Source organism: Triticum urartu, chromosome 4A (assembly GCF_056163025.1).
Source record: "Triticum urartu cultivar PI428250 chromosome 4A, HENAU_Tu73, whole genome shotgun sequence".
In the NCBI taxonomy this organism is placed as follows: Eukaryota; Viridiplantae; Streptophyta; class Magnoliopsida; order Poales; family Poaceae; genus Triticum; species Triticum urartu.
In genome coordinates, this window is record NC_141876.1 from 467532281 (window position 1) to 467604369 (window position 72089).

Here is a 72089-nt window from a genome sequence, read left to right on the forward strand (position 1 = left end):
TTCCCGCAAGGAAGAAGAACGAGTCCATGAAGAAGACAAATGGGCGTAGTCAAACGGGTCCTCACAAACGCGACGTTATCGGAACCAACCCGAAGAAGCAACACCGGAAAGGAGTAAACAACATAGTAAACAACCATCACATAATCATGGCATGATGCACAACCAAGTATGATGCATGTCCGGTTTAAAGAAGCATGGCATGGCAAAGTGCACAAGCAATTCTACAAATTAAGTGGAGCTCATTATGCAACGGAGTTGCATATTGAAGAAAACACCACATGACTTATTTAGTTCTCTCTCGTTTATGTACACAACAAGATTAAATGTTGATTAACATGGCAAGAGGTGAAGCACAACAAAACTACCTATCTAGGCAAGTTTAAATGAGGCCGGAAGGAACGAACAACAATTCTGGAAAATCCTCATATGCATAATTTAAGGTTTGGTACTGTTCTGCCCTAAACATTATTTTAGAGTTGTTAAAAATGCAAGATGAGGCTACCATGTAAATCTAGGCATTTTTCTACCCCATTTACATATAAAGATTATTTAATTCGGAGCTACGGTTATTTAGTTATGAAATAAAGCATTTTAGCTAGTTATTTAAACAAATTTAAACAAACATCATTTTAAACATTTTAAACATGGATGAAAGTGGCATATTATGAAACTATATGAAATTCTAAACATTTTACATATGAAGTTTGTTTTAATCTGATGCACGGTTAATTAGTTAGGATATGCATGAAGTGCAAGGGTGTTTCTGTAAAACTGGCAGTCTCTGGAAAAATCGCTAAATTCGTCCCGATGGAAAAAAATACTATATGGGCCGAATCCGAGACGGACTGGGCTAAACAGGCATGGTTGCAGAAAAGTAAAAATTGCGCACGGGTGAGGGATAGAGCTGGGCCGGGGCTCACCTAGCTAGGCTCGGCCCAGGGCGGTGGTGGATCGGGTCGGCGGGATCTGCGCCGTGGGGAAGCCCACATGGCCGGTGGCGCTGAAGATGGGGCCCACATGGGGAGGCGCTGCAAGCGGCCGAGCTCGTCCCTGGCTCTGCGAAGAAGACGGAGGCGGTGGATGGAAGAACTCCGGCGGGATCTGGGACTCCAGCAACATGGGAAGACGGCGGGAATGGGAAGATCCGGTCCCTGGGCACCAGATCCGGCCGGAGGTGGACGAGGACGACGAGGGGCAGCACGGATCCGAGCGCAGGAATGACGGGGGTCGCGAGATCTGGCGAACTCCATGCGGCGGCGCGACGAGGCTCCGGGGTCCTGCGGAACATGGGGAGAGAGAGCTCTGAGAGAGGAAGAGGAAGAAGCAGAGGCAGGGGAAGGAGAGAGGAGCAAGTGTCGGGATTCAGCCTGGTGGTCATCGGCGGCGAGGCGCTGGTCGCCTGCGGGGATCGGGCGCGGGCAGAGCAAAGGTGGAGCTCAGGGCGCGGGGGAGTTGCAGGCGTGCAGCGGCGGCTCGGGCCCGCTTCGGCCCAGGGGCGGGCCGCGGATGGGCCAGGCGGGCCGCGGCGAAGTGGGGGCACTAGGGAGGCGACGTGGCGCACTAGGTTTGGCTGCAGGGCGCCGGGAGGCGTCGTGTCGCGCCCGGATTGGTCCGGGACGCGGCGGCGGCGGCGACAAGTGGCGGAGGTGGAGTGGGGCGGCACTGAATCCGAGGAGGAGGGGGGTTGGCTGCGGCAGGAGGTAGGGGAAGGGGTCTAGGTTGCCCAAAATGGACTAGGGGTGTCCATATATAGCAAATTTGCTAGGGTTTGGGGGTTAGGAGGGGTTTTTGAGCCGTACGATCGCGATCATGCGGCTTCGGATAGAGGGGGGACTAGGTGGGCTGTGAAGAGAGGCCTCGGGCTGAGAGGAGAGAAGAGAAGTGAGGCTCGGCGACTGTTCCGGAGACCGAAACGTCCGGCGAAAGTACCGGCAACGGTGCCGCTATAAATTTAACGGTTGGGCTATCAAACGAACTCTGCATGCGATGAAACTTGACAGGAGGTCTATCTACACTATAATAAGACCACATGCCAACTTTCAACCCAATCCGAGAACATTTGTTGGCCACTTATAAAATACTAATTCGGAGGTGCCGCGGGCGCGTGCAAGTGTTTCTGGGCTCAGAACGGACAACGGACGGAACGAGGAGACCGGGACGGATGCAAATTTTGAACATGATGAAGCAATGCACATGATGACAAGATGAAATGCAACACGCAAGCGAATGACATGGCAACAACAGCAAATAAGCGGAGGACACCTGGCACATCGGTCTCGAGGCGTTACAACACTCCACCACTACGAGAGGATCTCATCCCGAGATCTAGAATGGCACCGGAGGGACAACGGAAAAGAAAGAGAAGAGGTAAAACTAAGTTGCTCCTTTGAAAAACGAGTGAAACCAAAGAACCTTGAGAGGTTGAACAAATTGAAAGGAATAATGCAACGAAGAAGAACAAAGTTGAAAACACTCCGGTAGGGAAGAGGAACAAGGAAGACCAAATTCGAACAGCACTCCGGTTAAGAAAGGATGCAAGACTTGATAAGATGAAAAGAACTTGAGCAGAGGGCACAACACTCCGGTTAAATGGATAAACCGAGAAAAGAACACGGTCCTGACCAAACAAGAAGATGGGTGAAAAGAACAACACCACAATGCCTCCGGAACAAAAGAATAGAATATAGATAATTGAAATAAAAGAATGGAGAAGAAAATGCCAACTTCTGCCACAAAAGAACTTGAAAAGGCATCCTCAGGAGAAAAGTCGAACGGAGTTGTTGGAACACCAACAACGAAAAGGATAAGCTTGATATGGTCTTATGGAGTACATCTCAAATTATGAGGTGACAACCTTCCACTCACGGGAAAAGAAATGGATTGATAAGAACAAGGATAGGAGAAGCTTATTTCACCGAGAGGATAATGAAGAACTTGGATCATTGATAAACACCATAAGAGCGACAATCCTTAAAGGAAAACTTTAGGTCAAATATAACCCAAGATAATTCCAATGAAGAAAATGATGGATTTAAAATATCTCATCCTTGACAACATGTGAATCATGAAACATGAACTCAAATTATCAAGAATGGCATAATACCACCTCCAATAATATGATAGAAAGAATGCACTCCGGATTACAATATGAAGAAAGCTTGAGTTTCTTAGAAAAGAATCTTGATGAACAGTTCAAGAAGAAATTAAATCCTTTATGAACCAACATATAGAACCTTCCCGAAGAACTCCGTTAAACAAAAGAATGCTCAAACGGAAGGCAAGAGAAGATGGAAACACAAGCTGAAGACTTGCAATGATTTAAATGAATCTCTATGGTGATGTAATTGCGAGAGCTAGGAACTCCGGGAAAAGAAAAGATAAAGCATGTCGAACCCTGAATGTGATATGATGCACCTCCGGAATAAGGAATTAATCACTTGGATGAAACCATAATAAGAATTACATTATGCTTATCCTTCACCAAATCAATTTGATGACAAGCAATGGATTTTGGCATACTACTTATTCCCGTAGAAAGGATTAAGATAGATATAGCGTAAGCTTGAGAAGGTCTTCAACGAACCACCGGTAGGATTTAGAAACAACGAATGAATTAATATGATGACCATGGAAGAAAATCTTGAACGAACCACCGTACAATTGGAAATGAACAAATAAAAGATAACGAAACAACCGGGAAGAAATTGAAAATGAATGAAGATGCTTGAGAGAATTTAGATATAAGAGAACGAAGGGATCACGAACTGATTAGAGATTACTTGAACGAAGCACCGGTAAGATAGGAGAATGATAACTGACAGCTGAGAATGAATAAACCTAAATTGATGGACTCCGGATAACAAACTGAGAAGACTCTTGAATTGCTCCGGATAGGTGAAAAGAATTCTCACAATCAAACAATTATGAGAGGATGGCAGAGAATGGGGCAAGATTTGAAAGAAACTCTTCTTCGGTCTCCGAATCTGAGAATGACGACGAGAAACACCACCAATAATTATTTAGATACTCCGGAAGAGTCAAAACGAAGAGGTTGAGCCAACGACGAAAAAAAATTTGAAAGATCTTGGGGAAAAGCATTTGACTGATGATAAATCATTCTTACGTCAAACTTCAAAAAGAAATTTGAGGATAGCTCCGGGAAAATAAGAAGAGTCAGGTAAGATCCTGGGAAAAGACCTGTGGGTTAGGGCCCACTCAAAAGAAAAACCGTTGAAATGATTTAAAAGGGAGGTTGCACCGGTTGAATTGAATGACTTGAATGGGATAACAACCTCGAAATAGGTTGAACTGATCTTGAATGAAGAGACGAGCCTTCTGAGATATCTTTAGCACTCCGGAACAAATGAATAGCGAGAAATGAATTATTATGAGGTGCACCGGTATGAAAAGGTATTTGAAACGAGGGAAAAGGGATATGAGATCAACACCGAAAGCTTGATTTGAATCCACCGGAGAAGAAAAGAATGACGAACTTGAGGCTCCGTTAGTATCTTCATGAGAATCACCGGGTAAGAACATTGAAGGAAAAAGGATGGAGAGACTTCACATCAATAAGATGGATACTTGATCAAGAAATCTGAATCCTTCAAGAAAACAAGGGTGGGTGGGTGGGAAAACACTGTTGAGAATGAAACGAACACCGTTGAGAAGAAATGATAATTGATCTTGCTGATGTTGAAATGATCGGATCCACTTGAAGAGAAAACATGCCGGTGAACAGGATTGACAAGACAATCTTGATGATCAAGAAGGATTAGTATTCACATAGGAATATGAGAACACCATTTGGGGAAGGTATGGAATCAACATTTGACTTCGAAGCAACTCGAATACCACATCTCAAAACAAAACAAGGATTGGCTTGCAAAATAAGCCGGAACAAACATATGATAGATATTTCGTCCAAAGTTTTCGTGGTGGGGCCTACACGGGCTCGGTCGTACAGCACCATCATGTACAAGGCAGTGCACATGACATACGAAGCGTCCCCGAGTCGGCATAGCCAAGGACTCTTTAAGACACAACGAGACCACTGTAAAACCGACCGTGAATAGGCGGACCACTAGACGTCGAACCCCAATTTCATATCATACATCTGTCGGAAAGACATCCTAAGAGCTATTTGAATTCCCACCTATGAAACTTTCGAACCTTTCCAGTTATGCAATCAGGTGTTGGGGATACAGGGGAAGCATAATATCTCACCCAAACTAGCAAATCCTACATCCAGCTGTATCCATCCTTCAACACATAACCAAGAAACCTTCGGAAATCATCTACCTCAACCTTCGAAAAGCATCCGTTATACGAGTTATGGCAATACTCCCGAACTCCCGCCCCAGTACTGGGTGGCGTCGAGGTTATCTCACCAACGAACTGCATAAAAGAGATTTTCCATGTCGGCGTACTAAACTCAGGTATTCCAGAACTGCAACGATAAAATTATGACGACAACACCTCAGAGCTCGACTCCCCGGGACACTTCCACAAAACCCCTGACAGGAGGCACCAAGACAATGTTCTCGTCACAAAACCATCGGAATGATTCCAAGATACCCGCGTGATCCTAAATTTGTTTAATGAAATTTGAGAAGAGAATAGTCAAAAATCTACGTCAGGAAGCCTCACGAGAGCGATGAAGGGACTGGGGAGTAAAAAGAATTCCTAAACTCTCCGATATATAATTCCTAATTGACTCAAAACATTTTTATAGACTCAACAACGGCGGCTAAAAATGATCAAGCAGTGGGGGCTCCTAAGGTCGGGGAAGGCTCTGATTACCAACTTGTACGCCCTCGATGCGGCTATATCTCCTACGTGTCTAAGCACGACTTAGAGGCATAACCGCATTGAAAGCAATGTCGCAAGTGAGGTAATCTTCGCAAACAACCCATGTAATACAATAGGGGAAAAGATACATAGTTGGCTTACAATCGCCACTTCACACAATTACATGAATAAAGCATTACATCATCCAGATACAAACAAGGTCCGACTATGGAACCAAAATAAAAGAAGAACCCCAAATGCGACAAAGGTCCCCGATCAACCCCAACCGGGCTCCACTACTGATCAACTGGAAACGGAAACAACATAACGAACACGATCTTCATCGAGCTCCTCCTTGAGCTTGGTTGCGTCATGTGCACGGTTCAACGGCACCTGCAAGATGGTTTTGGAAGTATCTGTGAGTCACGGGGACTCAGCAATCTCGCACCCTCGCGATCAAGACTATTTAAGCTTATGGGTAAGGTAAAAGGTATGAGATGGAGCTGCAGCAAGCGACTAGCATATATGGTGGCTAACATACACAAATGAGAGCGAGAAGAGAAGGCAAAGCACGGTCGATAAAAGTATGATCAAGAAGTGATACTATAGCAACCTACATCAAGCATAACTCCAACACCGTGTTCACTTCCCGGACTCCGCCGGAAAGAGACCATCACGATTACACTCGCGGTTGATATATTTTAAAATAAGTAAAGGTTCAGGTTATCTACAACCGGACATTAACAAATTCCCATCTTCCCATAACCGCGGGCACGGCTTTCGAAAGTTCAAATCCCTGCAGGGGTGTCCCAACTTAGCCCATGACAAGCTCTCACGGTCAACGAAGGAAAAGACCTCCTCCCGAGACATTTCGATCAGACTCGGTATCCCGGTTCTTCAAGACATCCTCGACAATGGTAAAACAAGTCCAGCAAAGCCGCCCGATGCGCCGACATCCCGATGGGAGCTGCACATATCTCGTTCTCAGGGCAACACCGGATAGGTCAAGCTACGAGTAAAATCAGCCCTCAAGTTTCCCCGAGGTGGCCCCGCAGGCTGCCCATTTCGGACCAACACTTAGACAAGCACTGGCCCGGGGGGGTTAAAATAAGATGACCCTCGGGATACGCGCCTCCCAAGGGGAAAAGGCTAGGTGGCGAATTGTAAAACCAAGGTTGGGCCTTGCTGGAGGAGTTTTATTCAAAGCGAACTGTCAAGGGGTTCCCATTATAACCCAACCGCGTAAGGAATGCAAAATCCGGGAACATAACACCGATATGACGGAAACTAGGGCGGCAAGAGTGGAACAAAACACCAGGCATAAGGCCGAGCCTTCCACCCTTTACCAAGTATATAGATGCATTAATTAAATAAGATATATTGTGATATCCCAACAAGTAAACATGTTCCAACAAGGAACAACATCTCCATGTTCCAACGAGGAACAAAACTTCAATCTTCACCTGCAACTAACAACGCTATAAGAGGGGCTGAGCAAAGCGGTAACATAGCCAATCAACGGTTTGCTAGGACAAGGTGGGTTAGAGGCTTGGTTCAACAATATGGGAGGCATGATAAGCAAGTGGTAGGTATCGCAGCACAGGCATAGCAAAAGAGCGAGCAACTAGCAAGAAAAGATAGAAGTGATTTCGAGGGTATGATCATCTTGCCTGAAATCCCGCAAGGAAGAAGAACGAGTCCATGAAGAAGACAAATGGGCATAGTCAAACGGGTCCTCACAAACGCGACGTTATCGGAACCAACCCGAAGAAGCAACACCGGAAAGGAGCAAACAACATAGTAAACAACCATCACATAATCATGGCATGATGCACAACCAAGTATGATGCATGTCCGGTTTAAAGAAGCATGGCATGGCAAAGTGCACAAGCAATTCTACAAATTAAGTGGAGCTCATTATGCAATGGAGTTGCATATTGAAGAAAACACCACATGACTTATTTAGTTCTCTCTCGTTTATGTACCCAACAAGATTAAATGTTGATTAACATGGCAAGAGGTGAAGCACAACAAAACTACCTATCTAGGCAAGTTTAAATGAGGCCGGAAGGAACGAACAACTATTCCGGAAAATCCTCATATGCATAATTTAAGGTTTGGTACTGTTCTGCCCTAAACATTATTTTAGAGTTGTTAAAAATGCAAGATGAGGCTACCATGTAAATCTAGGCATTTTTCTACCCTATTTACATATAAAGATTATTTAATTCGGAGCTACGGTTATTTAGTTATGAAATAAAGCATTTTAGCCAGTTATTTAAACAAATTTAAACAAACAACATTTTAAACATTTTAAACATGGATGAAAGTGACATATTATGAAACTATATGAAATTCTAAACATTTTACATATAAAGTTTGTTTTAATCTGATGCACGGTTAATTAGTTAGGGTATGCATGAAGTGCAAGGGTGTTTCTGCAAAACTGGCAGTCTCTGGAAAAATCGCTAAATTCGTTCCGATGGAAAAAAAATACTATATGGGCCGAATCCAAGACGGATTGGGCTAAACAGGCATGGTTGCAGAAAAGTAAAAATTGCGCACGGGTGAGGGATAGAGCTGGGCCGGGGCTTACCTAGCTGGGCTCGGCCCAGGTCGGTGGTGGATCGGGTCGGCGGGATCTGCGCCATGGAGAAGCCCACGTGGCCGGTGGCGCTGGTGATGGGGCCCACATGGGGAGGCGCTGCGAGCGGGCGAGCTCGTCCCTGGCTCTGCAAAGAAGACGGCGGCGGTGGATGGAAGAACTCCGGCGGGATCTGGGACTCCAGCGACATGGGAAGACGGCGGGAATGGGAAGATCCGGTCCCTGGGCACCGGATCCGGCCGGAGGTGGACGAGTACGGCGAGGGGCAGCACGGATCCGAGCGCAGGAACGACGGGGGTCGCGAGATCCGGCGAACTCCATACGGCGGCACGACGAGGCTCCGGGGTCCTGCCGAACATGGGGAGAGAGAGCTCTGAGAGAGGAACAGGAAAAAGCAGAGGCAGGGGAAGGAGAGAGGAGCAGGTGTCGGGATTCAGCCTGGTGGTCGTCGGCGGTAAGGCGCTGGTCGCCTGCGGGGATCGGGCGCGGGCAGAGCGAAGGTGGAGCTCAGGGCGCGGGGGAGTTGCGGGCGTGCAGCGGCGGCTCGGGCCCGCTTCGGCCCAGGGGCGGGCCGCAGATGGGCCAGGCGGGCCGCGGCGAAGTGGGGGCACTCGGGAGGCGATGTGGCGCGCTGGGGTTGGCTGCAGGGCGCCGGGAGGCGACGTGTCGCGCCCGGATTGGTCCAGGACGCGGCGGCGGCGGCGACAAGTGGCGGAGGTGGAGTGGGGCCGCACTGAATCCGAGGAGGAGTTGTGTTGGCTTTGGCAGGAGGTAGGGGAAGGGGTCTAGGTTGCCCAAAATGGACTAGGGGTGTCCATATATAGCAAATTTGCTAGGGTTTGGTGGTTAGGAGGGGTTTTTGAGCCGTACGATCGCGATCATGCGGCTTCGGACAGAGGGGGACTAGGTGAGCTGTGAAGAGAGGCCTCGGGCTGAGAGCAGAGAAGAGAAGTGAGGCCCGGCGACTGTTCCGGAGACCGAAACGTCCGGCGAAAATACTGGCAACGGTGCCGCTATAAATTTAACGGTTGGGCTATTAAACGAACTCCGAATGCGATGAAACTTGACAGGCGGTGTATCTACACTATAATAAGACCACATGCCAACTTTCAACCCAATCCGAGAACATTTGTCGGCCACTTATAAAATACTAATTCGGAGGTGCCGCGGGCGCGTGCAAGTGTTTCTGGACTCAGAACGGACAACGGATGGAATGAGGAGACCAGGACGGATGCAAGTTTTAAAAACATGATGATGCAATGCACATGATGACAAGATGAAATGCAACACGCAAGCGAATGACATGGCAACAACAGCAAATAAGCGGGGCGTTACAGTGTGTTAGGAACACATATGGAGTGGAGGTAATTAATCTACCAAACCATAGAATACTTCGCACGAATGCATGACTAACTTGGGATGATTCCAAAGGAAGCAAAAACAAGCTCCCTCAAATTCACAGCGGCAACTTGCATCGATTGCACATGAACTTAGAGGAAGTCACTACTTTCATCCAAACATATACTCCATGAACGGGGCATGAAGAAAATGCTTACACAAGTTTCCAACACTAGCTGGATGTTCAGCATGAATCATGGAGGAGACAAAATGCTGCTGATGGGCTTAACAACAACTCATCGGAATTTCCATATCACTGGACTTCCACCAATGTGAACAATGTGATGGTATTGGTCAGACCAAAGGATGTAATGGTGTATGCCCGAGGAATCAACCTCGAGTAAGACAACATTACAAACATCATTGGTTTTGATTTGATTTGAGGATATCCCACATTCAAATCAAAGTTTGGACAAGACAATAGATCCAACAACTGATCACGAGGACCAATCGATGAAGATATCATCTTTCTTCAACACACACACACACAAAAGATATCCCTTGACACGAACTAAGTCAGACAAGCTTTTATCTTCCAACTCTCCAAGTTGTTGTTTAGCTTAACCAACTAGCTCAGGGGTATCCAACACAGATTCTTGGATAACGGATGGTTTAGAGAAAACCAACATGATCATGAACTCAACATAGCGATCGGGGAACAACCTGGTAATACTTCTGAGAAGGTATTCGGAAAATCATGAACCACCGATATGTTACTAAGCTCGAGAATAATCTTGCTTTTCAGGGCAAGTCGATATGATCAAGAGAGCGAGGGACTGACACAATCCTAACTCACTGATCGAAGAGTGCACCAGAAATAAGGACTAGGTAGCACAATCTATCTTAGAATGATGATTCAATAACCAACACGCTAAGAATGAGAATATTGTCCATTTACTACCAAGCAACGAGTTGCTCGGAGTATTGATTTCACACATCACAAATCACTTGTCGGCATTCCGGTTACAACAACATGGAACCGAGGAATGGATAATGATGGCGAGAAGTATCACTTCGTCAAGAATTCATAAGAGGTGGTGCAATTCTCATGGCAATCCTGACATAAAGGGGGTAATACTCTGAGGTAGAGCAGAACAAAGGCTGGATTGGCATTTTGATCTGCGGAATACAACTACTTTGACCCAACCCTAGAAATGGATGAGGTACTGGAGTTTGTTTCTCCTAGTCATTCTGGATTAGAACGGCTCGACGGACCACGAGAATAATAAGCATCGATAACACGAATGCACAACTACTCCCGACTATCAATTGATAGACGAGAGTCACAAAACAACTAAAGAGGGACAACTCAAAGGAACATATAATTTTCTGAGTTGTGGATGCATAGATTAGTATGTCGAACCAAGTTCAACAGGTTTCTTCCGGATAACCCATGCAGAGAGGTCGGACTGGCAGATTCACAATGTAAAATGGAGAACTCATCAAGAGCACTCTAGTTGTGATATTTTGGTTCAAAAGAACTTCTACCATAAGCAGTTCATAGTATTTGGGAGAAGGAAATACCACGGACCTCGAGGACTATCGCAAAGGTTACTAATATCCTAAAGGTACGAGCAACACTATCAACACGAGGTAAGTAGAGTGAATCTTGGGTCAAGAACCCAGGAGTAGAATACCTACTACTAAGTAGCATCACGGGATGCTCTCGAGAATGGTGGCCAGAATCATCACACTGGAACACAAAACATGGCTAGATTACTAGGTGACTCCCTAAAACACCTAGGGTCATAGTAATAGCTCCAACATATATGTTGAGGCAACAGAGTACCTCAACTCACCGATTAGTGTGATTAACCTGACCCAAATGGACATCAGGAACATGGAGGAGTGATTGCAAGTGCATCAGACTATCTAGAAACCTGGGATGACTCGGACAGCATAACGGCTGTAATTGCTCAAAAGATTTGAGGCAACCTGCAAAAATGGTGGCATAACCACTCAACATCGCAATATCAAGGTTCTGAGGCCAGCTATGAAAATATGGAAGTAGTAGGAACTGAATTGAGGCTTAAACTCAACAATCCTAGGCAACTACGGTTTAGTAACATGCCATCCTGAGAGATAGAAGAGAAGCCTAGTTCTTAACCCCATAGAAAAGATAAGATGACTCAGATAAGAAGGTCATGGGGATAAGGAGTAAAAAGAGCCTTACGTTCCCATCCACAATCAATTCCCTTATATAACTAAAGCATTTCTAGACACGACTTCGACCAGCTTGGCTTGGTAATCCTACAGGCAGTCAGGCTCTGATACCAAAGCTGTCAGGACCCCGATTCCATGTCACATCGATCTAGACGGTAACACCTCATATCACTTTGCGGCCTCACGCACGGTATTCCCATGGTGTCGCCTTACCATGGCCCAGGACCGTTTGCGCCTTTTGGCTCATGTATATGATAGTGTCGCTAGCCTCCATATGACAGAGAACCCGGGCCGACATGACTAGTCGTGAACCCAAAGTGGCACTAACTTACAGGGACAGGCATACATGAATCAACATCGAGCATGCCGATCAGCAGCGTGCGAATCCGGGCTGTAGCACTGGGCTAACAGGACTACGGTGAACCGGGCTGTAGCAGGCTAGGCAGGACTCCGGATGTCACCGCGTGACATTTCCCCAAAGGGACAGACACAGGAACGAAGTGAATCACATGCCGGCTAGTCAAGTGTTCCGGAGCAGTAGTGCTGGGCTAGCAGGACTCCGGTGAACCGGGCTATAGCAGACTACTATGGCTCATGGAAGCACATGACTACATTTCCCCATAAGAGAGGCTACCAAGGATAAACAACTAGGTTGTCGGATCCCACACATACCAATCATTTCAATCATACACACAATATGCTCAATATGTGCAATACAACATGGCATCACAACAAAACTCTACGACTCAGAGTATTTATTCATTCAGCTCCGAGGAGCCAAGCATTACAAACATGGGTCTCATGACCCCAACATACAGAGCATACATGCAACAAGCACATGCGGAAGCTTAACTTGTCTGAGTACAGACAACTACAAATGAAAAAGGCTCGGAAGCCTGACTATCTACAAGACCCTCCCAAGGGTACAAGATCGTAGCTGAGGTAACAAGCTAAACGTTGAAGTCCACGCGGAACTACTAGCGAGACTGAAGTCTCTCTGCAAAACATAAATTAAGCAAACGTGAGTACAAATGTACTCAGCAAGACTTACATCAGAACTAACTACATATGCATCATTATCAACAAAGGGTGGTGTAGTTTAACTGCAGCAAGCCAGCTTTGACTCAGTGGCTAACCTGAACTACGACTGCAAGTATCTCTTTTGAGGTGGCGCACACGAGTCCACAAATTCACCATACCAATACACCACTATTGATCCGCTCCCGTCTCCCTGCGAGAACGCCATCCATAGCACTCATGCTTATCTTGCGAGTTTTAGAGTATCCACTTTCACTTGTCTATGAACTATGCAAGGGGTCCAAGTTTCCATATCCGAGGAATCCGGCTATTCGAATAGATAATGATAACCCTGCAGGGGTGTACTTCTTCACACACGCTCTCGCCACTTATCTCCCTGTACACGTCATGTACCTCGGCAACCTTCAAGCATAAGCCAGGCGAGGGAGTCGGCCACGACCTGACTAAACAACAAGTCTCTAGTCCAGGTTTATCGCCTATTCGGGTTCCATCCGCAAGGAGATCCGTCTGGGGTGCCTATTCTGTCCCAAGCCCACCTGTACCGGGTGCCACTTGGTAGACTACTAACACTACCTACAAACACCAGAAACTAGTTGCAACTCCTGGACAGAGATCGAGTTGATTAATAAGCCAAGAGGGGCCGAGTTACCGGAACCCAATGTGTGGTAGTAACTCTTCATGGATCACAAACACAGAACTCAGTTCCTGAGAACGGCTGCAATGAGACAACCCACCATGTACTCCTACATGGCCTCTCACCGCTACCTTTACCAAATCGTGTTCACACACTTAGCTCTCAACGGTAGGACATGTTCACCACGTTCCAATTCATTCCCGATGAATCAGACCTGACTCAACTCTAAGCAGTAGTAGGCATGACAACAAGCATGAATGAGTAGGCACATCAGGGCTCAAACAATTCCTACTCATGCTAGTGGGTTTCATCTATTTACTGTGGCAATGACAGGTCATGCAGAGGAAAGGGGTTCAGCTACCGCAACATGTAACAGTTGAAACGGTGTTGTCCTAATGCAGTAAAAGAGAGCAGGAGCGAGAGAGTGGGATTGTATCCGAATGAACAAGGGGTTTTTGCTTGCCTGGCACTTCTGAAGATAGTATAGCTCTTCATCGGTGTCATCGAATTCATCGCTGGATCAACGTCTACTAAGGGGGGACAAACACCAGCAACTGAGAAAGAACACAATCAACACATGACGATATGCAACAATATGATGCATGCTATGACATGGAAATATGAATGTGTTTTGAGCTAATGCATCTAGCTATGATTTAAATGAAGTTGGTTTGAATACATGATTCAAATTCCAACTCCATATATGATTATTTAAATGCCCTTTATTTGTTTTGTCCAAAACAGAGGAAAAACATTGTTCAAACATGCATGAAAATGGTACAGATGGATTCCTTGAATTTTTCTGATAATTTTTCATATATAAATTATTTCATTCTGAGCTACGGTTGAATTTCTATGATTTTCAGAAGTTTGGGGTATTTTTTGAAAATAATAAATCATTTAAGATTTATTTAAATTCCAGAAAGGAATTATTGCATCAGCATGACCTCACAGTGACATCAGCAGGTCAACGGCTCGGTCCAGGTCAAGCCTGACGTGTGGGGTCCACACGTCAGTGACATAGTTAACTACCAGGGTAAATTAAAATTAAACTAACCTAATCTAGGTTAGTTAAGGCCTGGGCCCACATGTCAGTATTAGCAGGGCTAATTAAGTTTAGTTAACACTTAACCTAAATTAGCAGGGCCTGGGCCCACCTGTCAGCGACCCTGGGGAAGTCAAACAGGGTCAAACCCCGGGTCAATGGGGTCAAACCCGCCGGACCTGGTCCACGGCTCGTCGCCGGTGACGACAAAGACGGCGGAGGGTTCGGGATCACTCCTCCGGTGACCAAAACTGCGGCGAAGGGCATCTACGCGTTGATGGTGAGCTCGCGCATCGAGAGGAGCAAGAAGTGTGTGCGGGGGTGGCCGGAGATGACGCCGGCGTCGAGGTTTGCGGCGGCCGTGGTTCGGGCGTGCTCGAGAACAGCGATGTGGTGCACCATACGGCAAGCTGGCGGCGGCGTTGGCTTGCTGCGAGGCCGCTGAGCACCTAGTCGTGCTCACGCGCGAGCTTTGCGAGCTCTAGCTACGGCGGCGACAGTAACAGCGGCGACCGGCTCTCGGCTCCAGTGGAAAACGTAGTTAGAGGACGAGTTAGACGCGGGGAGGAGGGGAAAGCGACGGCGGAGCTCACAGAGGTCTCGCGGAGAAGCCCAGCTTGGTCGGGAAAGCATCAGAGGCGGCGAGTCGACGGGCGGTGATCGTCGGGGCAGAGGACGATGACGAGCTCGATGGCGACGTTCCTGGCCGTCTGGCGCCGTGTTTCTTGGTGAAGAGGAAGAGGTCGTCGCGGCGGAGTTCTCGGGCACGTCAAAGGCTTGAGGGGGAGGCGGTGGTCGCGGCAACGACGAGTGGCGGCGACGGCTGCGCTCGGCATGAGAGGGAGAGAGAGAGCAGTGGAGGGGGAAGAGCTCGAGAGAGAGTGAGAGGCGGTTGGGGAGGCTGCATGGTGTGCACGGAGGCATCCAGGGCGTCGGCGGCAAGCAGGAGCTGGCGAGGCGCGTGCCGGCGCACGGCGACCATGCGCTCTGCGTCCTCGTGGCAAGAGGAGAACGATGACTGGCCACTGGGCCAGTCGGGCCGGTTGGGCTGTCACAGTGCCGGGCCGGTTGGGAGCTAGGTGGGCTGCGGTAAGTGCCAGGTAGGTTTATGATTCCCTGTTTCCTTTTTGTTTTGTTTTATTTATTTATTTATTTATTTGCCACTGATTCCAAATTCAAAACAATTTCAAACCAGTGCCAAACTTTCTGTAAATATTTATGTGGCTTAGATAGGTTTTTACAAAGGCACACAAATATTTGAGAGGCATTTGAGGATACATTCCATATACTAGGAATATAAATTCAAATTGAAATACAATAGTGGTTTAAATTCAGTGCCCAAAATATTCCTCAAAAATGTTCAATATTTTTGGTTTGGATCCAAAGCCTTGCCAAAATTAGCAAACATTGATGAGGGGTACTTTGGTTCATAGAAAGCATTTTTTACTAGACCTAATTCAATTTCAAAGTGCTTAGGTTTGATCAATCCCCATTTCAAATTCAAAAGAATTTAAACATGATGCAAGACATGACTAGCTAGCTCAGAGCATACCAGAACTAGGGATGTGACAAGGCCCTTAATTAACCATAGTTTAGTTTCTGATTAGTTTTAACTAATAACTATGGATCCCACTGGTCAGGTTTGACCTGGGCTGGCGCCGTTGACCTGCTGACGTCGGCATGATGTCATGCTGACGCAGTTAATGATTTTCTAGTTTTAAAATAATTCAGAAAATTCCATAAATTAGTATAAACTTCTAAAATTCATAGAAAATCAACCGTAACTCCAAATGAAATAATTTATATATGAAAAATTATCAGAAAAATCCAATCTATCCATTTATGTTGGTTTCATGCATGACAAAGAAACTTAACCTTGCTGTATAGATCAAAACATGATAAGGCACATTATAAATTCATAACTTGAGTTTGAATTTGAACCCTTGGGTCAAATTAGCTCAAACCCTTCTGGTTTTAGTTGCATTAGTTCAAATCACAGCATATTGACATGTCATGATCATGCATCATATTGTGCATTGCATTGATTATATTCTTTCTGTGTTGCCGGTGATTGTTCCCCCCCCCCCCCCGATAGACGTGTTTCCGACGATGTGATCGATGAAACCGATGAAGAACTATATTATCTTTAGAAGTGCCAGCCAAGAAAAACCCCCTTGTTCATTCCGATACAATCCCACTCTCTCGCTCCTGCTCTCTTTTACTGCATTAGGACAACAACGTTTTAACTGTTACATGCTGCGGTAGCTGAACCCCTTTCCTCTGCATGACCTGTCATTGCCACAGTAAATAGATGAAACCCACTAGCATGAGTAGGAGTTGTTTGAGCCCTAATGTGCCTACTCATTCATGTTTGTTTGTCATGCCTGCTACTGCTTAGAGTTGAGTCAGGTATGATTCATCAGGGATGAATTGGAATGTGGTGAACATGTCCTACTGTTGAGAGCTAAGTGTGTGAACACGATTTGGTAAAGGTAGCGGTGAGAGGCCATGTAGGAGTACATGGTGGGTTGTCTCATTGCAGCCGTCCTTAGGAACTGAGTTTTGTGTTTGTGATCCATGAACAGCTACTACCACGCATTGGAATGCTTAAGTGCCCCTCTCGACTTATTAATCAACCAGAAACTAGTTGCAATGTGTGGTAGTAACTGTTCATGGATCACAAACACAGAACTCAGTTCCTGGGAACGGCTGCAATGAGACAACCCACCATGTACTCCTACATGGCCTCTCACCGCTACCTTTACCAAATCGTGTTCACACACTTAGCTCACACACAGTAGGACATGTTCATCACCCTTCCAATTCATTCCCGATCAATCAGACCTGACTCAACTCTAAGCAGTAGCAGGCATGACAAACAAGCATTAATGAGTAGGCACATCAAGGCTCAAACAACTCCTACTCATGCTAGTGGGTTTCATCTATTTACTGTGGCAATGACAGGTCATGCAGAGGAAAGGGGTTTACCTACCACAGCATGTAACAGTTGAAACGTTGTTGTCCTAATGCAGTAAAAGAGAGCAGGAGCAAGAGAGTGGGATTGTATCGGAATGAACAAGGGGGTTCTGCTTGCCTGGCACTTCTGAAGATAGTATAGTTCTTCATCGGTGTCATCGATCTCATCGCTGGAACACGTCTATCGAGAGGGAACAATTACCGGCAAACAAGGATTACTGCGTCAGCATGATGTCACTGTGATGTCAGCGGTCAATAGGGCCGGTCCAGGTCAACCCGACGGTTGGGACCCACACGTCAGTGTCTTGGGGCTGGTTTGTGTGGTTGACATGTGGGACCGGTCAGCCCTGACTTGGTCAAAGTCAACGCTGACTCGTGGGGTCCGCAAGATTAGCACCAATCTAAACAGGGAATTAAACTAACCTAAACAGGCACAGGGGCCCACATGGCAGTGGTTCTGGGGGTGTTTAGCAGTGTCATTAGTGCTAACTAAACTGTGATTAGGCCGGCAGCTCGTCGCCGGCGAGGTCAATGGCGGCGGAGCGCGTCGGGTTTCGCCCTCCTCGACCAAATGGACGGCGGAGGGGCCCGGCATGGAGCTGATGCTCGTCCGCGTCCAAACGAGCAGGCAGCAGCGGCTGGGTAGTCCACAGCATCGGCTGCAACGACGACGGGCGGCGGCCGGAGTACGGGTTAGCACGGCGAGGCACTACGCTTGGCTAGTGAGTGAGCTAGGCATCTGGGCGGACTCCTGGGAGCACAGAGAGCATGAGGACACACTCAAAAGCGAGCGGCGACAGCTGTGGCCATGACGGCGAGACGGTCGGCGGCGGTGAGCTTTCGGCTCCGGTGAAATGGTGGCTGCACGACGCAAACAAGCTCGAGGAGATGGGGGAGCTCACGGTGGTTGCAGAGGCGTCGACGTGGGCTCGGGGAAGGCTCGGAGCAGAAGGCACGGCGGTGGCGATCTCGGCATCCCGAGGTTGAAGACGACAACGGTGAGGGCGTTGCAGTGCGTCCGGCGATGCTTGGCTCATCTAGGATGATGCTAGAGATGATACAGAGCACGGAGAGGCGGAGATGGAGTGAGGGAGTGTCTGGCCACGGTGGTACTTGGCGGTGGCCATGGCGGCTTCGGCCATGAGGGGGAGAGCGAGGGAGCGAGGGGGAGAGAGAGGTGCACGGGGTCGAGGGGGGAGTGCATGGCGTCGCGGGAGGCGTCCAGCGCAAGCAGGCAGGCTGGAGGTGGCCTCGCGCGTGCGTGCACGCGTCGGACACATGCCCTCCTGCCTACTGGCAGGAGGTTGAAGACGGCATGGTGGCTGGCTGGGCCTAGCACCGTAGTAGGCCGCCAGGTAGGCTAGGTAAGTCTCTTTCTCTCTTTTATTTCCTGTTTTCTATTTTTCCTGCAACTTTGTGGCTTTCCTAAAAATGCTTAGGCACTTTCAAAAATCACCAAACTGCTCATGCCCACTGTTTAGCATATAACCAACATGGAACATTTTAGTTTAGAATTATTTGGACATCTAAAATATCCTATAGCACTTAAATGCCCAAATGCAAATGAAGTATGATTTAATTCAGTGACCCTGTGATGTCCTAGAAATATGTACACCATTTTTGTCAGAGGTTTAAGACCAAGGCAAAGATGATGAACATTTTAGAAGGGCATTTCAGGTTCATTGAAAAGATTTTAGTAAATCCTAGTTGGATTAATGGGGTGCTGGCGGTTCTGTCATCCCCATTTCAATTTTCTGAGTAAAGTATACATGATGCAACACCATATGTTAGCACTAGGCATTACCAGAACTAGGGATGTGACAACTCAAACCCTGGCATCAAAAGGAATTCAACTAGGAGTACATGGTGGGTTGTCTCATTGAAACCGTCCTCAGGAACTGAGTTCTGTGTTTGTGATCCATGAACAGCTACTACCACTCATTGGGATCCTTAATTGACCCTCTAGGCTTCTTAATCACCCTAGTACTCTGTCCAGGAGTTGCAACTAGTTTCTGGTGTTTGTAGGTTATGTGTTGGAGGCCGTGCGTAGCCCTGACCCTAGGGGTGGGCTACGATGTGGTAGATACACCGTGGCACGGTGTACCGGGCGCCCGTTTGGCGTCTCGGGAACCTCATCGAATTCATCATCGGAACATACGTCTACCGAGGGGGAAGAATCACGGCAAACACAGAAAGAATACATCAATGCAATGCAACAAACATGATATATGATCATGGCATGTTAAGGTACTGAATTCACCTAATGCAAAAGTTAGTCATATTAATTGAAGTGGAATTCAAACATATAGCAAATTCCAACTCCAAAACTACATACTATATATTCCATAAACATGAATTGTCCTAGTTGGCGATGTTAACTTGCTCAAACATGCATGAACATGGCATAAACAGATTCTTTATATTTTTCTGATAATTTTCCATATATAATTTATCTTATTTGGAGTTATAGATAATTTTCTATGATTTTTAGAAGTATTGGGCATTTTCGGGAATTTACATCTTCGAGAAGGGAAATTGGATCATGAAGATCGTGTTAGCTTTGTGACCCCTCTGCCTTCTTACCTCACGACTTGAATCTCAGGACGAGATTCTTGTTTAGTAGGGGTGAGCTGTCACATCCCTAGTTCTAGTATGCGCTAGGCTAGCCCTTCATGTGAGCATCATGTTTAAATTCAAATGAAATTTGAATTGAGGAATTTTCAAAAGCCTCAGAAGACCTCTAAAAATAACCAACATTTAAATCTCATCAAATGAGTCCAAGAAAATGTTCCTGTTATCCTCTGGAAATATTGTCAAGAAGTAAAACCCAAACCAATATTTTTGGTGTCTCAGAAACATTTATTTTGGGCATTTCAATTAAGTCAATAGCTATTTGAATTGGATTTATATCTACTATTAAATCAATATAGGTCCAATAATTCTGAAATATTTTGTGGAGCATTGGTTTAATTCTGTTAGCTCCTAAATATTTTCATAAGCAAAAAAATTGAATTGGTTTCAAAACCAAATTCAAAACAAACCTACAAAATAGAAAACAGAACATAATTAGAAAAGCACAGGAAGACAAAAACCTTACCTGGCAGCCCAGTAGGCCGGCCCAGCCCACCAGGGGCGGAGGCGTCTTCCACCTCGCGCCAGTCGGACGCAGAGCGTGTGCCCGACGCGCACGCGCCCGTAGCTCGCCACCTCCTGCTTGCCGCCGACCGCCTGGAGTTGGCTAAGGGCGCCACGCAACCCCTCCGGCTCTCTCTCACTCTCCCCGTGCTCCTCCGCCCTTCTGTCTCTCTCTCACACGCACGGCCGAACGCCACCATCGCCGCCGCTCGCCGTAGCCATAGCCACCGTCCACCCCTCGTCCTGTCGATGCGTCCGGAAGAACCGTCGTCCACTCCTGCATCGTCTACGCCAACCCGTTCAACCGCGGGAGCTCTGCAATGTCGTCTTCGAGCTCATCTTCACCGCGCCCGTCGGAGATCGTTCTCGCCGCCACGCTCGCTCCGACGCCTCCCCCGAGCTACTGACCTGCTCATCGACTCTGCCGTGAGCTCCTCTCTTTTTCCCCTCTTCTTTAGCGTTCACCCTCGTCCCCTAGCTCCGTTCCCCGTCGCGGCTGAAATGCGCCGCCGCCTGCACTCGACGTCGGTGACGTTCCGGTGACCATTTGGTCCCGGGCATGCGCCCAACATGCTCACCGCTGCGCGTAGTGTCTCCCCAGTGCCACGCTGCACTTGTTTGCACACCGCAGCGCCGTTTTCGCAAACACCCGAGCTCCGGCCGCCGTGCAAGTCGCCGCCGCCGTCGTTTTAGGCCACCAGAGCTGCTACTGTGAGCACCACTGGACGCGGATGAGTCTCCTCGTCACGTAGAGCATCTCGGCCGCTAATTTGGTCGCCGGAGGAGTTTTTCCGACGCCCTCCGCCGTCTCTGGTGTCGCCAGCGACGACACGCTGGATAACTCCGGCGAGTTTGACCCAGCTGACCAGGGGTTTGACCTCCCCTGGCTCACTGACATGCCGTCCCCAGGCCACTAACTAAACTAGGATTAGTATTAGTTTAACGCTAACTAAATTTAGTTAGTTAACTAACCACTGACCAGTGGGTCCCACTGGTCAGGGTTGACCTAGACCGCGCCCGTTGACCGCTGACATCACAGTGACGTCATGTTGTTGCAATAACTCTTTTCTGGATTTATTCTTTTAGAGGAAATTCCAGAAAATTGCCTAAACTTCTAAAAATCATAGAAAATCAATCGTAACTCCAAATGAAATAAATTATATATGAAAAAATATCAGAAAAATATGAAGAATCTGTTTATGCCATGTTCATGCATGTTTGAGCAAGTTAACATCACCAACTAGGACAATTCATGTTTATGGAATATATGGTATGTAGTTTTGGAGTTGGAATTTGCTATATGTTTGAATTCCACTTCAATTAATATGACTAACTGTTGCATCAGGTGAATTCAGTACCTTAACATGCCATGATCATACATCATGTTTGTTGCATTGCATTGATGTGTTCTTTCTGTGTTTGTCGGTGATTGTTCCCCCTTGGTAGAAGTATGTTCCGGCGATGAATTTGATGACACCGATGAAGAGCTATATCATCTTCAGAAGTGCCAGGAAAGAAAAAACCCCTTCTTCATTCCGATACAATCCCACTCTCTCGCTCCTGCTCTCTTTTACTGCATTAGGACAACAACGATTCATCTGTTACTTGCTGCGGTAGTTGAACCCCTTATCCTCTGCATGACCTGTCATTGGCACAGTAAATAGATGAAACCCACTAGCATGAGTAGGAGTTGTTTGAGCCCCGATGTGCGTACTCATTCATGCTTGCTTGTCATGCCTGCTACTGCTTAGAGTTGAGTCAGGTCTGATTCATCGGGAATGAATTGGTATGGCGATGAACATGTCCTACTGTGTGTGAGCTAAGCGTGTGAAAATGATTTGGTAAAGGTAGCGGTGAGAGGCCATGTAGGAGTACATGGTGGGTTGTCTCATTGAAACTATCCTCAGGAACTGAGTTCTGTGTTTGTGATCCATGAACAGATATTACCACTCATTGGGATCCTTAATTGACGCTCTCGACTTATTAACTTCCCTAGTCCTCTGTCCAGGAGTTGCAATTAGTTTCTGGTGTTTATAGGATATGTGTTGGCGGCTGTGCGTAGCGCTGACCATAGGAGTGGGCTATGATGCGGTAGATACACCGTGGCACGGTGTACCGGGCGCCCGTTTGGTGTCTCGGGAACCCTGCACACATCGTTTGGGCCTGTGAGCGAAACTCCGGCCGGATCTCCTCGCGGATGGAACCCGAATAGGTGATAAACCTGGACTAGAGACTTGTGTGGTTAGTCAGGTCGTGGCCGACACCCTCGCTAGGCTTCCGCTTGAAGGTTGCCGAGATACATGCCGTGTATATGGTGATAAGTGGTGGGAGCGTGTGTGAAGAAGTACACCCCCGCAGGGTTATCATTATCTATTCGAATAGCCGGATTCCTTGGATATGGAAACTTGGAACCCTTGCATAGTTCATAGACAAGTGAAAGTGGATACTCTAAAATGCGCAAGATAAGCGTGAGTGCTATGGATGGCGTTCTCGTAGGGAGACGGGAGCGGATCCATAGTGGTGTATTGGTATGGTGAATATGTGGACTCGTGTGCGCCACCTCAAAAGAGTTACTTACAGTCGTAGTTTAAGATAGCCACCGAGTCAAAGCTAGCTTGCTGCAGTTAAACTCCACCACCACCCCCCCTTGTTGATACCGATGCATATGTAGCTAGTTCTGATGTAAGTCTTGCTGAGTACTTTTTTACTCACGTTTGCTTAATTTATGTTTTGCAGAGAGACTTCAGTCTCGCTAGTAGTTTCGCGTGGACTTTGACGTTTAGCTTGATACCTCAGCTACGATCTTGTGCCCTCGGCAGGATCTGGTAGATAGTCAGGCTTCTTAGCCTTTTTCATTTATAGATGTCTATACTCAGACATGTTAAGCTTCCGCATGTGCTTTGATTTGTATGCTATGATTGTTGGGTCATGAGACCCATGTTTGTAATATCTCGCTCCTCGGAGCCTAATGAATAAATATTTGAGTCGTAGAGTTATGTTGTGATGCCATGTTCTATTCACACATATCGAGCATACTGTGTGTATGATTGAAATGCTTGGTATGTGTGGGATCCGACAATCTAGTTGTTTATCCTTGGCAGCCTCTCTTATGGGGAAATGTAGTCTAGTGCTTCCATGAGCCATAGTAGTCCGCTACAGCCCGGTTCACCAGAGTCCTGCTAGCCCAGCACTACTGCTCATGACACTTGACTGGCCGGCATGTGTTTCACTTCGTTCCTATGTCTGTCCCTTCGGGGAAATGTCACATGGTGACATCCGGAGTCCTGCCTAGCCTGCTACAGCCCGGGTTCCCCGGAGTCCTGTTAGCCCAGTGCTACAGCCCGGATTCACACGCTGCTGACCGACATGCTCGATGTGATTCATGTATACCTGTCCCCATAGGTTGGTGCCGCTTTGGGTTCACGACTAGCCATGTCCGCCCAGGTTCTCTGTCATATGGATGCTAGCGACACTATCATATATGTGAGCCAAAAGGCGCAAACGGTCCCGGGCCATGGTAAGGCGACACCAGTGGGAATACCATGCGTGAGGCCGCAAAGTGATATGAGGTGTTACCGGCTAGATTGATGTGACTTGGAATCAGGGTCCTGACAGCTTTGGTAGATTTATTTAAAATACAGAAAAGCATTTACTGCGTCAGCCTTGCATCATGCTGACGTCAGCAGGTCAACGGGGGCGGTCCAGGTCAAACCTGACCTGTGGGTCCCGCGTGTCAGTGTCATCACTAACTTAACAGAGTTAGTTAGTGTTAGATTAAGCACTAATCTAAGTTAATTAGCACTAAACTAAACCTAACTCAAAATTAATAGGGCGGGCCCATGCGTCAGTGACCCTGGGGGGGTCAAACACGGGTCAAACACGGGTCAACTCGCCGGAGTTGACCCGCGGCTCGTCGCCGGCGGAGCCAGAGACGGCGGAGGGCGTCGGGTTTGCTCCTCCTGCGACCAAACGAGTGGCGGAGGGGCTCTGCGTGGAGCTGGTGCTCATCCGCATCCAACGGAGCAAGCAGCAGTGGCTGGGGTGGTCTACAGCGCTGACGGCGTCGAGCTTTGCGGTGGCCGGAGCTCGGGCACCGATGAAAATGACGACATCGTGCACGGTAGGTTCAACGGGTAGCACCTAAGGTTTCTATAGGCTCTCACAAAGCTAACGGGCATAAGAACGGGACCGATTGGCCACTAGAGCCTCGTCGGCGATGAGCTCGTGTGGCGGCGTGCTTCGGTCATCAAGGGGGCGACGGCTACGGCGATCAAACGGAGCGGGGGAGAGGGGGAAACGGTGGCGGAGCTCACAGCGATCACGAAGAGGGGCTCGTCTTGCTCGGGGACGGCTTGGCGACGGCGAATCCGTCGATGGAGTATGGCGGCCGTGCTCGGGGAAGGCGACTCGTGCTGGCGATGTGGGGCTCCCGCGGTGGCGTGGCTCGGGGTGGAAGAAAGAGGGGGTCGAGGTGGAGCCTCTTGGCGCGTCGGCAAGGCGAGGTATGGTCAGTGGGTGTGTTGGCGGCGACAGCGACGATGAGCAGGCTCGGGTGCGTGGAAGGGAGAGAGCAAAGGAGGGGGGAGGAGCACGACGGGGAGGCCGAGAGGGTTTCACGGGTTGCATGGCGTGCGTAGGGCGTCGGGGAGCTAGCAGAGAGGCAGGAGGTGGCCGAGCGCGTGCTCGCACGCTGCGGGCACACGCCTCTCGTCCTTCTGGCGAGAGGAGGGAGATGACTGGCAAGAGGGCCTGGTGGGCTAGGCTGCTTCGGCTGGGCCAAGTGGCTACACAGGTATGGCCAGGTAATTCTCTCTCTCTCTCTTTTTCTTCTGTTTTGCATTTTTTGTAATTTGTTTTGATTTAGTTTTAGACACTAAATCATTTTTGTTGCTTCTGATAATTCTTGTAGGGACTAGTTGGATTATTCCAAAGCCCTTCACCAAAGATCAGAATTATTGGACATATATTAATTAATTAATTAATATATATCCAATGCAAACAGTTATTGATTTAATTCAGAGGCCCAAAATGAATATCTCTGAGATTCCAAAAATATTGTTTAAGTTTTACCTCTTGCCAATATTTTCAGAGACTAAGAGGAACATTTTCTTGGACTTCTTTGAAAAGATTTTAATGTTGATTATTTTTGAAGTGATTTATGAGGGTTTCAACTAACCTCAATTCAACATTCAGAATTTAGACATGATGCATGATGCTCACTCAAGTAATTAGCTACAAGCAAAATCTAAGGTTGTGACAATCCCACAACGGCCAGTTTGAAGGGGGACAACTAGTACAAGTTATCCTGACAAAAGGTGGTCTTCGCCTGCCAAAGGCTCTGGTGGTGACACCGTCGTGGGGTCTGCGGTGACCTCCGTCCTGTCGTCCTGCTGGTCTTGGTCTCGTTGCACCAATATGGAAACCTTTGCCTGATGCCTCGGGACTCCTCGCCTGCGCTTGCCCCTTTAGCACCAAAGAGGCAATGAGTACTCTGCGCCCGCTGGCGCCCACCTGGGCTTGGTCGTCATGGCTTACGTCACGCGCTCCTCGCGAGGTGCCCCTTGCATAGACATCTCTGCCCCTCGGGAGCTAGCCTAGGGAGGCTGCCCCTGAGGAGGTCTTGGTATCATCCACCTCGCAAGGCTTGGCCCCTCGTGAGGGTCTTGAGTGGTTGTTGATGAGGGTGGGCCGTACTAGGCCGCTGGATGAGCCACGCCCTGGGACGCAGGCAGGCAAGTCTGGGTACCCCCGTTCCCAGGATGCCGACAATGGGTACATGAAGCTCAAAATGCCAGGGCCCAACGGAGTTATCACTATCACCAGTTATCCGGATATAGCACTCCGCGCCGAAAACAAAACCGCATCGCTAGCCCTCGAGGCACTATCTGAGGCCCTGGCGGCCGAGGAACTGACTACTCTGCGCTCTACAGTGGACAAGGACGATGTAATCCTCGACAAGAGGCCCAAATCCACTTACTTTAAACCAGCAGATGAAATAGTCAAATTTCAAGTGCACCCAACGGATCCTAATAAAACTACAGTCATTGGAGCATAGCTGGATCAAATGATTGATGTTGCCTTACGAGCGTTTTTTGCGCAAAAATTGAGACATCTTTGCCTGGCATCCTTCAGATATGCCAGGAATCCCATGCAGACTATCCGAACACAGCCTCAGTACAATTAAGGGCTTTAAACCAGTCAAGCAAATGCCGTGGTGCTTTTCCGAACCCAAGCGACAAGTCATGGGGGAAGAGCTAGCTAAACTACTTCAAGCCGGATTCATTAGAGAGAGCAAACACCGGGACTGGCTAGCAAACCTGGTCACGGTGCCAAAGAAGGATAAGTCTTGGCGCCTCTATGTCGATTTCAAAGACCTAAACAAGGCTTGCCCTAAGGACCCCTTCCCACTGCCCCGCACTGACCAAATCATTGATGCAACCATAGGGTACGGCTCACTGTGCTTCCTCGACGCATACTCCGGATACCATCAAATTAAGATCAAGGAATCCGATCAGGCCGCGATGGAGTTCATCACTCCATATGGGCCTTTTTGCTTTAACACTATGCCTTTCGGGCTCAAAAACACCTGTCCCACCTACCAACGCATGATCCAAACATGCCTGGAAAAACAAATTGGTAAGACGTGGAGGCATATGTAGATGATGTAGTCATCAAAACCAGACATGTCGAATCATTGGTGGACGACTTGCGCCTCACATTCGACAACCTCCGAACATATGACACGGCTCAATCCGGAAAAATGTGTTTTTGGCTTCCCAGCTAGAAAACTGCTCGGGTTTATTGTTTCCAATAGAGGAATCGAAGCAAATGCGGCAAAAATCTGAGCCTTGTCGCAATTGGAGACACCAACAGACTTAAAGCAGGTCCAAAAACTAGCTGGGTGCGTGGCAGCCCTGAGCCGCTTTATCTCCAGACCTGGAGAAAAGGCACTACCACTTTATCGCCTGCTTCGACGTACCGATCACTTCGAGTGGGCGGCCGCGGTGACGACCGGGTTGGAAGAAATAAAAACTTTGTTAGCAAACAACCCAATCCTGGCTGCACCAAACGTCGGCGAACCCATGTTTCTGTACATATCATCAACTCACCAAGTAGTGAGCGCTGTGCTCGTTATTGAACAAGAGGAAGAGGGACACAAAATCCCACTCCAAAAACCAGTATATTACGTATCGGAGGTCCTTACACCATGCAAATCCCGATACCCGCACTATCAAAAGATAGCGTATGCGGTGTTCATGGCATCTCAAAAGTTGCGGCATTACTTTCAAGAGTGCTCAATCACGGTGGCCTCTGAAGTGTTGGAAATATGCCCTAGAGGCAATAATAAAAGGATTATTATTATATTTCCTTGTTCACGATAATTGTCTTTTATTCATGCTATAATTGTGTTATCCGGAAATCATAATACATGTGTGAATACACAGACACCAACATGTCCCTAGTAAGCCTCTAGTTGATAGCTCGTTGATTAACAGATAGTCATGGTTTCCTGACTATGGACATTGGATGTCATTGATAACGAGATCACATCATTAGGAGAATGATGTGATGGACAAGACCCAATCCTAAACATAGCACAAGATCGTATAGTTCGTTTGCTAGAGTTTTCCAATGTCAAGTATCTTTTCCTTAGACCATGAGATCGTGTAACTCCCGGATACCGTAGGAGTGCTTTGGGTGTACCAAATGTCACAACGTAACTGGGTGACTATAAAGGTATACTATGGGTATCTCCGAAAGTGTCTGTTGGGTTGACACGGATCAAGACTGGGATTTGTCACTCCGTATGACGGAGAGGTATCACTGGGCCCACTCGGTAATGCATCATCATAATGAGCTCAAAGTGACCAAGTGTCTGGTCACGGGATCATGCATTACGGTACGAGTAAAGTGACTTGCCGGTAACGAGATTGAATGAGGTATTGGGATACCGACGATCGAATCTTGGGCAAGTAACATACCGATTGACGAAGGGAATTGTATACGGGGTTGCTTGAATCCTCGACATCGTGGTTCATCCGATGAGATCATCGAGGAGCATGTGGGAGCCAACATGGGTATCTAGATCCCGCTGTTGGTTATTGACCAGAGAGGGATCTCGGTCATGTCTACATGTCTCCCGAACCCGTAGGGTCTACACACTTAAGGTTCGGTGACGCTAGGGTTGTAGGGATATGTATATGCAGTAACCCGAATGTTGTTCGGAGTCCCAGATGAGATCCCGGACGTCACGAGGAGTTACGGAATGGTCCGGAGGTAAAGAATTATATATGGGAAGTCTTGTTTTGGTCGCCGGAAAGGTTTCGCGCATTATCGGTATTGTACCAGGAGTGCCGAAAGGGGTCCGGGGGTCCACCAAGGGGGTCCACCTGCCCCGGGGGGGCACATGGGCTGTAGGGGTGTGCGCCTTGGCCTATATGGGCCAAGGGCACCAGCCCCAAGAGGCCCATGCGCCAAGAGATAAGGGAAAGGAAGAGTCCTAAAAGGGGAAGGCACCTCCTAGGTGCCTTGGGGAGGATGGACTCCTCCCTGGCCGCACCCTTCCTTGGAGGAAGGGCCAAGGCTGCCCCCCCCTCTCCCTTGGCCCTATATATAGTGGGGGGAAGGGAGGGCAGCCACACCTAAGCCCTGGCGCCTCCCTCTCCCTCTCCAACACATCCTCCTCCTCCATAGAGCTTGGTGAAGCCCTGTCGGAGTACTGCAGCTCCACCACCACCACGCCGTCGTGCTGCTGCTGGTGCCATCTTCCTCAACCTCTCCTTCCCCTTGCTGGATCAAGAAGGAGGAGACGTTACGCTGACCGTACGTGTGTTGAACGCGGAGGTGCCGTCCGTTCGGCGCTAGGATCTCCGGTGATTTGGATCACGTCGAGTACGACTTCCTCATCCTCGTTCTTTGAACGCTTCCGTGCGTGATCTACAAAGGTATGTAGATGCAATCCAATCACTCGTTGCTAGATGAACTCCTAGATGGATCTTGGTGAAACCGTAGGAAATTTTTTGTTTTCTGCAACGTTCCCCAACAGTGGCATCATGAGCTAGGTCTATGCGTAGTTCTCTTGCACGAGTAGAACACAATTTGTTGTGAGCGTTGATGTTGTCAACTTTCTTGCCGCTACTAGTCTTATCTTGCTTCAACGGTATTGTGGGATGAAGCGGCCCGGACCAACCTTACACATATGCTTACGTGAGACCGGTTCCACCGACTAACATGCACAAGTTGCATAAGGTGGCTGGCGGGTGTCTGTCTCTCCCACTTTAGTTGGAGCGGATTCGATGAAAAGGGTCCTTATGAAGGGTAAATAGAAGTTGAAAAATCACGTTGTGGCTTTCACGTAGGTAAGAAAACGTTCTTGCTAGAACCCTTTTGCAGCCACGTAAAACATGCAACAACAATTAGAGGACGTCTAACTTGTTTTTGCAGCAAGTGTTCTGTGATGTGATATGGCCAAAGTTGTGATGAATGATGAATGATATATATGTGATGTATGAGATGTTCATGCTATTGTAATAGGAATCATGACTTGCATGTCGATGAGTATGACAACCGGCAGGAGCCATAGGAGTTGTCTTTATTTTTTGTATGACCTGCGTGTCATTGAGAAACACCATGTAAATTACTTTACTTTATTGCTAAACACGTTAGCCGTAGTAGTAGAAGTAATAGTTGGCGAGCAACTTCATGGAGACACGATGATGGAGATCATGATGATGGAGATCATGGTGTCATGCCGGTGACAAGATGATCATGGAGCCCCAAGATGGAGATCAAAGGAGCTATGTGATATTGGCCATATCATGTCACTATTATTGTTTGATTGCATGTGATGTTTATCATGCTTTTGCATCTTGTTTACTTAGAACGACGGTAGTAAATAAGATGATCCCTCATAATAATTTCAAGAAAGTGTTCCCCCTAACTGTGCACCGTTGCGACAGTTCGTTGTTTCGAAGCACCACGTGATGATCGGGTGTTAGATTCTAACGTTCACATACAACGGGTGTAAGACAGATTTACACATGCAAACACTTAGGTTGACTTGACGAGCCTAGCATGTACAGACATGGCCTCGGAACACAGAAGACCGAAAGGTCGAGCATGAGTCGTATAGAAGATACGATCAACATGAAGATGTTCACCGATGTTGACTAGTCCGTCTCACGTGATGATCGGACACGGCCTAGTTAACTCGGATCATGTTATACTTAGATTACTGGAGGGATGTCTATCTAAGTGGGAGTTCATTGAATAATTTGATTAGATGAACTTAATTATCATGAACTTAGTCTAAAATTTTTACAATATGTCTTGTAGATCAAATGGCCAATGTAGTCCTCAACTTCAACGCGTTCCTAGAGAAAACCAAGCTGAAAGATGATGGCAGCAACTACACGGACTAGGTCCGGAACCTGAGGATCATCCTCATAGCTGCCAAGAAAGATTATGTCCTACAAGCACCGCTAGGTGACGCACCTATTCTCCCTATAGAACAAGACGTTATGAACGCTTGGCAGGCACGTACCGATGACTACTCCCTCGTTTAGTGCGGCATGCTTTACAGCTTAGAGCCGGGGCTCCAAAAAGCGTTTTGAGAGACACGGAGCATATGAGATGTTCAAAGAGCTGAAAATGGTTTTCCAAGCTCATGCCCGGGTCGAGAGATATCAAGTCTCTAACAAGTTCTTCAGCTGTAAGATGGAGGAAAACAGTTCTGTCAGTGAGCACATACTCACTATGTCTGGGTTGCATAACCGCTTGACTCAGCTGGGAGTTAATCTCCCGGATGACGTGGTCATTGACAGAATCCTTCAGTCGCTTCCACCGAGCTACAAGAGCTTTGTGATGAACTTCAATATGCAGGGGATGGAAAAGACCATTCCTGAAGTATTTGCAATGCTGAAATCAGCAGAGGTAGAAGTCAAAAAGGAACATCAAGTGTTGATGGTGAATAAAACCACTAAGTTCAAGAAGGGCAAGGGAAAGAAAGCTTTCAAGAAGGACGGCAAGGGAGTTGCTGCGCCCGGCAAGCAAGCTACCGGGAAGAAGCCAAAGAATGGACCCAAGCCCGAGACTGAGTGCTTTTATTGCAAGGAAAGTGGTCACTGGAAGCGGAACTGCCCCAAATACTTAGCGGACAAGAAGGCCGGCAAAACGAAAGGTATATGTGATATACATGTAATTGATGTGTACCTTACTAGTACTCGTAGTAGCTCTTGGGTATTTGATACCGGTGCGGTTGCTCACATTTGTAACTCAAAACAGGAGCTGCAGAATAAGCGGAGACTGGCGAAGGACGAGGTGACGATGCGCGTTGGGAATGGTTCCAAGGTCAATGTGATCGCCGTCGGCATGCTACCTCTACATTTACCTTTGGGATTAGTTTTAAACCTTAATAATTGTTATTTAGTGCCAGCTTTGAGCATGAACATTGTATCAGGATCTCGTTTAATTCGAGATGGCTACTCATTTAAATCCGAGAATAATGGTTGTTCTATTTATATGAGAGATATGTTTTATGGTCATGCTCCAATGGTGAATGGTTTATTCTTAATGAATCTCGAGCGTAATGCTACACATGTTCATAGTGTGAGTACCAAAAGATGTAAGATTGATAATGATAGTCCCATATACTTGTGGCACTGCCGCCTTGGTCACATAGGTGTCAAACGCATGAAGAAGCTCCATGCTGATGGACTTTTAGAGTCTCTTGATTACGAATCATTTGACACGTGCGAACCATGCCTCATGGGTAAAATGACCAAGACTCCGTTCTCAGGAACAATGGAGCGAGCAACCAACTTATTGGAAATTATACATACTGAAGTGTGCGGTCCAATGAGTGTTGAGGCTCGCGGTGGCTATCGTTATGTTCGCACCCTCACTGATGACTTGAGTAGATATGGGTATGTCTACTTAATGAAACACAAGTCTGAGACCTTTGAAAAGTTCAAGGAATTTCAGAGTGAGGTTGAGAATCAACGTGACAGGAAAATCAAGTTCCTGCGATCAGATCATGGAGGAGAATACTTGAGTCACGATTTTGGCACACACTTAAGAAAATATGAAATAGTTTCACAACTCACGCCGCCTGAAACACCTCAGCGTAATGGTGTGTCCGAACGTCGTAATCGCACTCTATTAGATATGGTGCGATCTATGATGTCTCTTACCGATTTACCGCTATCTTTTTGGGGCTATGCTTTAGAGACTACCGCATTCACTTTAAATAGGGCTCCGTCGAAATCCGTTGAGACAACACCGTTTGAATTATGGTTTGGGAAGAAACCTAAGCTGTCGTTTCTAAAAGTTTGGGGATGCGATGCTTATGTCAAGAAACTTCAACCTGAAAAGCTCGAACCCAAGTCGGAAAAATGCGTCTTCATAGGATACCCTAAAGAAACTATTGGGTATACCTTCTACCTTAGATCCGAAGGCAAGATCTTTGTTGCCAAGAATGGATCCTTTCTAGAGAAGGAGTTTCTCTCAAAAGAAGTAAGTGGGAGGAAAGTAGAACTTGATGAAGTATTGCCTCTTGAACCGGAAAATGGCGCAACTCAAGAAAATGTTCCTGAGGTGCCTGCACTGACTAGAGAGGAAGTTAATGATGATGATCAGGATACTTCTGATCAAGCTCCTACTGAAATTCGAAGGTCCACAAGGACACGTTCCGCACCAGATTGGTACGGCAACCCTGTCTTGGAAATCATGTTGTTAGACAACGGTGAACCTTCGAACTATGAAGAAGCAATGGCGGGCCCGGATTCCGACAAATGGCTGGAAGCCATGAAATCCGAGATAGGATCCATGTATGAAAATGAAGTATGGACTTTGACTAACTTGCCCGTAGAGTGGCGAGCCATAGAAAATAAATGGATCTTTAAGAAGAAGACAGACACGGATGGTAATGTGACCATCTATAAAGCTTGGCTTGTCGCTAAGGGTTATCGACAAGTTCAAGGGATTGACTACGATGAGACTTTCTCACCGGTCGCGAAGCTAAAGTCCGTCTGAATCATGTTAGCAATTGCCGCATTCTATGATTATGAGATATGGCAAATGGACGTCAAAACGGCATTCCTTAATGGTTTCCTTAAGGAAGAATTGTATATGATGCAGCCGGAAGGTTTTGTCGATCCTAAGAATGCTGACAAGGTGTGCAAGCTCCAAAGCTCGATTTATGGGCTGGTGCAAGCATCTCGGAGTTTGAACATTCGCTTCGATGAGATGATCAAAGCGTTTGGGTTTACGCAGACTTATGGAGAAGCCTGTGTTTACAAGAAAGTGAGTGGGAGCTCTGTAGCATTTCTCATATTATATGTAGATGACATACTTTTGATGGGAAATGATATAGAACTCTTGGACAGCATTAAGGCCTACTTGAATAAGAGTTTTTCAATGAAGGACCTTGGAGAAGCTGCATATATATTAGGCATCAAGATCTATAGAGATAGATCAAGACGCCTCATAGGTCTTTCACAAAGCACATACCTTGATAAGATATTGAAGAAATTCAATATGGATCAGTCTAAGAAGGGGTTCTTGCCTGTGTTACAAGGTGTGAAATTGAGCTCAGCTCAATGTCCGACCACGACAGAAGATATAGAAGAGATGAGTGTCATCCCCTATGCCTCAGCCATAGGTTCTATTATGTATGCCATGCTGTGTACCAGACCTGATGTAAACCTTGCCATAAGTTTGGTAGGAAGGTACCAAAGTAATCCTGGCAAGGAACACTGGACAGCGGTCAAGAATATCCTGAAGTACCTGAAAAGGACTAAGGAAATGTTTCTCGTTTATGGAGGTGACGAAGAGCTCGTCGTAAAAGGTTACGTCGACGGTAGCTTCGACACAGATCTGGATGACTCCAAGTCACAAACCGGATATGTGTATATTTTGAATGGTGGGGCAGTAAGCTGGTGCAGTTGCAAGCAGAGCGTCGTGGCGGGATCTACATGTGAAGCAGAGTACATGGCAGCCTCGGAGGCAGCGCATGAAGCAATTTGGGTGAAGGAGTTCATCACCGACCTAGGAGTCATACCCAATGCGACGGGGCCAATCAAACTCTTCTGTGACAACACTGGAGCTATTGCACTTGCCAAGGAGCCCAGGTTTCACAAGCAGACCAGGCACATCAAGCGTCGCTTCAACTCCATTCGTGAAAATGTTCAAGATGGAGACATAGATATTTGTAAAGTACATACGGACCTGAATGTAGCAGATCCGTTGACTAAACCTCTCCCTAGAGCAAAACATGATCAACACCAGAATTCCATGGGTGTTCGATTCATCACAATGTAACTAGATTATTGACTCTAGTGCAAGTGGGAGACTGTTAGAAATATGCCCTAGAGGCAATAATAAAAGGATTATTATTATATTTCCTTGTTCACGACAATTGTCTTTTATTCATGCTATAATTGTGTTATCCGGAAATCATAATACATGTGTGAATACACAGACACCAACATGTCCCTAGTAAGCCTCTAGTTGACTAGCTCGTTGATCAACAGATAGTCATGGTTTCCTGACTATGGACATTGGATGTCATTGATAACGAGATCACATCATTAGGAGAATGATGTGATGGACAAGACCCAATCCTAAACATAGCACAAGATCGTATAGTTCGTTTGCTAGAGTTTTCCAATGTCAAGTATCTTTTCCTTAGACCATGAGATCGTGTAACTCCTGGATACCGTAGGAGTGCTTTGGGTGTACCAAACGTCACAACGTAACTGGGTAACTATAAAGGTATACTACGGGTATCTCCGAAAGTGTCTGTTGGGTTGACACGGATCAAGACTGGGATTTGTCACTCCGTATGACGGAGAGGTATCACTGGGCCCACTCGGTAATGCATCATCATAATGAGCTCAAAGTGACCAAGTGTCTGGTCACGGGATCATGCATTACGGTACGAGTAAAGTGACTTGCCGGTAACGAGATTGAACGAGGTATTGGGATACCGACGATCGAATCTCGGGCAAGTAACATACCGATTGACGAAGGGAATTGTATACGGGGTTGCTTGAATCCTCGACATCGTGGTTCATCCGATGAGATCATCGAGGAGCATGTGGGAGCCAACATGGGTATCTAGATCCCACTGTTGGTTATTGACCAGAGAGCGATCTCGGTTATGTCTACATGTCTCCCGAACCCGTACGGTCTACACACTTAAGGTTCGGTGACGCTAGGGTTGTAGGGATATGTATATGCAGTAACCCGAATGTTGTTCGGAGTCCCGGATGAGATCTCGGACGTCATGAGGAGTTCCGGAATGGTCCGGAGGTAAAGAATTATATATGGGAAGTCTTGTTTTGGTCGCCGGAAAGGTTTCGCGCATTATCGGTATTGTACCGGGAGTGCCGAAAGGGGTCCGGGGGTCCACCAAGGGGGTCCACCTGCCCCGGCGGGGGCACATGGGCTGTAGGGGTGTGCTCCTTGGCCTATATGGGCCAAGGGCACCAGCCCCAAGAGGCCCATGCGCCAAGAGATAAGGGAAAGGAAGAGTCCTAAAAGGGGAAGGCACCTCCTAGGTCCATTGGGGAGGATGGACTCCTCCCTGGTCGCACCCTTCCTTGGAGGAAGGGCCAAGGCTGCGCCCCCCTCCCCCCTCTCCCTTGGCCCTATATATAGTGGGGGGAAGGGAGGGCAGCCACACCTAAGCCCTGGCGCCTCCCTCTCCCTCTCCAACACATCCTCCTCCTCCATAGAGCTTGGCGAAGCCCTGCCGGAGTACTGCAACTCCACCACCACCACGCCGTCGTGCTGCTGCTGGAGCCATCTTCCTCAACCTCTCCTTCTCCTTGCTGGATCAAGAAGGAGGAGACGTTACGCTGACCGTACGTGTGTTGAACGTGGAGGTGCCGTCCGTTCGGTGCTAGGATCTCCGGTGATTTGGATCACGTTGAGTACGACTTCCTCATCCCCGTTCTTTGAACGCTTCCGCGCGTGATCTACAAAGGTATGTAGATGCAATCCAATCACTCGTTGCTAGATGAACTCCTAGATGGATCTTGGTGAAACCGTAGGAAAAAATTTTGTTTTCTGCAACGTTCCCCAACATGAAGTACCACTCAGTGATATCATAAACAACCGAGACGCCACCAGCCGCGTTGCCAAATGGGCTATAGAGCTCATCTTGGTCGACCGGCACCTGCTTCGTCTCGGCCCGGTCTTGAGAGAACAACTGCTTCTTTTTTGCTGGTGCAGCCCCCGGGGCCTCAGGGATCCCTCCCGCTTCTGGCCGCGCGGCAACCGTGGCCCTGAAGGCGAGCGTGAGAGCCGCCAGCACCTCCTTGGTGTCCCCGGCCATAGTGAGGACGCCGCTGCTTCCTGGTATCTTCATGAGGTTGTAAGCGGGGTGAGATGCCGCCATGAACTTGGCCATGGCCGGGTACCCAAGGATGGTGTTGTACGAGAGGCCGATGCGGGCGATCTCGAAATCGATGAGCTCGGTGCGGTAGTTGTCGCGGGTGCCGAAAGTGACTGGGAGGCGGATCTGTCCCAAAGGGCTGGTGGAGCCGTCGATGACCCCGGAGAACGGCTTGCTGGGGTGGAGCCAACCGTGCGATACGTGAAGCAAGCGAAAAGCTTCCACGGAGAGCACGTTGAGTCCAGCCCCACCATTGATTAGAGTCTTGGTTACCGCCACGTTATAGATGGTGGGGGTGCAGAGCATCGCAAGCGCTCGTGCGTCGGCGGTGGTCACAGGATGCTCTCTTGAGTTGAAGGTGAGGTCGGCCTCAGGTGCCGCCCTCCGAAGGAGCTCCCTGTCGCACACATGTGGCACCTGCTTGACGAAGAACTGCTTGATATGGCGGTCTGAGGACGGCGTCTGAGAACCACCAAGGAGGGCTGTGATGGCGTGGGGTGCTAGTGCCACGAAGTGCGTGACGAAGAGGCCGCGCAGCTCCTCCCAGGAGGCCACCGTGATTCCGACAAACTAAGGTGCCAGGCGCGTGGTACGCGAGTGAGGGCCATGGGGAGCTAGTTTTCCATGACCTTGTCGTCGCCTCCTTCCGCCCGGACGGCCTCCTCATACGCTTGAAGGAAGCCTGCCGGGTCCACCGCGCCGCCGTATCGGGGCGGCAGGTCCGGCCTGAACTTGGGCGGCCACCGCACTTGCCGCAAAGCAGGGGTGAAGGCCTGGAGGCCCTCGGCGCCTCCGCACATGTCGGACGATCCAGCCGGAGGGGCGGTGCCTACCATGGAAGCCGAACAAAGAGGCAGAGCCGGCAGAGAGACGAGACAGATGGAAAGGCAGAGCTTCGACGCCCCCTACCTGGCGCGCCAAATGTCGGATTCAGGGTTCTGCAGACCCTTGAGAGATTCGAACACAGGGGTGCGTACGAAGAACTCCCTCTTCCCAGCCTGCCGGCCTAACGATTCCGCAGCCTAGCTTGACGAACCCGAAGGACAAGGAACACATCAGTTTATCCTGGTTCGGGCCACCTTGCGGTGTAATACCCTACTCCAGCTTTCTGGTGGATTGCCTCGAGGGGCTGAGGATGAACTAGTACAGTGGATGAACAGCCTCAGGAGGTGAGGTGTTCTTGAGCTCGATGAGCTGATGGGTGAGAGGATGGTCTTGGTGGAATGGATCCTCCCCTTCATGGTGGTGGCTAAGTCCTATTTATAGTGGCCTTGGTCCTCTTCCCAAATGTAGGCGGGAAGGGATCCCACAACGACCAAATTCAAAGGGAGACACCTAGTACAAGTTATCTTGACAAAAGTAGTCTTCACCTGCAAAGGCTCTAGTGGTGATGCTGCAGTGGGCTCCATGATGACCTCCGTCCTGTCATCCTGGTAGTCTTGGTCTCGTTGCACCAATATGGAAACCTTTACTTGATTCCTCGGGACTCCGCACCTGCGCTTGTCTCCTTGGCACCAAAGGGGAAACTGGTACACTGCGCCCGCTGGCGCCCGCCTAGCCGTCGTTGTCATGGCTCACATCACTTGAACCTCGCGAGAAGCACCTTGCATTGATATCTCCGCTCCTCGGGAGCCAGCCTAGTGAGGCCGCCCCCAGGAGGTCTTGGTGTCGCCTGCCTCGCGAGGCTTGGCCCCTCACGAGGGTCTTGGGTCTTGTTGCTGAAATTGGGCCATATCGGGCTGCCGATGGAGCCACGTCGTGGGCCGCAGGCAGGCAAGTCTGGGTACCCCGTTCCCAGGACTTCGACAGTACTCAACTCCTTGAACTTGTCGAAAACCTTTCACGACAAGTCGAGCTTTATTGACAGTGATATTACCATCAGTGTCCGTCTTCCTCTTGAAGATCCATTTATTTTCAATGGCCTACCGTCTACCGATCATCAGGCAAGTCCACCAAAGTCCACACTTTGTTCTCATACATGGATCCTATCTCATATTTCATGGCCTCAAGCCATTTGTCGGAATCTGGGCAAATCATAGCTTCTTCATAGTTCATAGGTTCGTCGTTGTCTAATGCTACGTCTTGAGCTCGCGTTGGTTTTCCCCGAAGAGGAAGGGATGATGCAGCAGAGTAGCGTAAGTATTTCCCTCAGTTTTTGAGAACCAAGGTATCAATCCAGTAGGAGTCCATGCTCAAGTCCCTCGTACCTGTAGAAAGCAATAGCTACTCGCAACCAACGAGATTAGGGATTGTCAAGCCCTTCACGGTCACTTACGAGAGTGAGATCTGATAGATAGAATATTTTTGGTATTTTTGATATAAAGATGCAAAGTAAAAGGTAAAGGCAAAGTAAATAGCAAAACGATATAAAAGTGATGGAGATTATATGATGAGAATAGACCCGGGGGCCATAGGTTTCACTAGTGGTTTCTCTCAAGAGCATAAGTATTCTACGGTGGGTGAACAAATTACTGTTGAGAAATTTATATAACTGTGCATAATTATGAGAATATCTAGGCATGATCATGTATATAGGCATCACGTCCGTGACAAGTAGATCGAAACGATTCTGCATCTACTACTATTACTCCACTCATCGACCGCTATCCAGCATGTATCAAGAGTATTAAGTTAAAAACAGAGTAACGCCTTAAGCAAGATGACATGATGTAGAGAGATAAATTCATGCAATATGAAATAAACCCCATCTTGGTATCCTCGATGGCAACGATACAATACGTGCCTTGCTGCCCCTTCTGTCACTGGGTAAGGACACCGCAAGATTGAACCCAAAGCTAAGCACTTCTCCCATGGCAAGAACTACCAATCTAGTTGGCCAAACCAAACGGATAATTCGAAGAGACTTGCAAAGATAACCAATCATACATAAAAGAATTCATAGAAGATTCAAATATTATTCATAGATAGACTTGATCATAAATCCACAATTCATCGGTCTCAACAAACACACCGCAAAAAGAAGATTACATCGAATAGATCTCCACGAGAGAGGGGGAGAACTTTGTATTGAGATTCAATGAGAGAGAGGAAGCCATCTAGCTACTAACTATGGACCCGAAGGTCTGAGGTAAACAACTCGCACTTCATCGGAGAGGCTATGATGATGTAGAAGCCCTCCGTGATGACGGCCCTCTTCCGGCGGAGCTCCGGAACATGCCCCAAGATGGGATCTCGTGGATACAGGAAGTTGCGGCGGTGGAATTTGGGTTTTGGCTCCTGTTCTGATCGTTTGGGGTACATGTACATATATAGGAGGAAGAAGTACGCCGGAGGAGCAATGAGGGGCCCACGAGGCAGGGGGAGCGCCCTAGGGGGGGCCCACCCTCGTGACCGCCTCTTTTGTTCCTTGGAGCAGGGTCCAAGTCTCCTGGATCACGTTCGGTGAGAAAATCACGTTCCAGAAGATTTTATTCCGTTTGGACTCTGTTTGATATTCCGTTTCTTCGAAACACTGAAATAGGCAAAAAACAGCAATTCTGGGTTGGGCCTCCGGTTAATAGGTTAGTCCAAAAAATAATACAAAAGTGGAAAATAAAGCCCAATATAGTCCAAAACAGTAGATAATATAGCATGGAGCAATCAAAAATTATAGATACGTTGGAGACGTATCAGGCATCCCCAAGCTTAATTCCTGCTCGTCCTCGAGTAGGTAAATGATAAAAGGAGAATTTTTGATGCGGAGTGCTACTTGGCATAATTTCAATGCAAATCTTCTTAATTGTGGTATGAATATTCAGATTAGAAATATTCAAGACAAAGGTTTATATTGACATAGAAAATAATAATACTTCAAGCATACTAACAAAGCAATTATGTCTTCTCAAAATAACATGGCTAAAGAAAGTTATCCCTACAAAATCATATAGTCTGGCTATGCTCCATCTTCCCCACACAAAGTATTTAAATCATGCACAACCCCGATGACAAGCCAAGCAATTGTTTCATACTCTAACTTTTTCAAAACTTTTTCAATCTTCACGCAATACATGAGCGTGAGCCATGGATATAGCACTATAGGTGGAATAGAATAGTGGTTGTGGAGAAGACAAAAAGGGAGAAGATAGTCTCACATCAACTAGGCGTATCAACGGGCTATGGAGATGCCCATTAATAGATATCAATGTGAGTGAGTAGGGATTGCCATGCAACGGATGCACTAGAGCTATAAGTATATGAAAGCTCAACAAAAGAAACTAGTGGGTGTTCATCCAACTTGCTTGCTCATGAAGACCTAGGGCAATTTGAGGAAGCCCATCATTGGAATATACAAGCCAAGTTCTATAATGAAAGATTCCCACTAGTATATGAAAGTGATAACATGAGAGACTCTCTACTATGAAGATCATGGTGCTACTTTGAAGCACAAGTGTGGTAAAAGGATAGTAACATTGTCCCTTCTCTCTTTTTCTCTCATTTTTTATATTTTTTATATGGCCTTTCTCTCTTTTTTTTGGGCTTCTTTGGCCTCTATTTTTTCGTCCGGAGTCTCATCCCGACTTGTGGGGGAATCATAGTCTCCATCATTCTTTCCTCATTGGGACAATGCTCTAATAATGATGATCATCACACTTTTATTTTTCTTACAACTCAACAATTACAACTCGGTACTTAGAACAAAATATGACCCTATGTGAATGCATCCGGCGGTGTACCGGGATATGCAATATGACAATGATGGATGTGTCATGATGAACTAGATGGTGGAAAGTTGCATGGCAATATATCTCAGAATGGCTATGGAAATGCCATAATAGGTAGGTATGGTGGCTGTTTTGAGGAAGGTATATGGTGGGTGTATGATACCGGCGAAAGGTGTGCGGTATTAGAGAGGCTAGCAATGGTGGAAGGGTGAGAGTGCGTATAATCCATGGACTCAACATTAGTCATAAAGAACTCATATACTTATTGCAAAAATTTAGAAGCTATCAAAGCAAAGTACTACGCGCATGCTCCTAGGGGGATAGATTGGTAGGAAAAGACCATCGCTCGTCCCCGACCGCCACTCATAAGGAAGACAATCAATAAATAAATCATGCTCCGACTTCATCACATAACGGTTCACCATACGTGCATGCTACGGGAATCACAAACTTCAACACCAGTATTCTTTAAATTCACAACTACTCAACTAGCATGACTTTAATATTATCACCTCCATATCTCAAAACAATTATCATGCTTCAATCTTTTCTTAGTATTCAACACACTCAAAAGAAAGTTTCACAAATCTTGAATACCAAGCATATTATTATTAGGCAAATTACCATGCTATTAAGAGACTCTCAAATTAATTTATGTGAAGCATGAGAGATCAATAGTTTCTTTAAAACGAATCCACCACCGTGCTCTAAAACATCTAAGTGAAGCACATAGAGCAAAATTATCTAGCTCAAAGGATATAAGCGAAGCACATAGAGCAAAAATTATCTAGCTCAAAAGATATAAGTGAAGCACATAGAGTAAAATTATCTAGCTCAAAAGATATAAGTGAAGCACATATAGTAAAATTATTTAGCTCAAAAGATATAAGTGAAGCACATAGAGTATTCTATCAAATTTTAATTCATGTATGGCTCTCTTAAAAGGTGCGTACAGCAAGGATTATTGTGGTATACTAGCAAACAAAGACACAAATAATACAAGACGCTCCAAGCAAAACACATATCATGTTGGTGAATAAAAATATAGCTCCAAGTAAATTACCGATGGAAGTGGACGAAAAGAGGAGATGCCTTCCGGGGCATCCCCAAGCTTTAACTTTTTGGTGTCCTTGGATTATCTTGGAGGTGCCATGGGAATCCCCAAGCATAGGCTCTTGCCACTCCTTGTTCCATGATCCATCAAAAGAATTCACCCAAAACTTGAAAACTTCACAACACAAAACTCAAAATAGAAAACTCGTGAGCTCCGTTAGCGAAAGAAAACAAAAGACCACTTCAAGGTACTGTAATGAACTCATTATTTATTTATATTGGTGTTAAACCTAATGTATTCCAACTTCTATATGGATTATAAACTATTTTACTAGCCATAGATTCATCAAAATAAGCAAACAACACACGAAAAACAGAATCTGTCAAAAACAGAACAGTCTGTAGTAATATGTTGCTAGCGCAAGATCTGGAACCCCAAAAATTCTAAAATAAATTGCTGGACTTGAGGAATTTATCTATTAATCATCTTCAAAAAGAATTAACTAAATATCACTCTTCAAATAAAAATTACAGCAGTTCTTGTGAGCGCTAAAGTTTCTGTTTTTTACAGCAAGTTCAACAAGACTTTCCCCAAGTCTTCCCAACGGTTCTACTTGGCACAAACACTAATTAAACACAAAAAACACAACCTAAACAGAGGTTAAATAATTTATTTATTACTAAACAGGAGCAAATAACAAGGAATAAAAATAAAATTGGGTTGCCTCCCAACAAGCGCTATCGTTTAACGCCCCTAGCTAGGCATAACAAGCAAGAATAGATCTAGGTATTGCCATCTTTGGTTTGCAATCCATAAGTGGCTCTCATGATAGTTTCATATGGTAATTTTATTTTATTTCTTGGAAAGTGTTCCATGCCCTTTTTTAATGGAAATTTAAATCTAATATTCCCTTCCTTCATATCAATAATCGCACCAACCGTTCTAAGGAAAGGTCTACCAAGAATAATAGGGCAAGAAGGATTGCAATCTATATCAAGAACAATGAAATCTACAGGCACATAATTCCTATTTGCAACAATAAGAACATCATTAATTTTTCCCATAGGTTTCTTAATAGTGGAATCCGCAACATGTAAGTTTAGAGAGCAATCATCAAAATTATGGAAGTCTAGTAAATCACACAAAGTCTTGGGAATAGTAGAGACACTAGCACCCAAATCACAAAAAGCATAAAACTCATGATCTTTAATTTTAATTTTAGTAGTTGGTTCCCACTCATCATAGAGTTTTCTAGGGATAGAAACTTTCAACTCAAGTTTTTCTTCATAAGATTGCATCAAGGCATCAACAATATGTTCGGTAAAGGCTTTATTTCGACTATAAGAATGTGGAGAATTTAGCACGGATTGCAACAAGGAAATACAACCAATCAAAGAGCAATTTTCATAATTAAATTCCTTGAAATCCAATATAGTGGGTTTAGCAACATCTAGATATTTATTTCTTTCCATCCCACTTTCATCAATTTCAAAATTAAGATCTAAATACTCCAAATTTTTAGAACGCCTTCTAGGTAAAGGAAGATCATATTCAGTTTCATCAAGATTCATATTGCAAAATAAAGATTTAATAGGAGACACATCAATAACTTTTAGATCTTCATCATTACTTTCATAGGAATTGGAAGAACACGCTTTAATAAAGGCATCTTTGGAAGCACGCATCCTAGAGGTTCTTTCTTTACACTCATCAATTGAAATTCTCATGGCATTAAGAGACTCATTAATATCATACTTAGGTGGAATAGATCTAAGTTTCAAAGCATCAACATCAAGAGCAATTCTATCAACGTTCCTAGCCAAATCATCAATCTTAAGCAATTTTTCTTCAATCATAGCATTAAAATTCTTTTGCGAAGAAATAAATTCTTTAATATTAGATTCAAAATCAGAGGGTATCTTATTATAATTTCCATAAGAGTTGTTGTAGGAATTCCCATAATTATTAGAAGGATTACTAGGATATGGCCTAGGAATAAAATTCCGTCTATAAGCGTTGTTACCAAAATTATTCCTACCAACAAAATTCACATCCATAGATTCATTGTTATTCTCAATCAAAGTAGACAAAGGCATATCATTAGGATCAGAAGAAACACTCTTAGAAACAAATAATTTCATAAGTTCATCCATCTTTCCACTCAACACATTAATTTCTTCTATCGCATGCACTTTTTTATTAGATGTTCTTTCAGTATGCCATTGCGAATAATTAACCATAATATTATCTAGGAGTTTAGTAGCATCTCCTAATGTGATTTCCATAAAAGTGCCTCCCACAGCCGAATCTAAAAGATTTCTAGAAGCAAAATTCAATCCAGCATAAAAATTTTGTATAATCATCCACAAATTCAAACCATGAGTAGGGAAATTACGTATCATTAATTTCATTCTCTCCCAAGCTTGTGCAACATGTTCATGATCAAGTTGTTTAAAGTTCATAATATCATTTCTAAGAGAGATGATCTTAGTGGGAGGAAAATACTTAGAGATAAAAGCATCTTTGCACTTGTTCCATGAATCAATACTATTCTTAGGCAAAGACGAAAACCAAGCTTTAGCACGATCTCTAAGCGAAAAAGGAAATAGCTTCAATTTAACGACATCATTATTGACATCTTTTTTCTTTTGCATATCACATAAATCAACGAAGCTATTCAAATGAGTAGCGGCATCTTCACTAAGAAGGTCGGTGAATTGATCTTTCATAACAAGATTCAACAAAACAGTATTAATTTCACAAGATTCAGCATCGGTAAGAGGAGCAATCGGAGTGCTAAGGAAATCATTATTATTGGTATTGGTGATGTCACACAATTTGGTAGTATCTTGTAGCGACCAGACCTCAAACAGTCTGATCTCTATGCTCCGGTGTCATCCCTGGATCAGTAATGCTGACACCACACAGTACTCGGAGGATTTATAGCAGAGTAGCAATCACACACTTATTACATCGAGAGTCTCAAAAGAGAACTTATTACAATAAATATGGCTTAAGGCCATCTAGTGACGATAACAGCGGAAGGCTTGGAACATAAGTGAGTCCATCAACTCCAACGGCATCACTGAGTATAGAACCACGACCTAAAAACTCCTTAATCGTCGTCTGAAAAGTCTGCAACATTAACGTTGCAGCCCGAAAATGGGTCAGCACATGGAATATGCTGGCAAGGTAACACATAGAGAGTAATGGAATGCAACAGCTATACTATATGCATATTTGGCTGGTGGAAAGCTCTATGGTTACAGTTTTTTCGTAAAGCCAATTTTTCCCTACTTCAAAGGAATAAATTTAATTACTATCATGGTGGTTGTTAAACATTGAGAATGGTTGACAGCATTCTCAATCCCAATTAAAATAACATCATTAACCCAACAAAATTAACTTTAGAGTAACATGTTGAGATTCACATGATAATCCAGGTACTAGATACTCAAGATTGTCCATAACCGGGGACACGGCTAATCATGATTAGTTTATTACACTCTGCAGAGGTTTGCGCACTTTTCCCCACAAGACTCGATCGCCTCCGTTTGGTTTCTCGCACTACAGGGTGTTTGAGAAGACGGATGACCGAGACATAGTCTTTCAGAAGCGCTAGCACCTTACGATCGGGTAGACCGTACCACCTACATCCCCTACATCTGCTATTCTACCACTGTAAGAGTTCGCACAACTTAGTCAACTATGCGAGAGCCCATAATGGCTTGTGGCTGCACACGTAAGTTTCTAGTATGAAAAATCTCATGATCCCTTTGAGCCTGGGTGGCGGTCCAAAAGAAAAACAGGAAAGTCCTGGAAAACCCAGGTGCCTCAATCCACCCAGATGTGTGTTTAAGTTTCCACCTTAGATAAACCATTAATTATAAATCTCACATCTGTCATGGATTTCACTCACCCAATCCACGTCTACTAGCATAGCATGGCATAATAAGCAAACGTAGAAGTAACTCCCAAAGGTTTGATAATAAACAGGTAATAGGTACTACCTCATCTACTTCCCATCCCACAATTTAATTAGATCCTAATCATGCAATGTGTGAGGATTGATCTAATGCAATAAAACTGGGTTGTAGAAAAAGGTATGATCAAAGTGTTACTTGCCTTGCCGACGATCCGCGAAACCTAGAGATTCAACGTAACAGGCGGCGCACTCCGGGTATTCTATCGCAGACAAACAAACAAGCATACAATAAGTACTCATCTAATGCACAGGTAAAACTCAAATAGAAGATCTAACCAGAAAGTTCAACTTAAGAACCCTGGTTTGCAAAAAGAAACAAATCGAACGAAGCAAAAGAAATCAAACGGCGAAAGAAAACAACTTCGTTCTAGTAATCTGGATCTAAGTCAAATTTTACAGTAGCAAAAACATGTTTAAGTTGATTATTCGGAAAGAGGGTTTCGAGACGAAACTCCAGGCGCTTGAATCGCCTGATTCCGATAAACGAGCGAAAAGTTATACTAAAACGAAAATCGGATCAGAAATCGCGATCAGAAAATAACCGCAAAAAATCCGACAAAAAAGAAAAACGACGAACAGAATTATTTTTTTAAACGGCACCAAAAACAAGGCGGCGGCGAACCTCGGGCGGCGCGCTGCTCCGGCAAGTCGACGGCGGGGCGGCGGCGGGCGGCGGTGGTGGCGGCGGCGGCGGCGGCTGGGGCGGCGGCTGGCTAGGGTTAGGGTTTCGGCTGGCGGCTGGGCTCTCTCTCTCGGGCCGGGGCGGCGGCTTATAAAGCCTCGGCCGGCGGTGTCCTGGCCGAATACGGCCCAAAGTCGGTTCCGCGTTTTTTTTAAATAATTCCGCTCGGAAGAAAAATAAAAAGAAATACTAACCGGACTCCAAAAATCACGAAATAAATTTTCCCGGGTTTCTAAAATCAAGCCCGAAAAAGTGAACATTTATCTGGGCCCAAACTACAACTTTGAAAAACGCGCATTTTTCCTAAATTCAAATAAAAATACCGAAAAACTCCGAAATAAATCTTATTTGATTTTTTTATTAAACCCTCAATATTTCTATATTTTGGGAAAGTCATTTTATTCCCGCTCTCATATTTTTGTAATAGAAATAATTGATGATAAAATAAATAAAATCAAATGCTCCTGTTTACATAATTTGAGAAAACTCAAATATGTAAATAACGAAATCCCCAACTCTCTCCGTGGGTCCTTGAGTTGCTTAGGATTTTCTAGGATCAAAACCAAAAGCAAAATAAAATATGATATGCATGATGACCTAATGTATAACATTCCAAATTGAAAATTTGGGATGTTACATATCTTGAGCCATCACGACAAACAAGCAAACAAACTAACACACGAGCAAACAAAAAGCAAGCGGACAAAAGAGGCAAACAAAGAGGGAGGATAGAGAGAGAGAGGGCAAATAAAACGGCAATGGTGAATTGGGGGGAGAGGAAAACGAGAGGCAAATGGAAAATAATGTAATGCGAGAGATAGGGATTGTGATGGGTACTTGGTATATTGACTTTTTGCGTAGACTCCCCGGCAACGGCGCCAGAAATCCTTCTTGCTACATCTTGAGCTTGTGTTGGTTTTCCCCGAAGAGGAAGGGATGATGCAGCAGAGTAGCGTAAGTATTTCCCTCAGTTTTTGAGAACCAAGGTATCAATCCAGTAGGAGCCCACGCTCAAGTCCCTTGTACCTGCACAAAGCGATAGCTACTCGCAACCAACGCGATTAGGGGTTGTCAAGACCTTCACGGTCACTTACGAGAGTGAGATCTGATAGATAGAATATTTTTGGTATTTTGATATAAAGATGCAAAGTAAAAGGTAAAGGCAAAGTAAATAGCAAAACGATATAAAAGTGATGGAGATTGATATGATGAGAATAGACCCGGGGGCCATAGGTTTCACTAGTGGCTTCTCTCAAGAGCATAAGTATTCTACGATGGGTGAACAAATTACTGTTGAGCAATTGATATAATTGTGCATAATTATGAGAATATCTAGGCATGATCATGTATATAGGCATCACATCCGTGACAAGTAGATCGAAACGATTCTGCATCTACTACTATTACTCCACTCATCGACCGCTATCCAGCATGCATCTAGAGTAGTAAGTTAAAAACAGAGTAACGCCTTAAGCAAGATGACATGATGTAGAGAGATAAATTCATGCAATCTGAAATAAACCCCATCTTGTTATCCTCGATGGCAATGATACAATACGTGCCTTGTTGCCCCTTCTGTCACTGGGTAAGGACACCGCAAGATCGAACCCAAAGCTAAGCACTTCTCCCATGGCAAGAACTACCAATCTAGTTGGCAAACCAAACGGATAATTCGAAGAGACTTGCAAAGATAACCAATCATACATAAAAGAATTCAGAGAATATTCAAATATTATTCATAGATAGACTTGATCATAAACCCACAATTCATCGGTCTCAACAAACACACCGCAAAAAGAAGATTACATCGAATAGATCTCCACGAGAGAGGGGGAGAACTTTGTATTGAGATTCAAAGAGAGAGAAGAAGCCATCTAGCTACTAACTATGGACCCGAAGGTCTGAGGTAAACTACTCACATTTCATCGGAGAGGCTATGATTATGTAGAAGCCCTCTGTGATGACGGACCTCTTCCGGCGGAGCTCCGGAACAGGCCCCAAGATGGGATCTCGTGGATACAGAAAGTTGCGGCGGTGGAATTAGGTTTTTCGCTCCTGTTCTGATCGTTTGGGGGTACGTGTGTATATATAGGCGGAAGAAGTACGCCAGAGGAGCAACAAGGGGCCCACGAGGCAGGGGGCGCGCCCTAGGGGGGCCCCACCCTCGTGACCGCCTCTTTTGTTCCTTGGAGCAGGGTCCAAGTCTCCTGGATCACGTTCGTTGAGAAAATCACGTTCCCGAAGATTTTATTCCGTTTGGACTCCGTTTGATATTCCCTTTCTTCGGAACACTGAAATAGGCAGAAAAACAGCAATTCTGGGCTGGGCCTCCGGTTAATAGGTTAGTCCCAAAAATAATATAAAAGTGGAAAATAAAGCCCAATATAGTCCAAAACAGTAGATAATATAGCATGGAGCAATAAAAAATTATAGATACGTTGGAGACGTATCATCTAACAACATGACTTCCAGGACAAGATTACCGTACCACTCTGGTGAGGAACGTGCTCTGGTCATCATCATTAGCTTCCTCTCTAGTTGGTGTAGACATCACAGGCAAGGTTTTCTCTTATGTGCTACTTTCCAATTTGAGAGAAGGTACAATTACCTCATCAAGTTCTACTTTCCTCCCACTCACTTCTTCTGAGATAAACTCCTTCACTAGAAAGGATCCATTCTTGGCAACAAAGATCTTGCCTTCGGATTTGTGGTAGAAGGTGTACCCAATAGTTTAATTAGGGTATCCTATGAAGACCCACTTCTCTGAGTTTGGTTCGAGCTTTATCAGGCTGAAGCCTTTTGACATAAGCATTGCATCCCCAAACTTTAATAAATGATATCTTAGGTTTCTCGCCAAACCACAGTTCATACAGTGTCATCTCAACGGATTTAGACGGTGCCCTATTTAAGGTGAATGCGGCTGTCTCTAATGAATAACCCCAAACTGATAGTGGTAAATCGGTAAGAGACATTATAGAACACACCAGATCCAATAAAGTACGGTTACGACATTTGGACACACCATTACGCTGTGGTGTTCCTAGTGGCATGATTTGTGAAACAATTCCACATTGTTTTAAATGAAGGCCAAACTCGTATCTCAAATATTCGCCTCCGCGATCAGATCGTAGAAACTTTATTTTCTTATTATGATGATCCTCCACTTCACTCTAAAATTCTTTGACCTTCTCAAATGTTTCAGACTTGTCTTTCATCAAGTAGATCTACCCATACCTACTCAAATCATCTGCGAAGGTTAGAAAATAATGATACCCTCCGCATGCTTCAACACTCATCCGACCGCATACATCGGTATGTATTATTTCCAATAAGTCATTAGCTCGCTCCATTGTTCCGGAGAACGGAGTTTTAGTCATCTTGCCCATGAGGCATGGTTCACAAGTATCAAATGATTCATAATCAAGTGATTTGAAAAGTCCATCCACATGGAGTATCTTCATGTGCTTTACACCAATATGACCTGAACGGCAGGGCCACAAGTATGTTGCACTATCAATATCAACTATGCATCTTTTGGCATCAATATTATGAATATGTGCATCACTACGATCGAGATTCAATAAACCATTCATATTGCGTGTATGACCATAGAAGGTTTTATTCATGTCAATAGAACAACAATTATTCTCTGACTTAAATGAATAACCTATTGCAGTAAACATGATCCAGTCATATTCATGCTCAACGCAAACACCAAATAAAATTTATTTAGGTTCAAACTAATCCCGAAGGTAGAGGGAGTGTGTGATGGTGATCGTATCAACCTTGGAATCACTTTCCACACATATCATCACCTCGTCCTTAACTAGTCTCTATTTATTCTGCAACTCTTGTTTCGAATTACTAATCTTAGCAACTGAACCAGTATGGAATACCCAGGGGTTGCTACGAACACTAGTAAAGTACACTTCAATAACATGTATATCAAATATACCTTTGTTCACTTTGCCATCCTTCTTATCCGCCAAGTATCTGGGGCAGTTCTGCTTCCAGTGACCATTCCCTTTGCAGTAGAAGCACTTAGTTTTAGGCTTAGGTTCAGCTTTGGGCTTCTTCACGGGAGTGGCAACTTGCTTGTCATTCTTTTCAAAGTTCCTTTTCTTTACCTTGCCCTTTTTCTTGAAACTAGTGGTCTTGTTAACCATAAACTTTTTATGCTCTTCCTTGATTTGTACCTTCGCCGATTTCAGCATCGCGAAGAGCTTGGGAATCGTCTTTTCCATCCCTTGCATATTATAGTTCATCACAAAGTTCTAGTAGCTTGGTGATGGTGACTAGAGAACTCTGTCAATCACTATCTTATCTGCAAGATTAAGTTCCACTTGATTCAAGTGATTGTAGTACCCAGACATTCTGAGCACATGCTCACTGGCTGAGCTATTATCCTCCATCTTGTAGGAAAAGTACTTGTCAGAGGTCTCATACCTCTCGACACAGGTATGATTCTGAAATACCAATTTCAGCTCTTGGAACATCTAATATGCTCTGCGGCGTCCAAAACATTTTGAAGTCCCGATCCTAAGCCGTAAATTATGGCGCACTAAACTATTATGTAGTCATCATATCGAGCTTGGCAAACGTTCATAACATCTGCATCTGCTCCTGCAATCAGTCTGTCACCTAGCGGTGCATTAAGGACATAATTCTTCTGTGCAGCAATGAGGATAATCCTTAGATCATGGACCCAGTCTGCATCATTGCTACTATCATCTTTCAACTTAGTTTTCTCTAGGAACATATCAAAACAGTGGAGCTATATTGTGAGCTATTGATCTACAACATAGATATGCAAAAACAACTAAGACTAAGTTCATGATAAATTAAGTTCAAATAATCAAATTACTAATGAAATGCCACTTAAATAAACATCCCTCAAGTTATCTAAGTGATACACGATCCAAATCAACTAACCCATTTCCGATCATCACGTGAGATGGGGTAGTTATCAATGGTGAACATCTCTATGTTGATCATATCTACTATATGACTCACGTTTGACCTTTCGGTCTCGAGTGTTCCGAGACCAAGTATTCTGCATGTGCAAAACTGTCTTACACCTGTTGTATGTGAACGTAGAGTCTATCACACCCGATCATCACGAGGTGCTTCAAAACGACAAACTTTGGCAACTGTGCATACTCGGGGAGAACACTTTTATCTTGAAATTTAGTGAAGGTATCATCTTATAATGCTACCGCTGTTCTAAGCAAAATATGATGCATAAAGGATAAACATCACATGCAATCAAAATATGTGACATGATATGGCCATCATCATCTTCTGCTTTTGATCTCCATCTCCAAAGCATTGTCATGATCTCCATCATCACCGGCTCGACACCTTGATCTCCATCGTTGTGTCGGGGTCGTCTCTTCAACTATTTCTAACGCATAGAGATAAAGGAAAGAAATTACACGGCGCTTGCATTTCATACAATAATTAAGAGACAACCCTAAGGCTCCTGCCGGTTATCGATATTAAAAAAAGGATCATCTCATACAATAAAGTATATCACATCACGTCTTGACCATATCGCATCACAACATGCCCTGTAAAAACAAGTTAGACGTCCTCTACTTTGTTGTTGCAAGTTTTACGTGGCTGCTACAGGCTACTAGCAAGAACCATTCTTAGCTACGCAAAACCACAACGGTGATTATCAAATTTTCTGTTTTAACCTTCTTCAAGGACGGGCCATAGTCAAATTCGATTCAACTAAAGTAGGAGAAACAGACACCTGCCGGCCACATTTATTCAAAACAAGTTGCATATCAGTCGGTGGAACCGGTCTCACGTGCATGGACATGTAAGCTTGGTCCGGGCCGCTTCATCCCACAATACCACCAAATCAAAATAAGATGTTGGTGCTAAGCAGTATGAACATCACCACCCACAACTCCTTTGTGTTCTACTCATGCATATCATCTACGCATAGACCTCGCTCATGATGCCACTATTGGGGAACGTTGCATGGAAAACAAAAAAAATCTACGCACACGCAAGATCTATCCATGGAGATGCATAGCGACGAGAGGGGGAGAGCATCTACATACCCTTGTAGATCGCTAAGCGGAAGCGTTTATCAACGAGGTTGATGTAATCGTACTCTTCGCGATCGAATCACGATCCAACCGATCTACTGCTGAACGGACGACACCTTCGAGTTTAGCACACGTGCGATGTTGTCTGCTAGACTACGTCGGTATTTCCCCATAGTGGAAGGGATGATGCAGCACAACGACGATAGGTATTTCCCTCAATGATGAGACCAAGGTTATCGAACCAGTAGGAGAACCAAGCAACACTACGTAAAACAGCACCTGCACACAAATAACAAATACTCGCAACTCGACGTGTTAAAGGGGTTGTCAATCCCTTTCGGGTAATGGCGCCAAAAATTGGCAAACAGACGTGATAAAAATATGATAGATGGGATAAATAGATCTTGAATAAAATAAATTGCAGCAAGGTATTTTTGTATTTTTTGTTTAATATATCTAAAAATAAAAGCAAAGGAAAATAGATCGTAAAGGCAAATATATTAAGGAAGAGACCCGGGGGCGTAGGTTTCACTAGTGGCTTCTCTCGAGAAAAATAGCAAATGGTGGGTGAACAAATTACTGTTGGGCAATTGATATAACTTCAAATAATCATAACAATATCCAGGCAATGATCATTATATAGGCATCACGTCCAAGATTAGTAGACCGACTCCTGCATGCATCTACTACTATTACTCCACACATCGACCGCTATCCGGCATGCATCTAGTGTATTAAGTTCATAGAGAAAGTAAGTAATGCAATAAGAATGATGACATGACGTAGAAAAGATCTATTTATGTAGAAATAGACCCCATCTTGTTATCCTTAATAGCAACGATACATACGTGTCGGTTCCGCTTCTGTCATTGGGATCAAGCACCCTAAGATCGAACCCGTTAAAAAGCACCTCTTCCCATTGCAAGATAAATAGATCAAGTTGGCCAAACAAAACCCAAATATCGGAGAAGAAATACGAGACTATAAGAAATCATGCATACAAGAGATCAAAGAAGACTCAAATAACTCTCATGGATAAAAACAGATAGATCTGATCATAAACTCAAAGTTCATTGGATCCCAACAAACAGACCGCAAAAGAATTACATTATATGGATCTCCAAGAGACCATTGTATTGAGAATCAAACGAGAGAGAGGAAGCCATCTAGCTACTAACTACGGACCCAAAGGTCTACAAAAGACTACTCACGCATCATCGGAGATGCACCAATGGACAAGATAAACCCCTCCGGGATGGTGTCTAGATTGGATCCGGTGTTTCTAGAACTCGCGGTGGCTGGAATTGATTTTCGTCGACTCCCCTAGGGTTTCTAGAATATTGGGGAATTTATAGAGTAAAGAGGTGGTCCAGGGGGCACCCGAGGTGGGCACAACCCACCAGGGCGTGCCTGGGCCTCCAGGCGTGCCATGGTGTGTTGTGCTCCCCTCGGAGTGCCCCAGGCGCTTCTCCGGCCCATTGGATGTCTTCGGGTCCAAAAAAATCCATAAAAAGTTTCACTGTGTTTGGACTCCGTTTGATATTGATTACCCGCGATGTAAAAAAACATGCAAAAAACAGCAACTGGCACTTGGCACTATGTCAATAGGTTAGTACCAAAAAATGATATAAAATGACTATAAAATGATTATAAAATATCCAAGAATGATAATATAATAGCACAGAACAATCAAAAATTATAGATACGTTGGAGACGTATCAGCATCCCCAAGCTTAATTCCTGCTCATCGTCGAGTAGGTAAATGATAAAAATAGATTTTTTGATGTGGAATGCTGCGTAACATGTTCATCTCATATTCTTTTCTTTATAGCATGGACATTTGGACTTTTCTATGATTCAAAGCAATAGTCTAGTTTTGACATGAGACTTAAATACTTAAGCATATCAACATGCAACCATGTCTTTCAAAATATCAACGCTAAAATAAGTTATCCCTAGCCCATCATGCTCAATCATTGATCCATTCATGAAACACACTCGCATATTAGCTACACCCAATGCTCAAATACGATCATAGTGGCCCCTAGTTGGTGCTTTATAAGAGAATATGGAGACTCAAATTAAAAATAAAGATTACATAAAGGAAAATAAAGGCCCTTCACGGAGGGAAGTAGGGATTTGTAGAGGTGCCAGAGCTCAAAGCGTAAATTGAGAGATAAAAACATTTTGAGAGGCATACTTTTCCCACCAATGAAAACGACTTAGAGTTCCCCACACTTTCCATGCTAGATATATAATAGGCGGTTCCCAAACAGAAAGTAAAGTTTATTCCTTTTTCCGCCATAATTTTAGTTTCCATGGCTAACCGTATCCATGGGTGCCTTCCATACCAACACTTTCCAAGGAATTTACTATTTGACAATGTAAAGTAAATTTATTTTTCATTTCGGGACTGGGCATCCTAACACCTTTGACTTACTCTCGGGCAATGACAAGTGAATAAACACTCATCGTGAGAATAACACATCTAGCATGGAAAATATCGGCCACCCCTCACCGCCTCGCGAGCGGTACGAGCACAAAAAGGAGAAATTTATTTTGAAAATTAGAGATGACACATACAGATTTTCTTAGAACGGCAAAAGAATACCGCATATAGGTAGGTATAGTGGACTCTAATGGAAAAACTGGTTTAAAGGATTTTGGATGCACAAGTAGTGATGATACTTAGTGCAAAATGGAGGGTAGAAAAAGATTGAGAAGTGACCAACCAAGAAACGAATAATCTCATAAGCGAGCATTAAGCATAAGTAACACTGAATAATGCACCACAAGTAGGCTGTAATTTCGTTGCACAACTATTGACTTTTGTGCTTGCATAGGGAATCGCAAACCTTAACACCAATATTCTTACTAAAGCATAATTACTCATCAACATGACTCACATATCACATCATCATATCTCAAAACTATTACAAGTAATCAAATTTATTTTGTCCAATGATCTTCATGAAAGTTTTTATTATATCCTTCTTGGATATCTATCACTTTGGGACTAATTTTTATGTGTTTATTTTGATAAGCTCAAACAAATATAAGTGAAGATCATGAGCATAATATTTCTTTCTCTCAAATTAATTTAAGTGAAGCAAGAAAGCATTTCTTCAAAAATACAAAAGCACACCGTGCTCAAAAAGATATAAGTGAAGCACTAGAGCAATTCCATAGCTCATAAAGATTTAAGTGAAGCATAGAGAGAAATTCTAACAAGTCATGGCATAATTTTGGCTCTCTCAAATAGGTGTGTCCAGCAAGGATTCAAGACTTAAAACACAAAACAAAACAAGCAAAGAATCATATCATACAAGATGCTCCAAGCTAAACTCATAGTATGTGACGAATAAAAATATAGCTTTGAGTAAAATTCTGATGGTCGTTAGAAGAAAGAGGGGATGCCACTCGGGGCATCTGAGGGAGTCCTAGACTAAGGGGTCCTCGGGTGTCTGGTCTATTGGATGTGGGCCGAACTGATGGGCTGTGAAGATACAAAGACCGAAGACTCTACCCATGTTCGGATGGGACTCTCCTTGGCGTGGAAGGCAAGGTTGGCGATCAACTATGAAGATTCCTTTATGTGTAACCGACCTTGTGTAACCCTACATCCCTCACGTGTCTATATAAACCGGAGGGCTAGGTCCGTAGATAGGCGTGAATAATCATAGAGAGGTTAGACTTTTAGGGTTTAGCCATTACGATCTCGTGGTAGATCAACTCTTGTAATACTCATATTCATCAAGATCAATCAAGAAGGAAGTAGGGTATTACCTCCATAGAGAGGGCCCGAACTTGGGCAAACATTGTGTCCCCCGTCTCCTGTTACCATCGATCATTGACGCATAGTTCGGGACCCCCTACCTGAGATCCGCTGGTTTTGACACCGACATTGGTGCTTTCATTGAGAGTTCCACTGTGCCGTCCTCAAAAGGTTTGATGGCTCCTTCAATCATCTACAACGATGCAGTCCAAGGAGAAGTCTTCCTCCCCGGACAGATCTTTGTGTTCGGCGGCTTTGCACTGCGGGCCAACTCGCTTGGCCATCTGGAGCAGATCGAAAGCTACACCCCTAGCCACCAGGTCAGATTTGGAAACTTGAACTACGTCGCAGATATCCGTGGAGACTTGATCTTCGACGGATTCGAGACCACGGCAGCCGCTCTCTGCCACCACGATGAACATGACCTAAATATGTCATCGGTCCACACGCAGGAGTTAGTACCTATAGCTGCTCTAGCCATAGATCCGGAGCAGACCGCTCCATCCGAAGACGGGAAGCTCAACCCCGCCGCGGAATCCGCGCTCTCAGCGGCATTGGAGCCGTACACAAACTTAACTGCAAGAGACATCTCTGTCACCGGAACTACGGACCCGTCTCCGGCTACAGGTTCCGTACTATGCGTGTCCGCACATATCGAGGACGATCAGTCATTGATCACCAAATTCTGTGTCGCGGACATCTTCCGGCATTCGTCTCTGGGCGACATGCTAAACTCGTTAAGAGCACTATCCTTAGTGGGGGGCTCACAGCCGAACTCTATCCGGTTCGAGCTGGAGATTGATAACGGAGAATTTTGCTTCCCACCCACCGCCCACTTCATACACACTGTCAAATACTTAACCGACTCGCTCGACTACGGCTCCGAAGACATTGACGGTATGGACGACGATGCCAATGAGGAACCGGGCCAAGACCCACCGTTTACCGAACGCGGGACAGCCACCTCTTCCTATGACGTGTACATAGTAGATACACCTAAGAAAACTAACGACAACAAGAAAGCAGATCCAGTTGAGGACAAACCTCCTGTGATACAACCAAAACGCCAGCGTCAGCGGCGCCGCTCTAAGTCGTGTCATGGAATAAATGGTGATACGGACACAGGAGAGGACAGCACTCCGAACAGTGCCGTAAATAGAGAAGATCCCGATGAACGAATTGCCGAACAAGACGATCGGGAAAATGGGCAAGTTAGCTCTGACGAATAGGCCATAAACGATGACTCGGAGGACAGTAATTACCTTCCACTCTCCGAGGATGAGGTGAGTCTCGGTAGCGAGGATTTTATCGTGCCTGAGGAACCTCGGGAGCAGGAGCGCTTTAAGCGCTGGCTAATAGCCACCGCAATCAGCCTGAAAAAGAAACAGCATCAGCTTCAAGCTGACCAAGATCTGCTCAATGATAGATGGACTGATGTCCTAGCAGCCAACAAATGCGGCCTCAAGCACCCAGTCAAAAGTTACCCGAAGCGCAAATTGCTACCTCAGTTCGATGACGAGGCACCGGAGCCCATACCATCGCCGCACAAAGCGGCTAACCGACCACCACGTGGTCGGGACAAAGCGACAACTCAAGCCGAACACCAGCCCGCCCCTCCTCACTGTAAAGGCAGAGACAACACAGCTCGAGGCATGCCCTGGTGGGTTGTGCTCCCCTCGGAGCACCCCCAGGCGCTTCTTCGGCCCATTGGATGTCTTCTGGTCCCCAAAAAAATCCACAAAACGCTTCACTGCGTTTGGACTCCGTTTGATATTGATTACACAACTCAAGTATATCTTTTTTTTAATTTGTGAATTCCTGCAACCGGTACACACATTGAACCTTCACAAAGATAAGTCTGAACTTCCTCATTTTTACAAGGCACACCAGAACAGGAGCACACAAACACAACCCTGGGCAAATTGTTCTTGAGAATTTCCATCCATGGGACATGGTGCTTGAGAAGGAACTATATAGGCAAGGAGAAATTCAACTTCTCGTACACATGATCCATCTACAACTAACCCGTACAAAATTCATCAGTAGAAGAGTAACAAAGTCGATGTCCACCAATATGAGGATTCGCCAGTCTAAAACAGAAAAATAAGCAGTGTTGAACATGGTTCCTGCTGTCTCTAAGGAAATCTCCCTAGACCGAAAATACTTGGTGGACATCGACCGAAAATACTTGGTGGACATCGACAGAAAAATAAGAAGTGTTGAAAAATAAGCAGAGTAACCCGTACTTGATTAAAAAATGTCCGAATTGAAACATCTGTCGAACTTGAAACTGAACCTGTCTCACAGGTTGAGGAAGTGCTTCTTGATATGAAATGGGAGGTTGAGAAAACAATGGATCAAAGTAGAATGCTATGATAACATTCAACCATAGAATATGACTGAAAAGCAAACTCAAATTGAACTCCTCACTCGTATGTTGCTCTACTGGATCGTACATCCCTGTTTTTGCCACTTATGCACGGGCGGCTCCCCAGCTGCACATTTCTACTTCAACAGCATCTGTGAGAGGAATTGGCTGGCAGCAACGCGTACAAGTTATAAGGGGAGAGGTGGCGTGCAGGCAGCCGAAGGCAGTGGCGTTGTTCGTTGACCTTCCTAGTCTGCATGCGTGCCCCTTGGCCTTTGCTGCTCTCCACCGCATGGGATGCGTCCTCGGTGCTGTCTCCAAGAGGTGGCTTCCGCACTCACGACAGCTCAAGCTTGAGGGATATGACGCATGGCTAGGGGGAGAGGCCATCGCTGCAGCAGTGAGAAATGCCGGGAAGGTTGAAGACAAGTGCTAGAGAAGGTCGGCAAGATATGCCCATGCAGGTCACGCATGTGGGATGCGACCCCATGGGCCTCACCTGACAGAAGGGGTGGAGTGATTGGGTGATGGAGAGAAGGGCGCAGTGGACGTCACCACTTCGGTCCAGTTCTTGGAGCAGTGGGGATGGAAGGCGGCGGGAGGCATGCTGGAGTTCTAGGGCGGCGGCGGGAGGCATGCCCGAGCTGGGGGGACTGGCGGCAGGAGGCGCGCTGGGGTTAGGGGTGGCAGCAAGAGGCATGCCGGAGCCAGTGGGCCGGCAGCGGGAGGCACGCTGGGTTGGGGGCGGCGGGAGGCGCACCGGAGCCAGTGGGCCGGCGGCGGGAGGCGTGCTGGGTTGGGGCGGTGGGAGGCACGCCGGAGCCAGGGGCCTGACAGCGGGTGGTGCATTGGAGCGCCAGGTAGATAAGGTGGGTTCAGGTTCCGGAGGATCTCCTCGGCCCTATATAGGACAACACTATTCTAATCCTATAGCCAATGAAGAAAAATGACGGGTCAAGTGAAGACAATGCAAAGTTGAAGAATATGAATAATTGAGGAATTTCAACTTTTGGTGGTGGCGTGACCCACCGTATAAGAATGATGATTTCAGACACCGCGTACAATTATCATAGGGTTCTGAGAATCAAATTCTTCGTTAATTTCTTCACACTAAGAGTGTTATTCTTCATTGATTGAAGAAAAACGTTTCTTCATGTGTTGCACATCTAAGTCATCAATTTTGCATAAGTGTTAGGATGAGTGTCCTTTTCAAAGAACATTCGAAGATTCTAGGATATTTAGCTCACACCGCAACTTGCTAAATCTCTTCTCATCCAAGGGCTTTGTGAAGATATCGGCTAGCTGTTCTTCAGTCATCACATGCTCAATAGAAAGGTCGCCCTTCAACACATGATCACGAAGAAAATGATGACGAATCTGAATGTGCTTTGTCTTCGAGTGTTGAACTGGGTTGTGAGAAATCTTGATGGCACTCTCATTGTCACAGAAGAGAGGCACATTCTTCATGTTGACGCCGTAGTCCTTGAGAGTTTGCTTCATCCATAGCAATTGGGCACAGCAAGAACCAGCGGGAATGTACTCAGCTTCAGCAGTAGATAGTGATATGCAGTTCTGTTTCTTCGAGGACCAACAGACCAAAGATCGTCCGAGGAAATGACATGTACCAGATGTTGACTTGCGGTCCAACGATCACCAGCATAGTCAGAGTCAGAATATCCAATGAGATCAAAAGCCGAGCCCTTGGGGTACCATAATCCAAGTGTTGGTGTGTGAGCTAGATATCGAAGAATATGCTTCACAGCCTTATGGTGTGATTCCTTCGGTGTAGCTTGAAATCAGGCACACATGCAAACACTAAGCATTATATCTAGCCTAGATGCACATAAGTACAATAAGGAACCTATCATGGAGCGGTATACCTTATGATCGAAGTCAATACCATTTTCATCAGTGCACAGATGGCCATTTGTGGGCATAGGAATTTTGACGCCTTTGCAATCTTGCATGCCGAATTTCCTTAGTACATCCTTGAGGTATTTCTCCTGAGAGATGAATATGCCATTGTGTTGTTGACGAATTTGAAGACCTAAGAAGAATTTCAATTCTCCCATCCTAGACATTTGATATTCTTCACTCATCATATAGGCAAATTCACCACTATAGCGTTGGTTAGTACAGCCAAAGATAATATCATCAACATATATTTGGCACACAAACAATTCACCATCATAAGATTTAGTGAAAAGAGTAGGGTCGAGTGAAACGGGTTGAAGCCTTTCTTCATGAAGAGTTCCTTCAAGGTATCATACCAAGCCCGTGGGGCCTGCTTGAGGCCATAGAGGGCCTTGTTGAGTCTGAAGACTTTGTCGGGATTCTTTGGATCTTCAAAACCTGGGGGTTGAGCAACATATACTTCTTCCTCAAGCTTACCATTGAGGAATGCACTTTTCACATCCATTTGATATAAAATTATATCATGATGGTTAGCATAAGCAAGTAATATGAAAATAGCCTCAAGTCTAGCAACATGTGCAAAAGTTTCATCAAAATCAATTCCTTCAACCTGTGTAGCCTTGAGCTACAAGTCGTGCCTTATTCCTCACCACAAGACCATTTTCATCTTGCTTGTTGTGGTAGATCCACTTTGTGCCGATGATATTGTGCTTGCGAGGATCTGGACGTTTGACCAGTTCCCAGACATTGTTGAGCTCGAACTGATGTAATTCTTCTTGCATGGCCTGAATCCACTCAGGCTCCAGAAATGCTTCATCTACCTTAGTGGGCTCTGTAATAGAGACAAAAGCATAGTGCCCACAAAAGTTAGACAAATGTGAAGCTTTTGAGCGTGTGAGAGGACCTGGTGCTTTGATGTCATTGATGATCTTTTCAACTTGCACTTCTTTTGCAATGCGAGGATGAGCTGGTTGTCATTGAAGAATTTTATCAGCGTTTTCTTCAGCACCATTTTCTTCAGCATTTTCTTCAGGTGCATTAGCCCGACGTTCTTCATGTTCTGGAATGAATTCTTCAGCAGATTCTTCAGTAGGAATGACATCCTCAATAGCCTTGAACTTGATAGTTTCCTCAGGTGCTGGTTCATCTATCACAGTAGGTAGGTGCTCTCTTTGTGAGCCATTAGTTTCATCGAACCGCACATCTATAGTTTCAACAACTTTGTGAAGAACGTTGTTGAAGACTCTGTAGGTGTGCGAGTCCTTTCCATAACCAAGCATAAAACCTTCATGTGCTTTCGGTGCAAATTTTGAGTTGTGATGAGGATCTCTAATCCAACATTTAGCACCGAAGACTTTGAAATAACTTACATTGGGTTTCTTATCAGTGAGGGGTTCATAGGCAGTCTTTTTGAAGAATTTGTGAAGATATACTCTGTTGATGATGTGGCACGCAGTATCAATTGCCTCAGTCCAGAAACGACGAGGCATTTTGTATTCATCAAGCATAGTGCGAGCCATCTTAGCAAGAGTTCTGTTCTTGCGCTCCACGACGCCATTCTGCTGAGGAGTGTAAGGAGCAGATAACTCATGAGTAATACCAAGTTCATCAAGATAGTCATCGAGACCAGAATTCTTGAACTCGGTGCCATTGTCACTTCTAACGTGCTTGATCTTCACACCAAAGTTGGTTGAAGCCCTCAAGGAAAATCATTTGAAGACTTCCTGCACTTCATGTTTTTAAGTAACAAGGTGTACCCATGTGTAGCGAGAATAATCATCAACAATAACAAAGCCATATTGAGATGCTTCATTTGAAATAGCAGAATAATTATTAGGACCAAAGAGATCCATGTGAAGCAATTCAAATGGGCGAGTGGTGGTCATGATAGTCTTCGCTGGATGCTTGGCCTTCGTCATCTTCCCAGCTTCACAGGCTCTGCATAGGTGATCCTTGAGGAATTTGACATTTTCGATGCCAATGACATGCTTCTTCTTCACAAGCGTGTGCAAATTCCTCATGCCTGCATGACCAAGTCGTCGATGCCAGAGCCAGCCTTCTGAAGCTTTTGCAAGTAAGCACACGGCTGGTTGTGGTCTTGTAGAGAAATCAACAATATACAGGTCTCCTCTCCTAAAGCCTTCGAAGACTTTGGAATTGTCAGCTTCCATAACCACAACACAACGGTACTTGCCAAAGACAACAACCATATCAAGATCACAAAGCATTGAGACAGACATAAGGTTGTATCCTAAGGACTCAACAAGCATGACTTTGTCCATGTGTCGATCCTTTGTAATCACAACCTTACCTAGACCCAATACCTGACTTTTGCCTTTGTCAGCAAAGATGATATGCTTCAGATGCGACAGAGATAATGGAGCATCCATCAATAGATTCTTGTCACCAGTCATGTGGTTTGTACATCCACTATCGAAGACCCACTCAGTGGCTTTGGGTTGATCATCTTGCAGACGAATTAGTGCAGCTTACAAACTCATATACTTCACCAGTGAAGAATATGACATCAATTCATCAGATCAATTTCATCAAGTAAAAGAACTGATAAAGCAATATGAGGACGTGAGAAATGAAAGTTCATTTCTTCATGATTAGCCTGCGTCCTATCAGGCATGCTGAGGTCTCCAGCAAATTCTTCAGACGATTACGTGCGTCTGGAGACCTGACCCTACAGAAGAGATTAGTTCTTTTTCTTCACCACCCACATCTGAAGGGGTGGCAAAGAGTTCATCATTCTGCGAGCTCCATATGAGAAGGATGGCACAGAAGCCAGTCCATTTCGTTTCACATAAGAGGTGTTAGAGTAAGCATAAGAGTATGCAGAGAAATTCTTCGAGGACTTATGGACATAATGATTTGAAGAATAATGCACATATCCATAATCCTTAGATCTTCCCTGCAAAACAGACGGGTTAGCACGATGAAGTTCGTATGAGGACTTTGATCCATATGAGGAATTTGGTCCATATGAGAACTTGAATCCATATGAAGAATTTGATCTGGGGTTCGTATTCTTCACAGGTGGCGTCATGATGACACTCACCTGAAGATTTTTAAGGCATCTTTTGGGAACCCAGATTTTCTTCATAGGGGAGCCGTTCCTGCAGTTAGTGCCAATATATCTAGCAAATACTTCACCATTCTGATTTTTGAACAGTTTATAGTTGGAGTCAATTGACTCATCATCAGAATGAGGAGATTCACATGCAAATCCAGATAAGTTAGATGGATCAACTGGAGGTCCCTTTGCAGCAACCCATGTGGTTTTGGGGAACTGCTCAGGCTTCCAATATGTACCATCAGCATTGAGTTTCCTCTCAAAGGTGATACCCTCTTTCCTAGGGTTCCTGTTGAGGATCTGCTTTTTAAGCACATCACAAAGAGCCTGATGCCCTTTGAGGCTTTTGTACATGCCTGTCGTGTACAATTCCTTCAGCCCTGCATCGTCAGTGATACTAGCAATGTCCTCAGATGAGGAATTAGTGATAGCAGAGGCATGTGAAGAATTGGAAACATTAGCAGCATTTGAACATTCAGGTGAAGAATTAGCAGATTCACGTTCAATGCACTTCAAGCATGGAGGAACAAATTCTTCCTGGGAAGCGCTGATTTGTTGAGCAAGTAATGAATCACGCTCCTTCTGAAGATCTTCATAACTCACTCTTAGCTTTTCAAGATCTTGCTTTCTTTGAAGAAATTCATAAGAAAGCTTCTCATGATCAGATAAGAGGGTGTTATGTTGATCTTGAAGGGTGTCATACTTAGTATGAAGTCTCTGAAGACTTTCAACCAAAGCTTTTGACTGATCCATTTCTTCACCCAACATATCATCGCTCTTGTTTAGCATATAGTGAACTTTTTCCAAAGCTCTTTGTTTTTTAGTGGCAAGGGAAGCAAGTTTGACATAGCTGGGTCCAAATTCATCACCAGATTCATCATCACTAGACTCGGATAGGTAGCATTCCGTTACCTCAGCATCTTTTTCCATAAGACATGATGCAGAAGATGATGATTCTGATTCAAATGTCATCGCTTTGAGAGATTCCTTGAAGTCCTCAAACCAAGGATCATGGCAGGTTCGATGACCTTCATAGACCTCAGAGAGACGGTCCCAGATGAACTTCGCATGATCGAGATGCATGATATTCCTGAACTGATTTTGTGACAGAGTGGAGCAGATGGCATCCTTTGCCGTGAGGTTGAGAAGAGTGTACTTGCGAATGTCATCAGCTTCCGCCATCTTGCACAGATCGATCAGACCAATCTCAGTGATGGTCCACAGCTCGCTGTTCATCGCCATGAGGCGTTTCTTCATCATGGCCTTCCACTTGGGATACTCGTGACCGTCAAAGATGGGGCATGTCACTTTTGTCATACCTACGGTCGACATAACTAAAACTCCAGGTGGTTGAACCAAAATCACACAGAACAAGGGAGTACATCGCTCTGATACCAATTGAAAGTGCGTTATATTGACTAGAGGGGGGTGAATAGGCGATTTTTATGAAATTCTTCACTGAGGAATTTGCCGGTGAGGAAATTCCTTAGCGAAGAACTACTAGTAGAGGAATAAGTACTCAAAAGTAAACATAACAGAATACAAGCATAGTCATCATGATGAAATGAAGACAGGCACAGAGTACAAGAAACATAATCACAGGATAACACAAGATGAAGACAAACAGACTGAAGAAATTGAACTGAGGAAATTGAGAAAGTCTTCAGTGAAAGTCTTCAAACACAGATATGAACAAACACACAACACAGTTATGAGGAAATGAAAGAGTTGAGGGAATAGAACCAGTAAGCTTGGTGAAGACAATGATTTGGTAGACCAGTTCCAATTGTTGTCTCAGTTGTATGTCTAGTTGGAGCGGCTGAGTATTTAAACTCGAGGACACACAGTCCTGGACACCCAGTCCTGAACACGCAGCTCAGGACGCCCAGTCCTCACCGTATTCTCCTTGAACTAAGGTCACACAGACCTCGTCCAATCACTCGTGATAAGTCTTCAGGCGACTTCCAAACCTTCACAAACTCGGTCACTCGGTGATCCACAATTCCTCTTGGATGCTCTAGACCATGACGCCTAACCATCTGGAAGAAGCACAATCTTCAAAGGTAACAAGCGTCGGATCCATGCAGGATCAATCTCTTCAGTGATGCTCAATCACTTGGGGTTTGTAGGTGTTTTGGTTTTGGGTTTTTGGTTTTTCCTCACTTGATGATTTTCGCTCAAAGTCCTTAGAGAATGGGTTGCTCTCAAATGACAAGTGTCAGTTTCTCTCGGAGCAGCCAACCAGCTAGTGGTTGTAGGGGGGGCTATTTATAGCCTAGGGAGCAGCCCGACATGATAAGACATAAATGCCCTTCAATGATATGACCGTTAGGTGGATAGATATTTTGGGACAGCTGGCGCATAGCACAACAACGGTCGGAATTTTGAGTAGCAAAATCCTCAGGGCTATCATGTTCCTCACTGTGTAGGCAATCCGCACTGGCGAATTCCTAACTCCTCAGTCAGAACAAATTCCTCAGAGACCAGAAGAACTTCGTCTCTGTCACTGAAGAATATGACTGGACTGTATGAGATTTCCAATGGCTTCACTCGAAGGGATTGGTAGGTGTGGGATTTTGAGTTGAGCATCACATGGAAATTTTTCCTTGGTATTTCCTCGACCCCCTTTAACAGTACGGTGTTTCCTATGACTCAAGAAAAAGAAAATGAAACTACGAAAACAAAAGTCTTCACGCTTCATGTTCCTCGAAAGAATACCAAGTCTTCATGGTCACACCATTTTCTTCACTTTCACAGTCTTCATGAAAGTCTTCAGAAATACCAAAATCTTCAGTCGAAGATATTCATTTTAGGGGTCGACTTTTACTGTAAATATCAAACTCCTCATAGACTTATAGACATGTGTACACTCACAAACGCATTAGTCCCTTAACCTATAAGTCTTCAATACACCAAAATGACTAAGGGGCACTAGATGCAATTACAATCTCGCCCTTTTTGGTGATTGACGACAATATAGGTTAAGTTTTCAATGGGGATAAGCATATGAAGTGTAACTACTGATATTTAGGAATTTGATTGCAACATATAGAAGAACTCCCCCTGAAGATGTGCATAGTGAGGAATTTGCTTTTGAAGCAATGCACACTTGAAGAGTTGAATCATGGAGATCTCCCCCTATATCTTGTAATTCATAAACGCATTTAACATATAATATGAAGAATTTGAAATGCATGATGAAATATGGTGCCTGATGAAATTCAGCATGCGTGCAATAATATTAACAAGGAATAAGCATGCAGAATAGTGCATCAAAAGTATCAGAGCACAGTGCATCAAAAGTATCAGAGCACCATCGGGTTTAAGATTACAACTCGATCCAATAAAGTTTCAGAAGAACGAGAGTTGTAACTTAGCAAAAAAACGCCCATATAGTAGACCCGCTTGAAGACTAACTCATATTTCTCCCCCTTTGTCATCGAATGACCAAAAGGATCGAAAATGAGGACTAACGCCCCTGAGGATAATCATGTGGATGAAGGAGCGCCAGCGTTGTCGGGGTCGTTTGTTGATGTAGGGCCTGCCGCGGTGTCGTCCAAATCTTCATGTTCATCAGTGTCGCATGATGAAGAATATGAGCTGGCCACCAGAGAAGGAACCTTGACCTTCTTGAATTTCTTCGGTGGAGGTGCAGACCAGTCAAAATCTTCTTTGAGACCCATGTTCTTCAGATCTTCTTCACCATACAGATGTGACAGGATTGCCCAGGTGCGACTAAAGACTTGATGGAGGTAGTAGTGGTTTTTCTTCACTGCATTGTGTGTGGCAGTCATGTTGTGAAGAAGTGAACCAAACTGACTCTGAACCCATTTGTGATTTCGATTCTCCTTCTGGTGAAGACTAAGCAGAAGTTCACGGTCAGTCATCACGCACGGAGCAGTGGCTTGAGGAGTGGACTTGGGTGCATTGGCAGAGTCATGTGTGGCAGAGTCATCATTGGTGGAATAAGATGCAGCTTTGCGAAACTGACCATCCAATGGACGAATGCCTTCATCTATTATAGCTGGTGCCTTGCCCTTTCCATCAACTGAGGAATATGTCTGCTTGAGGACTTTAATTGGGGGCAAGTAGCTGAGGTGATTCTGGAAATCAGCTTTGTAGTTGAGTGAAGACCTTGTCCTAAGGAATCTCATGATCCAAGGTGCATAAGGCTTCAGCTCAAACGGATACTGTGCAACATTGGCCATAGTCCTCATGAAGAAATCGTGATAATTGACAGGAATGCCATGAACGATGTTGAATACCAGATTCTTCATGATGCCAACAATTTCCTCATCAGATGAGTCGTGGCCTTTGATGGGACTGATTGTCCTCATAAGAATACGATAGACAGTTCTGGGCACGTACAGCAATTCCTTCACGAGGAATTTGGTTCTTGGTGCCTGACCTGGCTTCAAAGGATTCATCAGCACCTGCATGTAATGATGTGTGAGCTCAGGTTCATTGTAGATGTAGCGAGCTTCTTCAAGAGGATGACTGAGTGGTAGAGCACGAAGCAATTCAGAGGCTGGTGCAGTGTAGTGAGTGTTTTCAGACATCCAGTCCAGCACCCATGAATTCACATCTTCAGCCTCTCTGGTGATGTTCAGCGTTGCATAGAATTGAAGAATCAATTCTTCATTCCAATCGCAGATGTCAGAGCAAAAGTTTAGCAGTCCAGCGTCGTGAAGAACACTGAGGACTGGTGCGAAGCACGGCAGAGATTCCATATCCACGTGAGGAATATGCTCATGGTAGAAGATCTTCTCCTTGTTGAACAGCACTGAGGAATAGAAATTGGCTTGACTAGCAGTCGAGAAACACCTCTTCCTAATGCAACCAGAGTCATATGGGTTGTAATCTTCGAAGAATATGTGCTCACCGAAGAAATCATCAGCCTTGAACTTTTGCTTGCGTGAGAATGGATCCTTTGGCTTCGGCAGAGGAGTGTCAGTGAGTTGTATCACCACCTCAGGAATCTCAATCGCAGGTTCTTCAGGCTGAGGAATTTTTGGTTCCTCCTCAGTCACAGTCCGCGTCGTTGGTTGCTCAGCAGCAGTAGTTTCTTCAGCGCTAGTGGTTGGAATTTCCTCATGGACAGATGCAGTGGGATGAGTTTCTTCAAAGCCCATATGTACAGTTTGTGTGGGGGACTGAGGAATTTGTTGTAGAGGGGTGAACATTGGTGAGTTTGGATGCTGACTTTCCCAAAATTCATCACTGATTACGGGTGTGGAGCAGCCAATGTCCACATCTTCATCTTCCATTTCTTCAACGCCAGCCTCTTCAGCTAATGAATAGTGACAAGTTCATCATCATCTTCAACGTCAGCCCCATCTTCATCTTCCATTTCTTCAATGACTCCTGGCATTTTCTTCAGTAGGCTGAGCAGATGCTTCAGCCTGAGGAATTTCCTGTTGCGTTGGGGCTGCAACATTGGAAGTGAAGTTATCCGCAAGTTTCACAAAACGAACCTTGGCTCCAAGCCAATCAGCGCGATATGCGTCAAAGTCATCACTGAGTTTCTTAATCTCAGTCTGAATAGTGACAAGTTCTTCAGTTGTCATAGAGATAACGCTTTTCTCCAGATAGCGCTCTTTCTTGTACTGCGCTTTCTTGATCTGCCTGGCCTTCTCAAATTTCCACTTTTCTTCTTGAATGAAGTGGGTCAGCATGTGACTCTGGCCAGGAGTCAGCTTGAAGTCAGGCAAGGGAGTGTTGGGTCCTTGTGCCAATCATCAATGTAGTCGAGGATCAGCTTGGGATCCAAAAGCAGTGGCACCTCTGATCCTTTGGCTCTAGCGGCCCTGACTTGCCTGTCTCTGATGATTTCTACAAGTTCATCATCATCAGCTTCGTCTTCATCAAACGGCACTTGGAAAGCGACTTGCTTCTTTTGAGGACTTGGGCGAGTACCTCGTCCAGCAGTGGCCTTTGTCTTCAGCAGTGAGGGGCCAGCTGAGGAACTTGGTGCAGCTGAGGAACTAGCTGAGACACCTGATGCAATGGAGATGCCGGCAGTCCTTTGGCACGAGGCGAGATGCACAGGTGCTGAGGATTTAGTCGGAACAACTGAAGGCTTTGGCGGAGGAGCTGAGGACTTTGGAGGAACATGAGCAGCATGAGGAATTTGCCATGAGGGCTTTGAGGATTCTGGCCGTGAGGGCATTGCTGAGGAACTTGGCCTGTGCGCAGGCTTCTTAGACATAGCCTTCTTTGGCTTGATAGCAAAGGCCTTAGTAGAGGCAGCAGCAGCAGCAGAATCTTCATTAAATTTCCTCACTGCTTCTCTGGCTTGCTTAGCCAGCTTGGCTTGGCGCTTGGCCCATTCATTAGGATAGTGCTCACCGCGCTTGAGGCTGGTGGGATCAGCGATTTGGCCAGGTGCCAATGGAGCTCTTGGGCATGGAGGATTGAGTGCGAATTTCTTCATGTACTTAGGAGTGACATATCTCTACTCCCTCCACTCTCTTTCCCATCTCCTTTCTATCCTATGTATGCGCACCTTGCGCTCATTCTTGGTTTCCTTGCCATGAGTGGCCTCATCAGGGGTGCAGTAATCTTTGTATATGTCCTCAGGGATTTCAAAGGCAGTCATGACCTCTGGCTTCTTTCCTCCTTTCTTTGGCCTTTTACCATCAGCCATTTTCTTCAGTTCATGAATTTGAACAATTGAATTCTCTGAAGAAGAATGCAACTTTTCTTCAAGGAACGCTGCAAATGAGTTAAGTTGATGAGAACCTAGTGATTCAGCAGCTGACATGAGTACTTATGAACAGAGAATAGTTGCGAGGAATTTGGAGAGCTCATGTGCGTTCTCAGAAGGTTTTGTAAAAAGAACAAGTTTGAGGAATTTGACCAAATGAGTCTTGAAGAATTTCACTAAGCGTTCTTTGTCTTAGGTTCCAGAGATGTGTAGATTAAAAATCCACACATTTGAGGAATCTTGAAGAAAATCATGCTTAGAGAAACGAATCAAGAACACATAACTTGTGAGGTGTTCAGTGTGTGAAGATATGAAGAAAAACACCTTTGAAGATTTTGTAGATAATCATTCGAATCAACGAGGGTAGTAAAAGTAACTTTTAATTACCCTGGACAAAGAACACGACGAACTGGAGTGAGGAGATGTGAAGTTCGTTGGTGCAGATCTTCCACGCCCTAACTTGGCAGAGGAAGACGGCTACGGCGGCGGCGGAGTGAAGATTTCCGCGGTCGGCGCGAGTACGTCGGTGACGAGGTCGAGGCAGTGAAGCTCTTGCTCACCGGCGGCGATGAAGTAGCGGCGGTGCTAGGGTTTGAGAAACTCGAGCTGGAGAGAGATCG